Below are 60,948 nucleotides of genomic sequence, written 5' to 3' on the forward strand. Positions count from 1 at the left end.
CTAGATATCCAGGTTCTATAACCCTAGGTGCTGCCACAGCAGTGGCCTTTCATTCCCAAAGCAAATGCAGTTTGTGCCTCGCTTGTGCTGTGCTTAGTTGCTCAGTGTCTGACTCTTTGTAGCCCGCCAGGCTCCTCTGTCAATGGGGATTCTCCAGGCAAGAATACTGGAGTGGGTTGCCACGCCCTCCTCCAGGGGATCTTCCCAATCCAGGTCTCCCGCGTTGCCGGTGGATTCTTTACTGTGAGTCATTAGTGAAGCCCAAGATCATTGGAATAGGTAACCTATCCCTTGTCCAGGGCATCTTCCCCACCCAGGAACTGAACCAGGGTGTCCTGCATTGCAGGTGGACTCTTACCAGCTGAGCTACCAGTGAAGCCCGTGTCTTACTTATAAGAGGATAATAAAGGAATGACTGTCAAAGGGTTAACAGTGCTGTGCACAATAAGCAGGTAATTAATAATAAATAGTGGTTTATACAGGGCAATAGATAAGACTAAGGAAATAGAAGTATATACATTGCATTGGCTACATGTATTTCCTTTTAAGTCCTACTTTAAGCATATATTTTTTTAACCACAGAAAACAATTTGCTATTACAGCCTTTCTAGCCTCCTGGAGAAGTTTATTTTTAATATTGTAAAACTTTTGCTTTTGATATTTTTAATATTTCACAGGTCTTTTTGCACTGCCCCACAGTGCCGTCACTTTGCCAACAAAGATCCACATAGTCAAAGCTATGGATTTTCCAGTAGCCATGTACTGATGTGAGAGTTGTACCATAAAGAAGACTGAGTGCCAAAGAACTGATGCTTTTGAATTGTGGTGCTGGAGAAGACTCTCAGGAGTCTCTTGGGCAGACAGAAAGGAGATCAAACCAGTCAATCCTAAAAGAAACTAATCCTGAATATTCATTGGAAGGACTTAGGCTGAAGCTTCAATACTTTGGCCACCTGATGCGAAAAGTTGATTCATTGGAAAAAAAACCCTAATGTTGGGAAAGACTGAGAGCAGCAGAAGGGGACGACAGAGGATGATATGGTTGGATGGCATCATAGACTCGATGGACATGAATCTGAGCAAACTCCAGGAAATAGTGAAGGACAGGGAAGCCTGGCATCCTGCAGTCCATGAAGTCTCAATGAGTCAGACACAGCTGAGTGACTGAACAACAGTACCTCCTTGAGAGCCATGGGACAGAAACCAGTCTGGCAGCCCTCATCCTTCTCCACCTTGGGCTGATGGACCTGAAAAGGAAGGAGGACCTTGAGCTGCACCTGGTAGAATAAAGAGAGGAGCCTCTTCAGAACTTCCTTTACCTTAAGACACAACTTAGAGTCAAGCATACATGCTGTGGAACCAGAATTAGTGGGCTCCTATTCCCAGCTAGACCTGTTATGAGTTATGTAATACCAGCTTGGGTAGTTAATACCTCTGAAGCTCAGTTTCATCATCTGTAAAATACTTTTTACCTCAAGAGAGTCAGTACAAAAATCCAAAGGACTCTGGGAAGAGTGGAGTAGGAGTAGGAGGAACCAAGAATCTGCCTCCCCACCTAGAGAAGAATTACACAGGCAAAACCTGTCTGATGTAATTACTTTGGAACCCTGGAGATCTATTGATCTGGGCGATAGACAGGGTCCTATGCTGGGCAAAAGGGAGCCCTGTCCCCCCATGTATTCTCGATCTGTGCTCTGATCACTGATTGCTGCTTCTAATCACAGGAGTGCAGATAAAGATGGTGGGAAGCCATTGTGGTACCTCCCTCCATTGTTGCAAGCCTCTCCCCAACCAGCTGAAGCGCCTTCTGAAGTATAAGCGAAAGTGTTAGTCATTCAGTCTTGTCCGACTCTCTGCGACCCCATAGACTGTAGCCTGCCAGGCTCCTCTGTCCATGGAATTCTCCAGGCAAGAATAGTGGTGTGAATGGGTAGCTATTTCCTTCTCCAGGGCATCTTCCTGACCCAGGAATCAAACCCAGTCTCCCGCATTGCAGGCAGATTCTTTACTATCTGAGTCACAAGGGAAGCCCTGAGATTTAAAAAGCCAGCACTCCTTTCCCCAACACTCCTTCATCTTCCTCTCTGTTACTGTCTAAAAGCCACACTTTAAAGACTAAGACATTTAACAACCTCGATATGTACAGAGAAAATTAGAAAGTGACGAAGTATGCTGAGGGGAAGGTTCAAATAAAGAACAGAAAGGATGTTAAATTTACATCTCAGCCAGAGCCTCAGCACAGAAAGAGCCTACCACAATCAAAATAAAGATATAAAAACAATTGATTCCCAGAGTCACTGCATTATTAGATTCAAATGTCTAGTTTTCAGCAACAACAAAGGCCCACAAGGCATACAAAGAAACAGGATATAAGTATACTTATAAGTGTAAGCTTATACTTACAGCCCATTAAAGAGGAAAATATAAATCAACAGAACTGTCCCTTAAAAAGGCCTAATGGCAGATATAGTAGCTGCTGCCAAGTTGCTTCAGTCGTGTCTGACTCTGTGCGACCCCATAGACGGCAGCCCACCAGGCTCCCCCGTCCCTGGGATTCTCCAGGCAAGAACACTGGAGTGGGTTGCCATTTCCTTCTCCAATGCATGAAAGTGAAAAGTGAAAGTGAAGTCACTCAGTCGTGTCCGACTCTCCGAGACCCCATGGACTGCAGCCCACCAGGCTCCCCCGTCCATGGGATTTTCCAGGCAAGAATACTGGAGTGGGGTGCCATCGCCTTCTCTGAGATATAGTAGACAGACATTTTAAAATTAACTTTTTTAGAGAGGCTCAAAGGGATTTCCCTGGTGGTGCAGTGGATAAGAATCTGCCTGCCTAATGCGGGGGACATGGGTTCAATCCCTGGTCTGGGAAGGTTCCACATGCTACAGAGCAACAAAGCTCCACAGCTACTGAGCTCATGAGCTGCGACTACTGAAGTCCTCGTGCCCAGGGCTTGTGCTCCACAACAAGAGAAGCCGTCACAATGAGAAGTCCACACAAAGCAATGAAGACCCAGTGCAGCCAAAAATACAAAAATAATTATTTTTAATGTAAATAAACTTTTTAAAATTAAAAAAAAAAGGAACTAGTCTATCACAGACTTCACAAACAAACTTATGGTTACCAAAAGGGAAAGGTGGGGGAACAATAAATTGAGAGTTTGGGATTGGGGTATAGACAATTAACAATAGTTTCAGGTGAATAGCAAAGGGACTCAGCCATACATACATACATCCATTCATATCCAAGACAAAATGTTTTTGGAGTTAAAAAAAATAAAAAAGATTTGGGATTAATGTGTACACACTACCATATATAACATAATCAACAAGGACCTACTGTATAGCACAGAAACTCTACTCAATATTCTATAATAATCTATATGGGAAAAGAATCTGAAAAGGAATGGATATATGTATGGATATACATATACATAGATAGATAACTGAATCACTTTGATGGACACCTGAAACTAACATAACATTGTAAAACTAAACCCCAGTATAAAATAAAAATCAAATTTTAAAAAATTATCAGTCTAAACGCTAGTATTGGGGACTTCCCTAGTGGTCCAGTGATTAACAATCTGCCTTGCAATGCCAGGGACTCCGGTTCGATCCCTGGTCAGGGAACTAAGATCCCACATACCTCAGGGCAATTAAGCCCAAGCTCCGCAGCTACTGAGCCCTCACACTCCAGAGCCCACGTGCCACAACTAGGGAGTCTTTGCACCACAACAAAAGATCCCACAAGACACACTGAAGACTGCGCATGCCACAACGGAGACCAGATGCAGCCAAATAAATATTTTTTAAAAAGTCAGCCCACAGAATGCGAATAAATACTTGCAAAGCATATATCTGATAAGGAATTAATATCCAGAACATACATGAATTCCCCAGATTCCTACTTTTGGCTTTAATTCATTCGATTGTGGTCAGAAAACTTACTTAGCATGTTGCAATCCGTACAAACATTTTGAGGCTTTCTTTATGGCCTAAAATGTGGTGTATCTTAAAGGATGTTTCTTGTGCACTTGAGAAGAATGTGTATTCTATTGTTTTTTCATGGAGTGTTCTATGGATTTTGAGGTTTAAAGTTTTTTGAGGTTTAAAGTGGGTTTGAAGTTTTTAGTTCTTCTATTACCTTGTGGAACATCTGTGTAGTTGTTCTATCCATTATTGGAAGTGGGGTATTGTCATCTCGATCAGCTGTTATTATTGAGTTTCTATTTGTCCCTTCAGTTTTATCAGTTTCACTTCATGTATTTTGGGGCTCTGTTCTTAGATGGATATCCTAATGGATTAACCTTTCAATCCTTATCAAATGTCCCATTTTTTAAAAAGTCCCTTTGTCGCAAAGAGTTGGACACGACTGAGCAACTAAACTGAACAATTTTTTTAAGTCTGTTGTGTCCAGCTTTCTTATGATTGCTGTTTGCACACATATCTTTTTTCATTCTTTTATTTTCATTATTTGTATCTCTAAATCTAAAGTGTGCCTCCTGTGGTCAGCATGTAATTGGATCTTTTTTTTAAAAAAATCTAATCTGTCAATCTCTACCTTTTGATTGGATTGTTTAATCCATTCACATTTATTATTATTATTGGTATGCTTGGATTTATGTTTGCTTTTTAATTTTTGTTTTCTGTATGTTCCATCTCTTTTTTCACACTATTCCTCTTTTATTGCTTTCTTTTGCATTAAATGAATATTTTCTTATGTAAAATTTTAGTTCCATTAAGTTTTTCACTGTGTGTTTTTGTTATGTTCCTTGTAGATGCACTGGAACTTAACATACGGACAGCAGCCCACCAGGCTCCTCTGTCCACAGGATTCTCCAGGCAAGAATACTGGAGTGGGTTGCCATTTCCTTCTCCATTAACTAATTAGATTTAAATTTATTCTAATTTAATTCCAGTAAGATGTAGAAATATATAGCTATTTCTTTTTCCTCCATTTCGTGCTGATAAGTTGGTGCAAAAGTAATTGCAGTTCTTGCACTGTTGAACTTTGCCCTTTGACATTGGAATACATTCGTAAATAAATGTGGTTATGTTATACATCATTTTAATGTGCATTTCTCTTTTTTGCTAATGATTTATTACTTGCTGTTTATTTTATATTTATTTTAAACCATAGAAATTATATTAGACAAAAAGCAAATTCAGGGCATTTTCTTATTTGAGTTCAAAATGGGTCATAAAGCAGTAGAGACAACTTGCAACTTCAATAACGCATTTGGCCCAAGAGCGAGCAGAGTGGCCGGCCGTCAGAAGCTGAGAGTGACCAACTGAGAGCCATCACTGAAGCTGATTCTCTTACACCTATACCAGAAGTTGCCAAAGCACTCAAAGTTGACCATTCAATGGGTTGTTTGGCATTTGAAGCAAATTGGAAAGGTGAAAAAGGTCAATAAATAGGTACCTCGTGGCTGAGGTACAAATTCGTGGCTGAGCACAAATTAAAAGCATTGTCATTTTGAAGTGTCGTCTTCTCTTATTCTACACAACCACAACAAAGCATTTCTCAATCAGATTGTGACATGCCACAAAAAGGGAATTTTATACCACAACCAGCAATGACCAGCTCAGTGGCTGGACCAAGAAGAAGCTCCAAAGCCCTTCCCAAAGCCAAACTTGCACCAAAAACAGGTCACGGTCACTGTTTGGTGGTCTGCTGCTGGTCTGATCCACTACAGCTTTCTGAATCCCAGTGACACCGTTACATCTGAGAAGTATGCTCAGCAAATCAGTGAGATATGCTGAAAACTGCAACCCCTGCAGCCAGCATTGGTCAACAGAAAGGGCCAGATTCTTCTCCACAACAAATCTGACCTCATGTCACAACAACCAACACTTCAAAAGTTGAACAAATGGCGCTACCAAGTTTTGGCTCATCTGCCATATTCACCTGCCCTCTTGCCAACCAACCAATTACTACTTCTTCAAGCATATTGGCAACTTTTTGCAAGGAAAATGCTTCCACAACCACTGGGATGAAGAAAATGCATGGATTTTTATGCCACAGGAATAAACAAACACTTCTCATTGGCAAAAATGTGTTGACTGTAATGATTCCTATTTTGATTAATAAAGATGTGTTATAATGAGCCTAGTTACAGTGATTTAAAATTCATGGTCCAAAACTGCAATTATGTTTGCACCAACCTAATATTGTTAAACATATTACATCTATATACATTACAAATTCAAAAAATACACTGTTATAATTGTTACTTTATATAGATTTATGCCTTATAAAGACACTGAGAGGAAAGTATATATGAAGTTTGCTATGCTAACCTCCTTGTTTACCATTTCTAGTTCTCTTCCTTTGCTTCTGTGGAATTGAGTTATCATCTGGTGTCATTTCCTTACTCCAAGGCAGCTTTGCTCCCGTTATATCTTCGGTGCTGTTGTTGTCAAATATTTTACATTTTTATATGCTATAGGCCCAATAATAAAATGTACATATATATTTCATATATATATACACACATACACACACACAAACACACACAATTGCTTTTGAAATTAGTTAAGAGGAGCAAGGAAAACAAGCATTTATGCTGTCTTTCGTCATTACTTGACATATACTGGTGCTATTTATCTTTTCATGTGGACTTCAGTTGCATTCTGAGAACATTTGCTCTTAGCCTAAAGAACTTCTTTCCATACTTGTTAGCAAGTGGCTCTTTGAGCGGCAATTCTCTCAGTTTTTGTTTACCTAGAAACCTCTACATTATGTCTTCACTTTCGAAAGATAGTTTTTCATAAAATATTATTTATTTTTGTTATTTAGCTGTGCCAAGTCTTAGTTGTGGCATTCATAATCTTTTTAGTTGTGGCATGCAAACTTTTAGCTGCAGCATGTGGGATCTGGTTTGTTGCTGTTGTTTTTAATATTTATTTATTTGGCTGGGCCAGGTTTTAGCTGCAAAGGTCTTTGATCTTTGCTTTGACCCACAGGTTCCCTTAGTGTGGTGTGCGGGACCTTCGTTTTATTTAATATGAATTGATTGATTGATGTACGTATTTGGCTGCATGGGATGTTAGTTGCGTCACTCGGGATCTTCCATTTCAGTGCGTGAACTCTCTAGTTGTGATGCATGGGCTCAGAAGTTGCAGCACCAGGCATAGTTGACCAACAGCAATGTGGGATCTTAACTCCTTGACCGGGGACCAAACCCAAGTCCCTCACATTGCAAGGCAAACTCTCAACCACTGGACCACCAGGGAAGTCCCTGGGATCTAGTTCTTGCTTCACAGTGTTTTTCCCAGCACTTGGAATAGGCTATCCCACCGCCTTCTGGTCCCCATTGTTTCTGATGAGGAGTCAATTGTTAATCCTTTGGGGTCTCCTTTTATGTGATTTTTCTCGTGCTCTTTCAAAGTTTTCTCTTTGTCTTTTATCATTTTTACTGTGATGTGCCTGGGTCAGGATCTCTTTGCTTTGTGTTCATTCTGCTTGGAGTCTATTGAGCTTAGATTTCTTTGTTTTTCATCAAATTTGGGTAGTTTTCAGCTTTAAAAAAAATTTTTTTTCCTACTTCTCCTCCCCTTCTGGTATTTCCAGTACATGTATGTTGATGAGCTTATGGTGTCCCATATTTCTCTGAGGCCCTATTCATTTTTTTTATTGTCATAAAATATACATAAAATTTACCATTCTAGCCATCTTTAACTGTACAGTTTAGTAGCATTGTGTATATACACGATGTTATACAACCATCACTGCTATCCACTTATCAGTCCAGACAGAAACTCTTTACTCATTAAAAAATAACTCCCCATTCTTCTCTTCCTTTGCCTCTGTTAACTTCTATTATTTTTTATGTCAACATCTGGTCAACTTTCAAACTTTAACCACAGCAGCTCCCTTTTTAGTCAGACTTTCACACAGGGAAGGAGGGGAAATTCTTTGGCTTAAATATATAATTTGACAAAATAATTGCCTAGGGGAAAAAAAACAGACAAATATAAGCCAGTGGCCACTGGGAATGGTGGTGATTCATCTCACCAGGAACTCCAGAACATCTTTGTTTATCAGTAGGACAAATCTCACCTTAAATTAGAAAAGGTTATATAAAGTTAGTTGACTCCCTTACCTGACCACACAGCATAGATGAACGGTTTCAAGGGCAAGCCCAGGGAAAGGAATGGTGCCTGAGTACATCGTCTGCTCTTGTTGCCAAAGATTATGAACCTCAAAATTTGTGGTTTTAAGGAATTACTGCTTATATCAGTTGTTTTCTGTAAGAAGATAAGATGATGAAAAGAGTTTTTTGCACAAGACTTAACATGTTTTTCAAATAATAGGTTGGCTGGCTATGAAGAGAAGCTCCTATTATAGTCAAAGTCATTTCAAAACATGTCACCAGAAATGAATTCAAAAATTATTAGAGCAGGAACTTCGCTGGTGGTCTGGTGGCTAAGAATCCACTTTCTAATGCAGGGGCCTTGGGTTTGATCCCAAAGAGCAACTAAGTCCAAGAGCCACAACTTATAGAGCACCCGTGCCACAGTGAAAGATCCTGCATGATGGAATAAAGATCCTGCATGCCACAACTGAGGCCTGCTGCAGCCAAATACATACACACATATATACATACATACATACAATAATCTGGGGCAGGAGGGCTATTTTAAAAAGGTTTTTAAAATTATTTAATTGGAGGCTAATTAGTTTACAATATTGTGGTGGCTTTTGCCATACGTTGACATGAATCAGCCACAGGTGTACATGTGCCCCCCCCATCCCAAACTCCCCTCCCATCCCTCTGTGCTGTCCCAGGGCACCTGTTTCATGCATTGGACTTAGACTGGTCATCTATTTCACATACAGTAATATGCATGTTTCAATGCTATTCTCTCAAATCATCCTGCCCTTGCCTTCTCCCACAGAGTCCAAAAGTCTGTTGTTTATTCCTGTGTCTCTTTTGCTGTCTTGCACATAGGGTCATTGTTACCATCTTTCTAAATTCCATATATATGCGTTAATATAGTGTGTTGGTGTTTTTCTTTCTGACTTACTTCACTCTGTGTAATAGCCTCCAGTTTCATCCACCTCGTTAGAATTCAAATGTGTTCTTTTTAATAGCTAAGTAATATTCCATTGTGTGTATGTACCACAACTTTCCTATCCATTTGTCTGTTGATGGATATCTAGGTTGCTTCCATGTCCTGGCTATTGTAAACACTGCTGCGATGAACATTGGGGCCCACGTGTCTCTTTTAATTCTGGTTTCCTCGGTGTGTATGCCCAGCAGTGGGATTGCTGGGTCATATGGCAGTTCTATTTCCAATTTTTTAAGGAATCTCCTCACTGTTCTCCATAGTGGCTGTACTAGTTTGCATTTCCACCAAAAGTGTAAGAGGGTTCCCTTTTCTCAACACCTTCTCCAGCATTTATTGTTTGTAGACTTTTTGATAGCAGCCTTTCTGACTAGTGTGAGATGGTATCTCCTTGTGGTTTTGATTTGCATTTCTCTAGTAATGAGTGATGTTGAGCATCTTTTCCTGCGTTTGTTAGCCATCTGTATGTCTTCTTTGGAGAAATGTCTGTTTAGCTCTTTGGCCCATTTTTTGATTAGGTCATTCATTTTTCTGGTATCGAGCTATATGAGCTACTTGTATATTTTGGAAACTAATTCTTTGTCAGTTGCTTCATTTGCTATTATTTTCTTCCACTCTGAAAGCTGTCTTTTCACCTTGCTTATAGTTTCCTTCGTTGTGCAAAAGCTTTTAAGTTTAATTAGGTCCCATTTGTTTATTTTTGCTTTTATTTCCATTACTCTGGGAGGTGGGTCATAAAGGATCTTGCTGTGATTTATGTCAGAGAGTGTTCTGCCTATGTTTTCCTCTAGGAGTTTTATAGTTTCTGGTCTTATATTTAGATTTTTAATCCATTTGAGTTTATTTTTGTGTATGGTATTAGAAACTGTTCTAGTTTCATTCTTTTGCAGGCGGTTGACCAGTTTCTACAGGACCACTTGTTAAAGAGATTGTCTTTTCTCCATTGTAAATGCAGAAAGATCTTTCATGATGCAATAAAGATCCTGCATGCCACAACTAAGACCCAATGCAGCCAAATACATACATACATATATACATACATACATACATACATACATACATACATTACATACATACATAAAATAATCTGGGGCAGGAGGGCTATATTAAAAAGTTTTTAAAAAATTATTAGAGCACTTTTACCTCCTGAGCCTGATAGGTATGGGTAAGTAGCATCCTTTTGAGGACTGAGGGACGGTATGCTGCTGCTGCTAAGTTGCTTCTGTCATGTCCGACTCTGTGCGACCCCATAGACGGCAGCCCACCAGGCTCTGCCGTCCCTGGGACTCTCCAGGCAAGAACACTGGAGTGGGTTGCCATTTCCTTCTCTCTAAATGTTTAATGTGAAGAATCTTTTTTTAGTAAGAGCAGCTAACACTAACCTATTTATTTTTCTGGGCTCCCAAATCACTGCAGATGGTGACTGCAGCCATGAAATTAAAAGACGCTTACTCCTTGGAAGGAAAGTTATGACCAACCTAGACAGTATATTAAAAAGCAGAGACATTACTTTGCCAACAAATGTCCATCTAGTCAAGGCTATGGTTTTTCCAGTGGTCATGTATGGATGTAAGAGTTAGACTATAAAGAAAGCTGAGTGCTGAAGAATTGATGCTTTTGAACTGTGGTGTTGGAGAAGACTCTTGAGAGTCCCTTGGACTGCAAGGAGATCCAACCAGTCCATCCTAAAGGAGATCAGTCCTGGGTGTTCATTGGAAGGACTGATGCTGAAGCTGAAACTCCAATACTTTGGCCACCTAATGCAAAGAGCTGATTCATTTGAAGAGACCCTGATGCTGGGAAAGATTGAGGGCAGGAGGAGAAGGGGACGACCGAGGATGAGATGGCTGGATGGCATCACCGACTCGATAGACATGGGTTTGGGTGAACTCCGGGAGTTGGTGATAGACAGGGAGGCCTGGCGTGCTGTGGTTCATGGGGTCGCAAAGAGTCAGACAGAACTGAGCGACCGAACTGAACTGAACTGAAACTTGATCTTTATTCTTTGTTCTTGACTTAGAGCTCCTAAATGGCTTGGAATTCCTTGAGTCATCCTGTGTATTTTTTTTTCCTAAATGAAGTGTTTCTTGGCAGGGCTGTAGATGGCTTCAGGATGGGCCTTGTCACCAGAAAGGCCAGGGCATGATTAGAGAGAATTTTCAGCCTTAATCCCTGGTCAGGGAACTAAGATCCCACATGCCACAGACCAACTAAGCTGAACGCACCTCAATGAAAGAGTCTGAGTACTCTAGAGCCTATGCTTGGCAACAGGAGAAACCCCCACAAGCCACAGTGAAGACCCAGAGCACCCAAAAAAAGAGAAAAGTAAAGCACTTTCCTGAGTTCTGTGAGTTATTCTAGCAAATTATCAAACCGGAGGAGGGGCTATGGAACCCCCGACGTATAGCTGGGCTTGGTCAAATATTCATGAGGCCCAGGACTTGCGATTGACATCTGAAGTGGAGGACCACTGAGGGGACTGAACCTTTAAATCTGTGGAATCTGTTGCTAATTCTCAGTAGGTCGTGTCAGCAAGTTGAAGAAATGATGTTGGAAAAGACACCATCTCTTTCATGTCAGGAGGAAAAAAAAAAAAAGCCTCTCATTTGGTGTCAGAAGTGCTGTGGCTAAAAACAGTAAAGCAGCTCCTTTACACATCTGCCAGAAGAAATAATTTCTGTATGTTCATGTTCAGGCTCTGTACATTTTATGGGCAATAATGTATAAACTCTTTCCTCTTTTTCTTTCTTCCTATTTCTGCCCCCCCCCCAACCCCCTGAAATGGTCTGTACCAATTCTAATGCTTCTCCAGGCATCAGTGGACCAGAAACACAGTATTTTTAGGAAGGCATGAGCCTTTTATGGTTTTATTTTGGACATGCCTTATATCAATAAAATCTAGAAAACAGCCTCTGTTTTCTAGAAAATTCAAAGCATTGAAAAGTCCCCTGTATATTTATTACAAATATACAAAACAGTCACTCAGCCTGCAAAATCCAGACTCGGAAAGGATGAAAGCTACACACCATTTCCTCCACTAATGGGTATGGTTGGCAACTACTTCACCCTGTGAACTGTTCTGTCACAGGTTCATGGTGTTCACAGGGTCTTGAGCCCGCCTTCCTCATAGTGCAAGTCCCTTCCAGATCTTTCCCTTTTCCACTGGGGATTTGGAGCCAGATAGCCTTGGTTCCTTCTTGAAAGTGAAAGTGGAAGTCACTCAGTTGTGTCCGACTCTTTGCAACCCCATGGACTATACAGTCCATGGAATTCTCTAGACCAGAATACTGGAGTGGGTAGCTGTTTCCTTCTCCAGGGGATCTTCCCAACCCGGGGGTCGAACCCAGGTCTCCCACACTGCAGCTGGATTCTTTACCAGCTGAGCCACCAGGGAAGACCAAGAATACTGGAGTGGGTAGCCTGTCCCTTCTCCAGCAGATCTTCCAGGAATCAAAGGGAGTAGATCTTCCAGGAACTGAACCAGGGTCTCCTGCATTGCAGGCAGATTCTTTACCAGCTGAGCTACTGACATTGTGTAAGCTGTGTGAGCTAAGACACACCACTTACTCGTTCCGGGCATTAGCTTCCTCATACAAAACACCATGGGGAACGCGTGACATATCTGTCATCAGGGAATCTGAAGTCCAGGACGTCTCTTTCTAGTCTTTGCCCTTTGCCCCTCTTCCAAGTCATGATGTTCGTTTCTCATCAACCAGAGACACTGGAGGATACAAGAGTCATCAGACCGCAACTGCTTTTAGAGGAGCTGGACGTGGAGGAGCGCTGACAGGGGCAGATAACATGTTTTCTTTCATAGCTGCCCTTTACACTGTTCTGCTGAATTCTGACTCACATAAGACTCGGGCAGAGCCCAAGAGCCTTTCTCTTGGTCACTAATAAATTGATTCCCTTTATTTGGGTGTTTAAAACTCCAGTCTGATCCAGGCAAACATGGTATTGTCTCACTAGACTAAAAGCTTCTTTCCTCTTTCTACTGGTCAGGCCTGATTTAGGCTCAGATGTGTACAGAGGAGAAAGGCAGGGAGGAGGATATTTCTTCCTGGCTTTTCCTCACTTCCTCTTGCAGGATTCTTGCCATCTAACCTGGGGGAGAGGAGGGAGAGGAGGGTGAGGAAGTTGGGAGAAGGCGAAGGGGTGATAGGCAGGTTTTTTTTTAGAAGGACAGAGTCCCACACTACTGGTTGTTTTCTTCTGCCATGCCAGCAACCATGAAGGTGCAGATCCAGCCCTTGTCAAATGTTATGCTCTGACCCATTTCACCTGATTTCCCTGCTGGCAAAGCCACTACCTGCACAGACCTTCTGTCCACAGACAGCTCCTAAGCACCTCTAACCTTTAGGTATTGTCAGTCCCGAGGCAGGGACTAGCCCTTGTGGGTCCTCAGACACAAAAGTCAAGCTCTAGGGGTGGTTTCATGAAACCCTCCTCACTTGGCCAGGATTTACAAAGTGACAAAGCTTTTTTTCAGCAGAGCGTATGGTTGGTTCATGCACCAGAGAAGAGAAGCCCAGCCCACCACCAATAACTCACTCAAAAGAAATTTAAGAAGTTCTATTATTTTTTCAAAATTTTATTTACTTGATTAAGCTGGGTCACAGTTGTGTCACTATGTGGAATCTTCCCTGACCAGGGATTGAACCTGGGCCCCTGCATTGGACCACAGAACCCAAGGAGTCCTCTCTATCACCTTTCGTGATTATTCTCTTTGCGTCTTCTTACAGACACTTGGGGGGGGGGGGCGGGCAGCAGGTGATAAGCTAATAATAGCAAATTTTACCCTCTGCAGGCATTAGTTTCCTCATATATAACAGTGTGGGGAGCATGTGATATATCTCTTATCAGAAATCTGAAGTCCAGGACATTTCTTTCTAATCTCTGCACTTTGCATCATCTTTGAGCATGACTGACATGGAGCATTCTGTCATGACTGACAGAATGTAGTCCACTGGAGAAGGGAATGGCAGACCACTTCAGTATTCTTGCTTTGAGAACCCCATGAACACTATGAAAAGGCAAAATGATAGGATACTGAAAGAGGAACTCCCCAGGTCAGTAGGTGCCCAACATGCTACTGGAGATCAGTGGAGAAATAACTCCAGAAAGAATGAAGGGATGGAGCCAAAGCAAAAACAACACCCAGCTGTGGATGTGACTGGTGATAGAAGTAAGGTCCGATGCTGTAAAGAGCAATATTGCATAGGAACCTGGAATGTCAGGTCCATGAATCAAGGCAAATTGGAAGTGGTCAAACAAGAGATGGCAAGAGTGAACATCGACATTCTAGGAATCAGTGAACTAAAATGGACTGGAATGGGTGGATTTAACTCAGATGACCATTATATCTACTACTGCAGGCAGGAATCCCTCAGAAGAAATGGAGTAGCCATCATGGTCAACAAAAGAGTCCAAAATGCAGTACTTGGATGCAATCTCAAAAACAACAGAATGATCTCTGTTCGTTTCCAAGGCAAACCATTCAATATCACAGTAATCCAAGTCTATGCCCCAACCAGTAACACTGAAGAAGCTGAAGTTGAACGGTTCTATGAAGACCTACAAGACCTTTTAGAACTAACACCCAAAAAAGATGTCCTTTTCATTATAGGGGACTGGAATACAAAAGTAGGAAGTCAAGAAACACCTGGAATAACAGGCAAATTTGGCCTTGGAATGCAGAATGAAGCAGGGCAAAGACTAATAGAGTTTTGCCAAGAAAATGCACTGGTCATAGCAAACACCCTCTTCCAGCAACACAAGAGAAGACTCTACACATGGACATCACCAGATGGTCAACACTGAAATCAGATTGATTATATTCTTTGCAGCCAAAGATGGAGAAGCTCTATATAGTCAACAAAAACAAGACCAGGAGCTGACTGTGGCTGAGATCACGAACTCCTTATTACCAAATTCATATTGAAATTGAAGAAAGTAGGGAAAACCACTAGACCATTCAGGTATGACCTAAATCAAATCCCTTATGATTATACAGTAGAAGTGAGAAATAGATTTAAGGGCCTAGATCTGAGAGATAGAGTGCCTGATGAACTATGGAATGAGGTTCGTGACATTGTACAGGAGACAGGGATCAAGACCATCCCCATGGAAAAGAAATGCAAAAAAGCAAAATGGCTGTCTGGGGAGGCCTTGCAAATAGCTGTGAAAAGAAGAGAGGCGAAAAACAAAGGAGGAAAGGAAAGATATAAGCATCTGAATGCAGAGTTCCAGAGAATAGTGAGAAGAGATAAGAAAGCCTTCTTCAGCGATCAATGCAAAGAAATAGAGGAAAACAAGAGAATGGGGAAAGACTAGAGATCTCTTCAAGAAAATTACAGATACCAAGGGAACATTTCATGCAAAGATGGGCTCAGTAAAGGACAGAAATGGTATGGACCTAACAGAAGCAGAAGATATTAAGAAGAGGTGGCAAGAATACACAGAAGAACTGTATAAAAAAGATCTTCACGACCCGGATAATCACGATGGTGTGATCACTCATCTAGAGCCAGACATCCTGGAATGTGAAGTCAAGTGGGCCTTAGAAAGCATCACTACGAACAAAGCTAGTGGAGGTGATGGAATTCCAGTTGAGCTATTTCAAATCCTGAAAGATGATGCTGTGAAAGTGCTGCACTCAATATGCCAGCAAATTTGGAAAACTCAGCAGTGGACACAGGACTGGAAAAGATCAGTCTTCATTCCATTCCCAAAGAAAGGCAATGCCAAAGAATGCTCAAACTACTGCACAACTGCACCATCTCACATGCTAGCAAAGTAATGTTCAAAATTCTCCAAGCCAGGCTTCAGCAATACGTGAACCATGAACTTACAGATGTTCAAGCTGGTTTTAGAAAAGGCAGAGGAACCAGAGATCAAATTGCCAACATCCGCTGGATCATGGAAAAAGCAAGAGAGTTCCAGAAAAAACATCTATTTCTGCTTTCTTGACTATGCCAAAGCCTTTGACTGTGTGGATCACAATAAACTGTGGAAAATTCTGAAAGAGATGGGAATACCAGACCACCTGACCTGCCTCTTGAGAAATCTGTATGCAGGTCAGGAAGCAACAGTTAGAACTGGACATGGAACAACAGATTGGTTCCAAATAGGAAAAGGAGTACGTCAAGGCTGTATATTGTCACCCTGCTTATTTAACTTATACGCAGAGTACATCATGAGAAACGCTGGACTGGAAGAAACACAAGCTGGAATCAAGATTGCCGGGAAAAATATCAATAACCTCAGATACGCAGATGACACCACCCTTATGTCAGAAAGTGAAGAGGAACTATAAAGCCTCTTGATTAAAGTGAATGTGGAGAGTGAAATAGTTGGCTTAAAGCTCAACATTCAGAAAACGAAGATCATGGCATCTGGTCCCATCACTTCATGAGAAATAGATGGGGAAACAGTGGAAACAGTGTCAGACTTTATTTTTGGGGGCTTCAAAATCACTGCAGATGGTAACTGCAGCCATGAAATTAAAAGATGCTTGCTCTTTGGAAGAAAAGTTATGACCAACCTAGATAGCATATTCAAAAGCAGAGACATTACTTTGCCGACTAAGGTCCGTCTAGTCAAGGCTATGGTTTTTCCTGTGGTCATGTATGGATGTGAGAGTTGGACCGTGAAGAAGGCTGAGCGCCGAAGAATTGATGCTTTTGAACTGTGGTGTTGGAGAAGACTCCTGAGAGTCCCTTGGACTGCAAGGAGATCCAACCAGTCCATTCTGAAGGAGATCAGCCCTGGGATTTCTTTGGAAGGAATGATGCTAGAGCTGAAACTCCAGTACTTTGGCCACGTCATGCGAAGAGTTGACTCATTGGAAAAGACTCTGATGCTGGGAGGGATTGGGGGCAGGAGGAGAAGGGGACAACAGAGGGTGAGATGGCTGGATGGCATCACTGACTCGATGGACGTGAGTCTGAGTGAACTCCGGCAGTTGGTGATAGACAGGGAGGCCTGGCACGCTGGGATTCATGGGGTCGCAAAAATTCGGACACGACTGAGTGACTGAACTGAACTGAATTGACATGGAGCACCTGACCCCTTCCCGTTCACAGTTTTGAAGCCTCTGAGAAAACACCTAAACAAAAGGAAAAGTCAAATTTGTATTCAACATTAATATACTTAGGATTATGCTTTTAAACTTGTCGCCTGAGAAGGTTCTCACAAAATCGATCACATGTTCCACAGGTTTGAATTCCTCTCTCTGATCCTATGTCTGCAGATGAGCAGAGACTCCACACAGATTTCTGCATGCACTGCAAACGCATGTGTATTTTTCTTGGCACTAGACTATCAAGGAGTGGAGGCGTCTGGCAACTTTCAGCAGAAGCAAGTCAAAGTCTACTTGTGTGCGAGGAAGAGCCATGATTGCAGGGCTTTCCCATAGATTGCCTCCTGACACACTGATGTTTTACTATAGTTTAGAGTCTGTGTCTCTTCAATACCTCTAGGGTTGACAGAAAGTAAATACATTTGGGAAATACAATGACCTTTTCCCCCAGGCTATTCCTTCAGCAGTTGTGCCACAAGAGTAGCTTCTTCTGAAGTGTTTTGCTACAGAAAAGTATCACTTTACCTATTTTCCAAATAGTGTCATAGGTGAAAGAAGATGCAAGCAACTCTATTCTGTGTGTTCTGTGCATGAACCCCTCGTAGAAGTGAAGTCGTTCAGTCATGTCTGACTCTTTGCGACCCCATGGACTCTAGCCTACCAGGCTCCTCTGTCCATGGGATTTTCCAGGCAATATTACTGGAGTGGATTGCCATTTCCTTCTTCAGGGGATCTTCCCCACCCAGGGATCAAACCCGGGTCTCCCGCACTGTAGACAGACACTTTACCATCTGAGCCATCAAAGAAGTCCACACAAAGACCAACCTGAGGGACTTCCCTGGTGATTTGGTGGTTTGGACTCCATGCTTGCAATGCAGGGGACCTGGGTTCAATCCCTGGTCAGAGAACTAGGTCCCACATGGCTCAACTAAAGACAAAGACTTTTTCTTTTTAAAAGAAAAAGACCAACCCGAACAGGTTTTACACTTTTCTTAACTGAAAGCTCACTCGCATTGCTGAATCAAAGTTTACGCTAAAACATTTTTCAGACTCACTTTGGAGAGATTAGCAGCAGATGACAGATCGGTGCCTGTATTAGTTTCTGCTGCAAACTTATTGACTGGGAAACTTTACAGAAATTTACTATCTCACAATTCTACAGGCTAACACCATGAGACCAAGCTGTTGGCAAGGCTTATTCCTTTTGCTGTGATGGAAGGATTTGCTCTAGAACTCTATCCTCAGTTGTATACGTCCATCTTCACATTCACATGGCATCTGCCCTGTACCTGCTCATTTTTCTTCATTTAAAAAAAAAAAAACAAAAACCAAAAAACCTCTGTTCTTTGGGTCGTATCTTCTCTATCTATATATTCAACAGATTTTTCTCCTGTCAGTTGAAATCTACTATTGAGCCTGTTTAGCGCAGTTTTCATTTTAGGTCTTCAAATTTTCAGCTTCAGACTTTCCCTTTAGTTCTTTTTTTATAATTTCTATCTCTTCATTTATATTCTCTACGTGATGAGATATTTTCATCAAACCTTCCTTTACCTCTCTAAGCACAGTTTTCTTTAGTTGTTTAAGCATATTTATTGTCACAGCTGTGAAATGTTGTTCAGTCTGGGCCCTCTCACAAACAATTTCTGTCATTTGCTTTTTCCTCTTGTATGGATGATACTCACTTTCCTGTTTCTTTGCATGTCTTTTTTTTTTTTTAAATCCTGAAAAACAGACAGCTTGTGTAATAAATTGTAGGAACTCTCAGTACATATTTCTCCTCCCCCTATCCCTCAGAGATTGTTGTGGTAGCTGTTTGTTTGTTAAGTGAATTCGTTGGACTTTTTCTTTTTTTAAATATTTATTTATTTGGCTGCACCAGGTCTTGGTTGCAGCACTTGGGATATTTTAGTTGTAGCTGTGGCATTAGAACTCTTAGTCACAGCGTGTGGGACCTAATTCCCTGATGGGATGGAACTCAGGTCCCCTGCATTGGGAACGCAGGGAAGTCCCTTGGCTGGGCTATTTTAGTAAATTCTATTTCTCTATCATTGTGAAGGCCTTAATGTTGCTCACCATGGGGCATTGCCCTGAGGTTGTGCAGTCACTCAGTGGTTACCAAGGTACTTTTTAAAAAATTATTTTTTTCATTTCTGGCTGCACTGGGTCTTCATTGCTGTGTGTGGGCTTTCTCCAGTTGCAGCGAGCAGGGACTACTCTGCTGTGGTGTACAGGCTTCGCCTTGCTGTGGTTTCTCTTGTTGCAGAGCATGGGCTCAGTAATTGTGGCACATGGGCTTAGTTGCTCCATGGTATGTGGGATCTTCCTGAACCAGGGACCGAACCCATGTTTCCTGCATTGGCAGGTGAATTCTTATCCACTCTTCCACCAGGGACATTCAGCAGGGCACTTTTTGATTATACCTTTCCCTGATGTGTTGGCTACTTCTTTTGGTATTACACCCAGTTGTTAGGTTTCTCCAATTGCTGGCTGATAACTCTATTATTATTGACAATGTCCTCGAGCATAAGTTGCTCTACAATCTGTTTCAGTTAAATGTGAGGCCCTTTCCAGGGATACAAACGAGTTGATGTGAGGATGATTGAGAGCCCAGTATCCTCAGTCTGCCACAGCTTTTGTAGAGCTCCCCACTCCACGAAATGACAAGTGGATGAATGGACTCTTGACTTTCTGGCTTCATTTCTCCTGGAATTTAGCCTCTGCAACATGGGACTGTGGTGAGGGAGTTGAGGTGGAAGCATGAGAAATGCTGGTAACCTGTCCCTCTTCGGAAGACACCATAGCCCTTTACTGGGAGCTGGGGAATGGGGAACCTTATCTTCTTGGCCACAGCTGCCTGGAGAGGTGTATCTGTTCTGTTGAGATTGGGTTGATGGGTGTAAAAGCAGGTCATCATTCAAGTGCTGTAGACATTTGCTATTTTTGCTGAAATTTAGTAGATCTTTTTAAATAAATATTTTATTTGCTGTATGTCGTTAGGACAATTTCCACAGACTTTAAATAGCTGTTGTTCTCTAAAATATCCACCAGTTGTAGTTGTTTGGCTGGGAGTGAGAACTTCTAAAATGGTATCTTACTGTAGATTTTAATTGCATGTCATTGATATAATAAGATTGAACATTTTTCACTTCATCCTGGGTCATTTGTGTTAGTTTATGCCTGTTGGCCCTCAGATCCATTCCTCATGTTTTCCTGCAGTGCACTGTAGAGGGGCTCACTCCATGGGCTCCCATGTCAACTGGATTCTGGCTGAGCTTGGTTAATAGGAAACACTGAGGGGAGGACACTTGAAGGCAGAAGGGTGAAGCCAAGGAGTTCCCCTCTCCCTTCTCTACCCTGGGCTTTGCCTGCTGCGACTGTGGCTTGAGCTCTCCCAGACATGCTCACTGCAATTTCAGCTTCCATTGGGTAGCATTCCCTTTTGGGGCCCTAGGACACTTTCCCCCACCTTTGTCTCCTTCCAGCTGAGGGAATGGGAGTAGTTTCCCACACTGTCCTCACTACTCCCTCTGCCTCCCAACTCCTCCATCACCTGTATAACTCGTGCCCTATGTTAAATTCCCTCTGCTGTAAATACCTGACATGGTATCTGCATGTCAGCGTAGACTGTGATATAACACTAATGCTTCCTCTTCTGTTAAAGTCTTAGTTTTTACTTTTTTATCTTGTAGTCTCCCCTCCTTTTTTTCTTTTTAATTCTTAAGAGTTCTTTATATATTTTATATTAAAGTATGTATTTTATACTAGTCCTTTGTTATTTGTATGTGTTGGAAATCTCTCAGTTTATGGTTTGTCTTTTCACTCCTCATGATGACTTTTCTAAAATACTTTTATTATTTATTTTCGGCGGTCCTGGGTCTTCGTTGCTGTGCAGGCTTTTCTCGAGTTGCGGTGAGCAGGGGCTCCTATCTAATTGTGGTCCATGGGCTTCTCACTGCAGTAGCCTCTCTTGTTGTGGGCTCTAGGGCACGCGGACTTCAGCAGTTGGGCACGTGGGCTTTGTAGCTTCAGCTCCCAGGCTTTAGAACACAAGGCTCAGTAGTTGTGGGGCATGGGCTTAGCTACTCCTCAGCATGTGGGATCTTCGAAGACCAGGAACCAAAACCCCATCGCCTGCACTGGCAGGCAGACTTCACCACAGAGCTACCGTGGACGCCCTGCATGCTGACTTCGGATGAACAGTTTCTAGAGTTAATGACATGGTCTACTTTTAAAATGTGTTTTCTTGATGGTTTGTGCTTTTTGCATCTTCTTTTAAGAAATCACTTCCTAAACTTCCCTAAATATCTTCTATTCAAAATCTTCTCAGTTTAACCTTCCACTTTTAAGTCTATAAGATACACTGAACTAATTTTAGTATAAAATATGAGGTAAGTTCAATCTCATGTTTTCTCATATTGGTAACCAATTATCCCAGCACTATTTTTACTGAAAATCTTTCCTTTTCCTCACTGATCTTATATTTCTATATACTGATAGGACTTATTTCTGTACCCTCTATTCTGTCTCATTATTATATTATTTATCCCTGAATTATTACTATGCTATCTATTATACTATATCGTTAATATGCTATCTTTAAACTATATATTAAAGCTTTATAAGAATTTTTCAGCTGGTGAACTAAGTTCTCTTACCTGTTCTTTTATAGATATGTTTTATCTATTCTTGACCCTTTTGCTCTTCTACGTAAATTTAAAACAAATTTATCAAGTTCCACCAAAACCTAATTTTGAATAAAACTACACTGAATTTGTAGATCAATTGTAGGAGTGGGGATAATTGACATCTTTGTTGAATTTAGTCTTTCAATCTATGAGCCTATTTCACAATTTGTCTTTAATGTCTTTCAATAAAATGTTAATATTTTCTTTTAAAGATCTTATACATCTTTTGTTAGACTTGCTTTTAGGTCCTTTTTTATGTTATAAATGTATCTTTCTATTTGACTGCATTATTTAACTGGTTGTTACTGTTTATAAAAACACAAAAGATTTGAAGGGAGTCAAAAGGTACAGGCTTCCACTTATAAAAGAAATGTCATGGGAATATAATGTACAGCATGATGACTATAGTTAATAATACTATAATGCATATTTGAAAAGTTGTTAAGGGAGCAAATCTTAAAAGTCCTCATCACAAGAAGAAAATTCTGTAATTATATATGCTGATGGATGCTAACTAGACCTATTGTGGTGATCATATTGCAATACATACAAATATCAAATCATCATGTTGTACACCTGAAACTAATGTAATGTTACATGTCAGTTATACTTCAAAAATTGAAAGATTTTTGTACATTGATTTTCTTTTTTTTTTTTTTTTTTTAGATTTTATTTTATTTTTTATTTTATTTTTTTTTTTTTAAAATTTTAAAATCTTTAATTCTTACATGTGTTCCCAAACATGAAACCCCCTCCCACCTCCCTCCCCATAACATCTCTGTGGGTGATCCCCATGCACCAGCCCCAAGCATGCTGTATCCTGCGTCAGACATAGACTGGCGATTCAATTCTTACATGATAGTATACATGATAGAATGCCATTCTCCCAAATCATCCCGCCCTCTCCCTCTCCCTCTGAGTCCAAAAGTCCGTTATACACAGCCGTGTCTTTTTTCCTGTCTTGCATACAGGGTCGTCATTGCCATCTTTCTAAATTCCATATATATGTACATTGATTTTCTATTTACCAGTTTTGATAAATTCTTCTATTTGAATAACTTATTTCAACTGGTTTTTCTATATAGATGTTGCCAATAGACATGAGTTGTATGAAATCTTTTTTCTGCTTCTTTTGAGCTAATCATAGTTTTCTTCTTTAATTTGCTTTTCTACTAGTCTTGCATTCCAGGTAAGTTGAGAGAAGACAGGAAAAAGGCATGATTGTTAAGCATTTTTGGTATATCAAGGAGACTGAAGTCTCATAGGGAGGCCTTGCTTTCAGCATGATGGTTCAACAGAAGCTGGTAATCATTAAGGGAAATTCTAAATCCAATGGGCCCGAGGGCAAACACAGAATCTTGTACAAACAACACCTCAGAAATAAGGAAATCAGCTGAAATATCATAACTCCAAAAAAAGTGAAGTCCATGAGCCTTGTGGGGCTTCCCTGGTGGCACAGACGGTAAAGAATCCACCTGCAATGCAGGAGACCTGGGTTTGATCCCTGGTTGGGAAGATCCCCTGGAGAAGGGAACAGCTACCCATTCCAGTATTCTGACCTGGAAAATTCCATGGACAGAGAGGCCTGGAGGGCTATCATCCATGGGGTCACAAAGAGTTGGACATGACTTAGCAACTTTCACTTTCATAAACCTTGTGAAGGTTATGGTTGGAAGAAACTTGGAGCCTGGGAAGAAAGGCCTGATGCATTGACTCAGACTGGAGAGCATTGTGGGAATAAAGATATCAGCAGGAAGCACCAGACACACCAATGAGGCCAGCAGAGCAGAGAATGGTTATTATTATGATTAAGGTTCACATTCATGTTGTTCAAGGGTCAGCTGTAGTGTTAAAAAATGAACTGCCCAAATTAGAACATTCCCTCGTATCATACACAAAAATAAACTCAAAATAGTTTAAAGACCTATATATAAGACCATAAAACTCCTAGGAGAGAACACAGGCAAAACATCCTCTGATACAGATCATAGCAATATTTTCTTAGATCAGTCTCCCAAGGCAAATAAACAAAAACAAAAATTAATAAATGGAACCTAATCAAACTTAAAAGCAAAGGAAACCATCAGAAAAACAAAAAGACAACCGACGGAATGAGAGAAAATATTTGCAAATAATACGACCGACAAGTGGTTAATTTCCAAAATACACAAACAGCTCATACAACTCAATATTAAAAAAAAAAAACACACACACACACAATAAAAAAATGGACAGAAGACCTAAACAGGTATTTCTCCAAAGAAGACATACAGATGACCTTATAGGCACATGAAAAAACGCTCAGCGTTGCTAATTATTAGAGAATTGCAAATCAAAACTACAATGAAGTATAACCTGACACCAGTCAGAATGGCTATCATCAATAAGTCTACAAATAATAAATGTTGGAGAGGGTGTAGAGAAAAGGGAATCCTTCTACGCTGTTGGTGGGAATGCAAATTTTTACAGTCACAATGGATAACAGTGTGGAGGTTCCTTAAAAAATTTTTTAAAATAAAGCTACCATTTGATCCAACAAGCCCACTCCTGGACGTATATCCATAAAAGATGAAAGCTCTAATTCAAAATGATACATGTACCCCGAAGTTCACAGCAGCACTATGTACAATAGCCAAGACATGGAAGCAAATTATCCATCAACAGATAAATGGATAAACAAGGTGTGGTATTTATATGCAATGGGATATAACTCAGCCAAAAAAAATGAAATATTGCGTTTGCAACATGATGGATCTAGAAATTATCATGCTAAGTGAAGTAAGTCAGAAAGACTAATATTATATGGTATCACTTACATGTGGATTCTAAAATATAGTACAAATGAATCTATTAACGAAACAGAAACAGGCTTATAGCATAGAAAACAAATTTGTGGTTACCAAAGGGTAAAGTGGAGGGAGGATAAATTAGGAGTATGGGATTAACACATACTACTATATATAAAACAGATACTCAACAACAATTTACACAAGGGGGATTTCCCTAGTGGTCCAGTGGCTAAGACTCCATTCTCCCAATGCAGGTTTCCTTGTCAGGGAATTAGATCCCACTTGCTGCAATGAAGAATTTGCACATTGCAATGAAGATCAAAGATTCTTCGTGCTGCAACTAAGACCCAGGATAGCCAAATAAATAAATAAATATTTTTAGAAAAAGAATGTACATAGGGAACTATGTTCAATATCTTGTCATAACTTATAAGGGAAAATAGTCTGATAAATATATATAGCTGAATCATTTTGTTGTATAACAAACAATATTGTAAACTGAAATATACTAACAATATTGTAAATCAATTATGCTTCAATGTTTAAAAATGAATTCCCATTAAAAAAATTTTTTAATGGAAAATGAAAAATTCAAATGGAAGAACACCTTGATTTCAAAAATAAGATTATCCTCTTCTGAAACTACATTGTCTGACATTTCCCAGTTATCATCAGGAGCTATTGGGATTTACCCACAACTTTTGAGAGCAGACTGGATAGTAGTTCCTTTCTAGAATGTCTGGTATGATTGTTTTAAGACAAACTCCCTGGCAGGAGTAAGAAAATGAGGGCTTCCCTGGTGGTCCAGTGGTTAAGAATCCACCTTGCAATGCAGGGGACAACAGTTCAATCCCTGGTCTAGGAAGATTCCACTTGCCACAAAGCAACAAAGCCTGAGAGACACAACTGTTGAGCCAGTTGTGAGGCTGGGAGTGGGAACTACTGAAGAGCCTGTGGTCTAGAGCTCATGTGCCACAACAAGAGAAACCACCTCAATGAGAAGCCTGAGCACTGTAACCAGAAAGCAGCTCCCACTTGCTGCAACTAGAGAAAGCCCATGTGCAGCAACCAAGACACAGTGTAATCAAAAATAAATAAATCTTTTAAAGAGTGTACAAGTATACACGACCCATAGCAAAAGACATTCAGAATTTTTTTAAGTAAGAAAAAGTTATGAAAGACAACACAATAAGATCTTTTAAAAGCCCAAACTAAAGAAATATGAATATATGTGCATCAGTTCAGTTCAGTCCCTCAGTCTTTTCCGACTCTTTGCGACCCCACGGACTGCAGCACACCAGGGTTCCCTGTCCATCACCAACTCCCGGAGCTTACTCAAACTCATGTCCATCAAATCAAGGATGCCATCCAACCATCTCATCCTCTGTCCTCCCCTTCTCCTCCCGCCTTCAATCTTTCCCAGCATCAGGGTCTTTTCCAATGAGTCAGTTCTCCGCATCAGGTGGCCAAAGTATTGGAGTTTCAGCTTCAGCATAAGTCCTTCCAACGAATACTAAGGACTGATTTCCTTTAGGATGGACTGGTTGGATCTCCTTGCTGTCCAAGAGACTATCTAGTCTTCTCCAACACTGCAGTTCAAAAGCATCCATTTCTCGGCGCTCAGCTTTCTTTATAGTCCAGCTCTCACATCCATACATGACTACTGGAAAAACCATAGCCTTGACTAGATGGACCTTTGTTAGCAAAGTAATGTCTCTGGTTTTTAATACTCTGTCTAGATTGGTCATAGCTTTTCTTCCAAGAAGCAAGCGTCTTTTAATTTCATGGCTGAAGTCACCATCTGCAGTGATTTTGGAGCCCCCCAAAAATAAAGTCTCTCACTATTTCCATTGTTTCTCCATCTATTTGCCATGAAGTGATGGGACCGGATGCCATAATCTTAGTTTTCTGAATGTTGAGTTTTAAGCCAACTTTTTCACTCTCCTCTTTCACTTTCATCAAGAGGCTCTTTAGTTCTTCTTTGCTTTCTGTCATAAGGGTGGTGTCATCTGCATATCTGAGGTTATTGATATTTCTCCTGGCAGTCTTGATTCCAGCTTGTCCTTCATCCAGTCCAGCATTTTGCATAATGTACTCTGCATAGAAGTTAAATAAGCAGGGTGGCAATATAGAGCTTGACATACTCCTTTTCCTATTTGGAACCAGTCTGTTGTTCCATGTCCAGTTCTAACTGTTGCTTCCTGACCTGCATACAGATTTCTCAAGAGGCAGGTCAGGTGGTCTGGTATTCCCATCTCTTTTAGAATTTTCCACAGTTTATTGTGATCCACACAGTCAAAGACTTTGGCGTAATCAATAAAGCAGAAGTAGATGTTTTCCTGGAACTCCCTTGCCTTTTCAATGATCCAATGGTTGTTGGCAATTTGATCTCTGGTTCCTCTGCTTTTTCTAAATCCAGCTTGTACATCTGGAAGTTCTTGGTCACACACTGTTGAAGCCTAGCTTGAGGGATTTTGAGCATTACTTTGCTAGCGTGTGACATGAGTGCAATTGTGTGGTAGTTTGAACATTCTTTGGCATTGCCTTTCTTTGGGACTGGAATGAAGACTGATCTTTTCCAGTCCTGTGGCCACTGCTGAGTGCGTGTGCATGCCTTTGTGTAACTAAAATATTTGTTAATCCTCACAAAAATCCTGTAACTGAGTTCTTCTCCTTTTCTCTAGGATGTCAAAATCCACATTCAATTCAAATGTAAAAGGTGAAAAGAACTAAGTGAAAATATTCCCTCCCAACCCTTTCCCTCAGATTTCTACTTACTCTCCTAAAATATCATTTCTTGAGTGTCTTTCTAAACCTATTTTGTGCATATCCAAGGAAAAATGTATTATATATGCATTATGCATACACTCTCTGCTCCTGCTCAATGTTTTGCATTTAATGGTATATTTTGAAGATTAATTCATATTAACACACAAAGACCTTCCTCATTTATTTTTAGTGAGGCATAGTATAACATTGTATGGTTAACTGCATGCACCATTATTTGTTTGTTTTAGTTTGTTCAAGATTTTTACCTCTGGTATGAAACACTAACAGATATGGACTTAAAAAATAAACAAATAAAAAATAAAACTGTAACCATAAAAAAATACTGTAACCATAATACAGGACTATTATCACAGTTAAATTAACAACTCCTCAATATCACCACATATCTAATCAATATCTGAATTAAATGATCACTTGTCAATTTTTAAAACTTTTCACAATTTGAATCACAATCTAAATAAGGTGAATAAGCTGTGGGCTTCCCTGGCGTCTCTGTGGTAAAGAATCCACCTGCCAAGGCAGGAAACACAGGTTCCATCTCTGACCCAGGAAGATCCCATATGCTGCGGGCAACTAAGCCCTTGCCAGAACTATTGAGCTTGTGTTCTACATCTGAGGAGTGGCAATTACTGAAGCCCGGGGGGCCCTAGGGCCTGTTCTCTGAAACAAGAGAAGCCACCATAATGAGAAGCCTGCTCACTGCAACTAGAGCAGAGCCTGCCAAGTAAGGAAGACCCAGAACAGCCCCCCCCACACACACAAAACTAAAATGCTGTAAATACAGTTTGTAAAAGACTTAAAATACAAAATCAATAAGTTGCAGTTGATTGACGTTTTTTGCAGCCCTTTTAATCTGTCGGTTTTCCCTCTTTTGTTTGTCTTGCATTTTATTTATTAAAGTACTCAGGATGTTGCCCTACAGAATTTCCCACAGTCAAGATCTTGCTGATTCTCTCTCTGTGGTGTAGTTTAACATGTTCCTCTGTTCTATTTTCTATACATTAGCATTTGGTTCTAGGTATCTGATCACACTTGGCTGTGGTTGTGTGCACGTATGTATGTGGTGTTTTACCGAGAATATCCTGTTGGTTATCTTCCCTTTTGTAATTTAAGTCAGTTTCTTTTTTATTGGAGAAGCGGTAACTAATTTTGAGACAAAATGTCCTCTCTTTCAGGAAGAGGCGGTGGTTCAAACGACCTGTGACAGATGTAAGGTTGAGCAATGAACTTATCAGAGAAATGGTCACACTAGAATAATTCAGGCAGAGCAACAAATTCCTCATGATTTTTCACTATGAGAGTGATTTCCTTTTTCTTAATTAGCTCTTAATCACCACACGCTCCGCATTTTTTTCTTGAGGTATTATTTCGAGGAGGCAGCCAAAAGCAGCTCAGTAAATAATTTGCTTTTCAAAATTAAACAAAACTTGGGCAAGTGGCCACTGATTACTGCCCAAGGATTCTTGGGCTCAAGCTCCAGCCTCCCCTCGAGGCGCCAAAGCGCAGTCTCATTTCACTTGAGACCTTTCCTGCCTTTTTCACCTTTTCCCGGGCTCAGGCACCAGCACTGCGCAGGACAGGCCTCAGGGAGCTGGGACTTGCAGGAACTCGGCATCCCGGCTGGTCGCCGACTCACAGAAAAAAGCAGAAACCAGCGCCGCGGAGCAACGGAATCCCGCCCCACGCGGGGGCCGCCCGCCCACCCCACCCAGCTCCAGGCCGGGGGGCGGGGCCTCGGGACTCCGCCCCGGCCTGCGTCTCCTCTCCCGCCCCTCGGCCGCCGCCGGCTGACACGAGTTGCGGAGCGGCCGCCTTCGCTTTCGCCTCCGCCCGGGAGGAGAGTGGATAGGAGCGAGAGTCCGCCGCTGGCCCGTGAGCCGCCGCCATGGGGAACCGCGTTTCGCGGGAAGACTTCGAGTGGGTCTACACCGATCAGCCGCACGCCACTCGGCGCCAGGAGATCCTGGGTGAGGCTCGGGCCCGCGCCCCGTTATGTGCGTGCGCGGCCTCCCGCCACCTGGACGCGCCTTCTCCGCGGCGGCCCCTGCGCGCCCGAGGCCCGTTAAGAGCCCGCTCCCGGCCGCGTCCCGCCGCCGCCCGGGCCCCGGGCCGGCTTGTGAGGGAGGGATTCCCCCGCGCGCCCCCGCCCGGCCGCGCGGACCCGAACCTTCGACGGGGGAGGGACAGGCGCGCCCCCGAGCGCGGTCGTCCGTTCGGGGACAGGGTTTGCTTACAGCCGGGTCCCCTCGGCCAGACCGCGCTCGGGTAGATCCTCTCGCCCATAGATACTCGTGCTGCGGGTGGGCGCAGTGATCTCCTTTCCCTTCCCCCTTCCCCGTCTCCCCCTTCCCCCGCCTCTTTCTCTTCCTCTCCCTTCTTCCTCTGCCCGGCGGCCCCGGGCGAAGCCAGGCTGCGAGCGTGTGCGAGGCAGGGCGTGGTCCCGGAGCATCTAGAGGCCCACACGCGGGGCGCGCGGGCGCTGGCCGACGCCCGCTAGTGATCGTGGCGCCGGCGGCTGCAGCCTTGGGCCCAGGGCGGGGGCCGGTGGTATCCGACCCGTTTGCCCCCAGGGGCCTCTCGGACCGGAAGGGTAACCTTTCCAGGGCCTGGGTCCGGGTGCTCACGCTGATCTCGTGAATCCTCACAAATAAGGCTGGGATGCGAAAGGGGCAGATTCATGTTTATTTTTCATCCATCACAGTTTTTTTTTGGACGAAAAGGCTAAGTGTGGAAGGCTTGCCAAGATTAGCCTTCTGGTTCCCTGACTGCTAATTTAGGGCCTTTACACCAGGTTAAACTAGGCCCTAACAACTCTCTGGAGGTGTCAGGCGCTCAGCTGTTTGTAGCTTCTATGTTATATAGAGAATTCTCTCATCTCTCCCAGGGTTGTTAGGTACTGTGTTGAGTGCTTTACAAACATTACCCAATTTAATCTTCCCAGTGACTACGTCAGTGATAACCCTATTTTAAAGATGTGGTAGGAGTGAATAACTGTTGGAGGTGCATTCTTTTTTTTTTTTTTAGAGGGGCATTCTGATCTGGGTTAGATTCTACCACGTTTGCTCTTGTTTTGAAAATCTGGAAACTAATGGGTGGCAAGTTGAATAGGAGGAATTATTTCTCATACAGAGTATCCGCCTAGTTTTTCTTGTCAGCATCCATTCGCCAAGTGAAAAGAAAAGGCAAGTTCCTGCTCTATGCTGGAGTAAGGGAGAAATGTCATGTTTTCACAAAAGGAAAGGAATTAGACCTTTAAAAACTTACATAGTGCGGCAGACTCTTCAGAGTTGGCTGTTGAACACCAGTTCACCTTCTCCAGATTGCCGGATAAAGCAACTGTTGCTTTCCAACCAATACTTGTCTCTCAAGTATTAGCAAACAATGGAACCTGAGTTGGGTAACACGTGATCATATAACTAATAAATGGATGAATCTAGCTTTAAACCCATATCCTTCTGACACTAGGGACTCTACTCTGTTAAATAAATTTATAAATTGTAAAAAAAAAAAAGTAGATCCTGTTGAAATGGATTTTAAAAAATCGAATAAATAAGCTGGGAGCGTGAACATTTGTAGTTGCTATTAAGGCTACCCCTTTAAGAGACTTTGGTTCTTGGATGCTTTCTTTACTATTTTTAATCAAAATGTGTATTTTGCAAATCACACATAAGAGATGGCATATAGTACATTTTAATCTATGACTAATCAATACATGCATAAGAATACTCTGGTCTTCACTCTGTAAAAACCAATGCCTGAATACCGGAACGTAGCTATCTGTTTAATATTCAGAAAATCAAGGAAATGAAAAGGTGTTTGTCCATGCTTATCTCAACATGAACCTTTTTTCCACAAACTTACTATCACTGGACCATTTCACTTGGAAAGTAAAAGGACTACAGTATTTCCCGATGAAGATACCAATCATTTTCCCTGCAGGTGTAAATACTGCTCAGTGTTCCATTTCAGCAGTGGAGATGGAATAACTTCAGAAAGATAAGAATCTGGAAATTTGTAATTATACTTAAGTGAGATATTTTTGAAATGTGTCAGGTTTTGACAGGGAGAGAGGCACAAGAGAACATGGATATGATAACAGCCAACATCCATACACTAAATTTACAAAATTTATGTACAAAACTAATGAAAGCTATTGATTGGACCATTACTATTGTTGTTTAGTCGCTCAGTCATGTCCCACTCTCTGCAACCCCATGGACTGAAGCCCACCAGGCTCCTCTGTGCATGGGATTTCCCAACCAAGCTCACTGGAGTGGTTTGCCATTTCCTTCTTCAGGGCATCTTCCCCACCCAGGGATTGAACCTGCATTGACAGGCAGATTCTTTACCACTGAGCTATCAGAAAGTGAAAGTGAAGTGAAAGTAAAAGTCTCAGTAGTGTTTGACTCTTTGCGACCTCGTGGGCTGTACAGTCCATGGAATTCTCCAGGGCAGAATACTGGAGTGGGTAGCCTTTCCCTTCTCCAAGGGATCTTCCCAACCCAGGTCTCCCTCGTTACAGGCGGATTCTGTACCAGCTGAGCCACGAGGGAAGCCCAAGAATACTGGAGTGGGTAGCCTATCCCTTCTTCAGCGGATCATCCCAAACCCAGGAATCGAACTGGGATCTCCTGCATTGCAGGCAGATTCTTTACCATCTGAGCTATCAGGGAAAGGACGATTATTAGTAGGTCATATAATTGCAAGAAATGTTCCTTTTACTGCTGTACTTCTTCTGGGAAACATTTTTTTTTTTAACTGTCTTATTAAGATATAATTCACAAACTGTGAAGTTCCCCCTTCCCCTCCCCTTTTTTGTTTTTGCCCTTGCTGCATAGCATGTGGAATCTTAGTGTTCTGACCAGAGATGGAACCTGAGCCCCCTTCATTGGAAGTGCAGAGTCTTAATCACTAGATCACCAGGGAAATCCCCAAAGCTCACCAATTTAAAGTGTACAATTCAGTGGGGTGTTTTTGTTTTTTTAGAAATGTATATTCACAGTTTTGAACTATTCAGTTCAGTACGTTCTTGTCACCCCAAGAAGAAACCCTATACTCGTTAGCATTGAGTATATCCTTCACTCACACTGCCCAGTCCTGAGCAAACACTAATCTTTCTGTTTCTGTGAATTTCTCTGTTCTGGACATTTCTTTTGAATGAGGTCATAATACTTGGTCTTTCGTGACTGACTTCTCTCACTTAGCACAATGTTTTCAAGGTTCATGCGTGTTACAGCATGTATCAGTACCCCATTCCTTTTTTTAGCCAAGTAATTTTTGTGACTTCCCTGGTGGCTCAGAGGTTAAAGCATCTGCCTGCAAAGCGGGAGACCTGGGTTCGATCCCTGGGTCGGGAAGATCCCCTGGAGAAGGAAATGGCAACTCACTCCAGTATTCCTGCCTGGAGAATCCCATGGCCGGAGGAACCTGGTGGGCTACAGTCCACTGGGTCGCAAAGAGTTGGACACGACTGAGCGACTTCACTTACTCACTCAATTTTTGTGTATGGTGTAAGAGAGAGGTCCAATTTTATTCTTTCACATGTGGATGACCAGTTATTCCAGCACCATTTGTTGAAAAGACTATTCCTTCCCCTGTTTAATTATATTGGCATCCTAGTGTTGATTTTTTATATACTATTAACACCTGCAAAACGTGTGTTATCTTCTATCTTTTGTCAGATATGTCCATTTAATCAAATTTGATTTAAACTAAAAATGCTGGAGCTCTAAATAGAAATAACATCTTAATACAAAAGAATTACTACTTATTCAACTGTTATCCAACTGAACAACTGTTGGAAGGGCCCATATTTAAATGAAAGACTTATTTGAGCTTTTCATTTATCCAGGATAATTAGTTTTAGACTCAAAACCCCTAAGATTACTTTTTTTGACCCATTGCCTACAAAATTGTTAACGTTGATGAAATGGACTAATAGCAAGAAAGATGAGACGTTAGGGATAAGAGAGGGGAAAGGAAAGGAACAAGAATTACGTTGAATTAACCCGACCCTTATATATGTAAAACTGGACTTACCTTTCTGTCCTGCATTTTAAGCTAGAATTCTTCATTTCACTTTTAGAGAAAAGGTGAAGCTGCTCTTCTTCTTTTTGCTGTGCTGGGTTAAACATACTTGCCAACCCACAAAACCAAAGTGTATCTGGGCTTCCATTATCTGGAGTGGCAGGATACAAAGAAGAATCTGCATTTGCCTCTAGGCAATACTTCCCTGAAATGCAGAGGTTTTTATTACTAGCACATTCCATAATACTTGGTTAGATATTTGCCTGTGAAGTCAACAAATAATCTAACACAAATTAGCATTGTTCAGTTCTAATGCAGAAGGAAAGGAAAGAAAGAGGCATTGTGAATCAATAGAGTTCTTTAGAATTTACACTAATTTGAGATAACTAGAAGTCTACATTGGCAGAAATTTATACATCTAAACGTCTAAAAATACGGAATTGGTTAGAAGTTACAACAAACTGGCAAGTAGAAGTGACTTAGTATAAGGAAATTATAAAACCTAAGTCAGATACATCAGTTTATCAGACTATGATTGCCACTTTTGTAAAACTTACAAATTTAATACACAAAAATTTTTAAGAGTGAAAAGGGAACTAGATAACATTTATACATGTTGTGAATATCTTTCTGTTAATGTATGAGGGTCTAGATTTTGAGGCTCATTTTTTCCTACAAAAATTTGTTGTGACATGATATTTAGTAACTTTACTGTTAGAATATACTTCTTCCCAGGACTTCCCTGGCAGTCTAGTGGTTAAGATTTCGCCTTCCACCCTGGAGGAGGGCATGGCAACCCACTCCAGTATCCTTGCCTGGGCCCTGGACAGAGGAGCCTGGCAGGCTACAGTCCAGAGTTGCAAAGAGTCAGAAAGGACTTAGAACCCATGCATACTCTATTTAAAGAAAAAAAAAGACTTCCAAGCAGGGGGTGTTGGTTCCATCCCTAGTTAGAGAGCTGAGATGAAACAGAAGTGGCATTGTAACAAATTCAGTAGACATTAAAAATGGTCCACATCAAAATATACCTATTTCTAAAAAAGAATATACCCCTTCCCTATAGTAGATGAATATTTAAAGAGCGCATATGATTTGGAAAAAATGATTTGATGTGTAAATTGGTATTAGTTTAATTGCAGAACTGTTAAGCACTTTTCTCAGTCTGTGATTTTTTTGTTTGTTTTTTTCCTTACAGCAAAGTATCCAGAGATAAAATCCTTAATGAAACCTGATTCCAACTTGATATGGATTGTAATTATGATGGTTCTCACTCAGTTTGTTGCATTTTACTTAGTAAAGGACTTAGACTGGAAATGGGTCCTGTTTTGGGCATATGCCTTTGGCAGCTGCATTAATCATTCAATGACTCTGGCTATTCATGAAGTTTCCCACAACAGTGCCTTTGGCCATTGCAAAGCTATGTGGAATCGTTGGTTTGGAATATTTGCCAATCTCCCTATTGGTGTCCCATATTCAATTTCCTTTAAGAGATATCACATGGATCATCATCGATACCTTGGAGGCGACGGCATCGATGTGGACATTCCAACCGACTTTGAAGGCTGGTTCTTCTGTACTACTTTCAGAAAGTTTATATGGGTCATCCTTCAGCCTCTCTTTTATGCTTTTCGACCTCTGTTCATCAACCCCAAACCAATCTCTTATCTGGAAATAATCAATACTGTGATCCAGATCACTTTTGACATCGTGATTTACTATGTTTTGGGAGTTAAATCTTTAGTCTACATGTTGGCAGCCTCCTTACTTGGCCTAGGTTTGCATCCGATTTCTGGACATTTTATAGCTGAACATTATATGTTCTTAAAAGGACATGAAACTTACTCATATTATGGGCCTCTGAATTTACTCACCTTCAATGTGGGTTACCATAATGAACACCACGACTTTCCCAACATTCCCGGAAAAAGCCTTCCCCTGGTAAGTAAAGGATTTTATACATGTTCTAATTTCTGGTGGTTCTGTGATCACAATTAGTCTTGACTTGCTCATTTAAAATGAAATGTAGTATATTTTGTCCATCTAGGCAGTTCATCAAAGAAAACAGCAAGAGTCTTAAAAGTCATGAGTTGGGCAGCCTAACTTTACAGAGCTCACTGTCCTGGATCCCTAAGCCTTGTGGTGACACGTAGGTTTAGAATGTTGGGGGCCTCTGTAGAATCAACTGACATGTAAAATAATTCAGAAATGGAAAATGAAATTCCCTCTGTGGAGGGAGCAAAAATTTACATAACCTTTATCACTGTTAAACTGAATACGCTTAGCTAAAGTTTGTGTTGGTTTATTGTGAAATACAGATACCTCCATAATTGCTCTGCAAAATAAGTGAATGTCAGTTTCCAGTGGTGCAGACTTCCCACAGGCAGGGACCATCCGTTTCCCATCACAGTAGACTTTTATCTTGCTGCTTGTGGAGTAAATGAAAGGCAGTATATTGACACTCATCCTTTCATCCTTCCCCAAAGGATAATCCTCTGCAAACTTCAGTTATATTTCTGATGAATTCTCTTATTAGTCTTTCCATCCTCAGAATGGATAGCTTTTACAGTCCATTACCAAAAAATGTTTCTGTAATTCTAAAAAGGGAAAGTTGTAGGAGATGTAGTGTCAGTTTTTCTTGATTTTTTTACTTTTTTTTACTTTTTTAGCTGTGATATTAAGGAAACCATAACCAGATATTTTATGCTAGCATACTCACCCAAATTTTATAGATTTCCTCTTAAGTTTTTAACTGTTTACTGTTTACAAACTTGCATACAACATTAGAATTAAATATAACATTTGATTATTGATTGGATTACTAGTTAAGGAAAGAAAAATCTAGAAAGGACATTGAGTTAGTGGGGAAGTTTTGAATATGAATCACATAATAGTAATATTGTGTCAGTGTTAAGTTTCTTGGGTGTGGAATGGTATTATGGTTTTGTTGGGAAATGTCCTTGTTTTGGGGCTTCCCAGGTGGCTAAGTGGCAAAGAATCCGCTTGCCAGTGCAGGAGATGCAGGTTTGATCCCTGGGTTGGGAAGATCCCTGGAGGAGAAAATGGCAGCCCATCCCAGTATTCTTGCTAGGAAAATCCTATGGACAGAGGAGCTTGGTGGGCACCAGTCCATGGGGTTGCAAAGACTCAGACACGACTGATCACATACCTTTTTCTTAGGAGATATGTGTTGAATATTTAGAGTGAAATAGTCAGGGTAAGTTTTCACATAACATCTGCAACTTCTCTTTCAGCAAAGAGCAGAGTATGTGGTCTATATCATATATGGAGAGAGAGAGAAAAAGTAGCTGTGGCATAGTGTTAATTGGTGGACCTAAATGAAGAGCATATGGGTGATGGTTTTGTTGTTCTTTCAGCTTTTCTGTTGGTTTTGCGTTTTTCAAAATAAAATGGGGAAAATCACCACACAGCTGGCTGAAAACAGTTTTGGACCTGGTGTGATGTGCCAATGTGGCCACTTTGTGTCATTTTGGTTGGAGAGTGTGCCCACCTTTGCTCACCTCTTCCCTGCCTAGGAAAGTACATTTTTGTATTTTTAAAAGATTAGGGCTTCTCAGGTGGCTCAGTGGTAAAGAATCTGCCTGCAATGCAGGAGACACAGTTTTGATCCCTGGGTCAGGAAGATCCCCTGGAGAAGGAAATGTCAACCCACTCCAGTATTCTTGCCTGGGAAATCTCATGGACAGAGAAGCTTGGTGGGCTACAGTCCATGGGCTCGCAAAAAAGTTGGACATGACATGGTTTAAGGAGAAAGCTAGTCACCTTTGAACAAAATAATTCACTTTTTCCAACATAAGCCACATATTTTGACTTGTAATTTTCTTGAGCAGTCCGTAAACTGAAAACTTGAGTCAGCTCAAACATTACCTGCTCATGGTTCATCAGTGAGAATTTCTTTCCCACTCCATTCCACGCATAGCTGAACTAACAGAGATTCTCAGAGTTCTCTGGTCTTCCTTTCCTGCCTGTTTTATTGTGTATACCAAGAAGTACCTTGTTCTGCAATAGTTGCGTTGCAGTAATTACGTTGCATGTAACAGTCACATGGTTAGTTAATAGATATGCATAACAAGGTTTCTTTCAACATCCCTATTGAATGTAACTCATAGATACAATTCATACACTTAAAATGTACAATTCAGTGGCTTTTAGATTGTTCAGAGCCTTACAAACATCACTGCAATCACATTTTGTTGAAATCAGTGTTTTATTCTGCCCTAACTAGTCTTGCTTGCTAATCACACTGGCAGTAGTCATTTTTTTTAAAAGACATGCTCAACATGAGGTGGCTGAATTGTACGCTTGAAAAGTGATTAATTTCTAACTGGCATGCCACAATACTTGATCAGTATTTGCAGGCAGTTTCCTTAATGGCAGCATCAAGTGGTGCCTTTAAACCCTGCAACGCCAGTCATTCAGTATGACATTTAAAAACATCAAGTTGATTGGATTGCAAGTATTTGTTGTTAAAAGATGACGAGTGCCACATTTACAAGTAAGCTAGTAAACTACAAGTAAATTTACAAGTAAACTAATCCCTCAGAGCTTGTTGGAAAGAGTCAGTAATCCTAGAGGGTCAAGGATGGTTTAGTCCCAAAACGTAAACTGCTTTCTGTTTAGAATTCCCAAAGCTGCTGCTGTTACTTATTTATTTGAGAGGGAGGTGGGAGAAAGTCTCATGGTTTCTTTTCTGAGTGTGCATGTCAGACATCCATCTGTCATCTTGAATAGGACTCTGTTAACACTCATTATTCATCTTGCTGTATTTTTTCCCTTCCAGGTGAGGAAAATAGCTGCTGAGTACTATGACAACCTCCCCCACTACAATTCCTGGATAAAAGTGCTATATGATTTTGTGACGGATGATACAATAAGTCCCTATTCAAGAATGAAGAGGCATCGGAAAGGCAATGAGGTTCAGGAGTAAATGTCATTAAGACCAAAGGAACTCCTCTCTGAAACTTGATTGTAACTGAGAAAGTGGAATTTTTGCATTATTAAATTAAGACCAACTATGTTTAGAAGCTGCCCTCATACAAATTCAGAGTATGATCTTCATGGTGTCAAGAAGCTAATCTGGCTTTAAAGAGTCAGTCTGTCTGTGCAGTGTTCAGCTTTACTCATTATATTGCCACTGTGGTGGATGCCACTTAGGTCTGACCCTTTGTAAGCGTATCATAAAAAAAGCTTTTAAAAAGCTATTTCTAGTATGTTGTTTTCACTATAAGGATTTACTTTATTAAAGTAGCTAATAAACTGAGCTATTAATCACAAATAGTGTTTATCACTTTTTTAAAAAATTGACTATCTTTACACTATAATCACAGACTGGGGTGAGCTTACTGAGTCCAGCACAAGCTTACTCATAAATAAGTTAACAACTCAACTTCCTTTTCTGTGTGGACTCTCAGAAGTAGCTTTACTTATAGTTTTATGTCATTTCATTTCAGCAGAAACTGGTTGCATCTGATGGTAGACGGCTGGTGTCAAGTAGCCAGTATTGTGGGTGGTTAGGCTGGCATTCCTGGTGACCTAAAACATGTCACTCAGGTATATTTATTGTAATATAGTGAACTATTTTAAATGTAATCTTCAGTATCAAAGAAGTCAAATAATCTACAATTTGTACACAACACCAACCCTCTGGTGTACTGAAGGTGAGATACTATAAAATTCCTACTTGTGTAATTCTCAGCTCTATTACACTTTTGCCTACTGGTGGTGAAAAGCACAATACTTACCCTCAAAAGGATTGGTTTTTCACAGACCTAATTTTGGGGGACAAAGTACCTGTTTAGAGTCAACATTACAATTCAGATGTACACGCTGAATCAAGTAAAAGTATCTGGTAAAACCTACCGACAGGTTTGACGCTAAGTGGTACGTTCTCACTGAACCCTCCATGCCCCTCGCCTGTACAACTCTGGCTGCAGCTGCCACAGGTGGCAGTGCCAGACCAGTGCTGAAAGCCCCTAGATCTCCTGCCAGGTCCGCCCTCTCGGTTCCATTTTCTCCTGGGTCTGGAGAGGGGTGCTTCATTGTCCTTTCCCAAACCTGTTGGTTCTGCTTGTGTACCTCTTGCTTCGTGGAGGTTTCAGCTTCCTAGCATCTCTGGGCCAGTCTGGCTCTCATATGCAAACTATGGCCATTCTTTCACTCACTGGCATTGACTTTTCCAAAGAGACATGGAGGAATAGGGGGTACAGGGAGGGTACAGGAAGGCTGGGCTGCAGAGCCTTGAAGGCACAAGGACAGGTCCTGAGACAAGGTTCTGTGGCTTTGCCCACATTCACCCTTGCTGCCTTCCTGGCCTGTGTAGCTTGTCCTTCAGGCTCACACCAGTATTCAGTAGCCCAGCCCCCCTTCCATCAGGTCAGGTGCCACTTTTGGACTCTCCAACCACTGCTTACGTCATTGTGCTTCAGTCACTCAGTCGTGTCCAACTCTGCAAACCCAATGACTGCAGCACGCCAGGCCTCCCTGTCCACCAACTCCTGGAGTTTACTCAAACCCATGTCCATTGAATTGGTGATGCCATCCAACCACCTCATCCTCTGGCACCCACTTCTCCTCTCGCCTTCAATCTTTCCCAGCATCAGGGACTTTTCAAATGAGTCAGCTCTTCACATCAGGTGCCCAAAGTATTGGAGTTTCAACTTCAACATCAGCTTCAACATCAGTCCTTCCAATGAACACGCAGGACTGATCTCCTTTAGGATGGACTGGTTGGATCTTCTTGCGGTCCAAGGGACTCTCAAGAGTCTTCTCCAACACCACAGTTCAAAAGCATCAATTCTTCAGCACTCAGCTTTCTTTATAGTCCAGCTCTCACATTCATACATGACCACTGGAAACCATAGTCTTTACTAGATGGACCTTTGTTGCCAAAGTAATGTCTCTGCTTTTTAATATGCTGTCTAGGTTAGTCATACTGGAGAATGAAATGGCAACCCAATCCAGTGTTCTTGCCTGGAGAATACCAGGGTTGGGGGAGCCTAGTGGGCTGCTGTCTGTGGGGTCGCACAGAGTCGAACACGACTAAAGTGACTTAGCAGGTTGGTCGTAACTTTTCTTCCAGGGAGTAAGCATCCTTTATTTCATGGCTGCAGTCACCATCTGCAGCAATTTTGGAGCCCCCCAAAATAAAGTCTGCCACGGTTTCCACTGTTTCTCCATCTATTTGCCATGAAGTGATGGGACCAGATGCCATGATCTTCATTTTCTGAATGTTGAGCATTAAGCCAACTTTTTCACTCTCCTCTTTCACTTTCATCAAGAAGCTTTATAGTTCTTTACTTTCTGCCATAATTGTATCAACTGCATATCTGAGGTTATTAATATTTCTCCCAGCAATCTTGATTCCAGCTTGTGTTTCATCCAGCCCAGCGTTTCTCATGATGTACTCTGCATGTAAGTTAAATATGCACGGTGACAATATACAGCCTTGATGTACTCCTTTCCCTATTTGGAACCAGTCTGTTGTTCCATGTTCAGTTCTAACTGTTGCTTCCTGACCTGCATACAGATTTCTCAAGAGGCAGATCAGGTGGTCTGGTATTCCCATCTCTTTCAGAATTTTCCACAGTTTATTGTGATCCACACAGTCAAAGGCTTTGGCATAGTCAAGATAGCAGAAATAGATGTTTTTCTGGAACTCTTGTGCTTTTTGATGATCCAGCAGATGTTGGCAATTTGATCTCTGGTTCCTCTGCCTTTTCCAAAACCAGCTTGAACATCAGGGTTCATGTATTGCTGAAGCCTGGGTTGGAGAATTTTGAGCATTACTTTGCTAGCATGTGAGATGGTGCAATTGTGTGGTAGTTTGAGCATTCTTTGGCATTGCCTTTCTTAGGGTTTGGAATGAAAACTGACCTTTTCCAGTCCTGTGTCCACTGCTGAGTTTTCCAAATTTGCTGGCATATTGAGTGCAGCACTTTCACAGCATCATCTTTCAGGATTTGAAACAGCCCAACTGGAATTCCATCATCTCCACTAGCTTTGTTTGTAGTGATGCTTCCTAAGGCCCACTTGACTTCACATTCCAGGATGTCTGGCTCTAGGTGAGTGATCACACCATCATGACTATCTGGGTTGTGAAGATTTTTTTTGTACAGTTCTTCTGTGTATTCTTGCCACCTCTTCTTAATATCTTCTGCTTCTGTTAGGTCCATACCATTTCTGTTCTTTATTGAGCGCATCTTTGCATGAAATGTTCCCTTGATATCTCTAATTCTCTTGAAGAGATCTCTGGTCTTTCCCATTCTATTGTTTTCCTGGATTTCTTTGCTTTGTTCACTTAGGAAGGCTTTCTTATCTCTTCTTGCTATTCTTTGGAACTCTGCATTCAAATTGGTATATCTTTCCTTTTCTCCTTTGCTTTTTTGCTTTTCTTTTCACAGCTATGTGTAAGGCCTCTTCAGACAGCCATTTTGCTTTTTTGCATTTCTTTTTCTTGGGGATGGTCTTGATCCCTGTCTCCTGTACAATGTCATGAGCCTCTGTCCACAGTTCATCAGGCACTCTGTCTATCAGATCTAATCCCTTGAATCTATTTCTCACTTCCACTGTATAACCTTTAGGGATTTGATTTAGGTCATAGCTGAATGGTCTATTGGTTCTAGTGGTTTCCATACTTTTTCCAATTTCAGTCTGAATTTGGCAATAAGGAGTTCATGATCTGAGCCACAGTCAGCTCCTGGTCTTGTTTTTGCTGACTGTATAGAGCTTCTCCATCTTTGGCTGCAAAGAATATAATCAATCTGATTTCGGTGTTGACCATCTGGTGATGTCCATGTGTAGAGTCTTCCCTTGTGTTGTTGGAAGAGGATGTTTGCTATAACAGATGGTAGGCACTGGAGTGGCTGTGAGGAGATACCCTATATCCAAGGCCAAAGGAGAAGCCCCAGCAAGATGGTAGGAGAGGTGAATTCGTATTTAGAGTCAAACCCCATTCCTGCCAGAGATGCTCAGAGGGCTCAAGCAAACCTTGAGCACACTAGGACCCAGAGATGCCACAAAGACAGAACAGTGTTTGAGCATCTCCTGTGGAGGTACAGCAGTGGTCTGCTGCAGGGACAGGGGCTCTGGCTGTGGGTATGGCATAAGTCCTCTTGTAGGAGATCACCATTAACCCCACCATAAAGCTTCCAGAACTTACAAAGGACTGGGAAATAGACTCTTGGAGGGCACAACAGAACCTGTTCACCAGGACCCAGGAGAAAGGAACAGTGACCCCACAGGAGACTATCCAGGACTTGCCTGTGGGTGTCCAGGAGTCTCCGGTGAAGCCGTGGGTCAGTGGTGGCCTGCTGCAGGGTTGGGGGCACAGATTGTAGCAGTATATGCATGGGATCTTTTGAGGGAGGACACCATTCATTACCTCCACCATAGTTTGGCCCCAGGTAAATAGCAGGGGCAGCGTCCAAGGCCAGGGGCGGTGCCTGGGAGGAGCAACCCCACATCCAAGTAGCGGTGGCTGTGCGGGTGCAGGGGGGCCTAGAGGAGCTATTCCATGTTCAAGGTCAGGAGGGGCGGCGGTGAGGAGATACCCCTCATCCAAGGTAAGGAGCAGCCGTGAAGAGATACCCTACGTCCAAGGTAAGAGAAACCCAAGCAAGACGGTAGGTGTTGCAAGAGGGCATCAGAGGGCAGACACACTGAAACCATAATCACAGAAAATTAGTCAACCTAATCACACTAGGACCACAGCCTTGTCTAACTCAATGAAACTAAGCCATGCCCATGGGGCCACCCAAGATGAGAGGGTCATGGTGGAGAGGTCTGACAGAATGTGGTCCACTGGGGAAGGGAATGGCAAACCACTTCAGTATTCTTGCCTTGAGAACTCCATGAACAGTATGAAAAGGCAAAATGATAGGATACTCGAACTCCCCAGGTCAGTAGGTGCCCAACACGCTACTGGAGATCAGTGGAGAAATAACTCCAGAAAGAATGAAGGGAATGGGGCCAAAGCAAAAACAACACCCAGTTGTGGATGTGACCGGTGATAGAAGTAAGGTCCGATGCTGTAAAGAGCAATATTGCATAGGAACCTGGAATGTCAGGTTCATGAATCAAGGCAAATTGGAAGTGGTCAAATAGGAGATGGCAAGAGTGAACATCGCCATTCTAAGAATGAGCGAACTAAAATGGACTGGATTCAGGGAGTTTAACTCAGATGACCATTATATCTACTACTGCGGGCAGGAATCCCTCAGAAGAAATGGAGTAGCCATCATGGTCAACAAAAGAGTCTTAAATTCAGTATTTGGATGCAGTCTCAAAAACAACAGAATGATCTCTGTTTGTTTCCAAGGCAAACCATTCAATATCACAGTTATCCAAGTCTATGCCCCAACCAGTAACGCTGAAAAAGCTGAGTTGAATGGTTCTATGAAGACCTACAACACTTTTTAGAACTCACATCCAAAAAAATATCCTTTTCATTATAGGGGACAGGAATGCAAAAGTAGGAAATCAAGAAACACCTGGAGTAACAGGCTAATTTGGCCTTGGAATGCAGAATGAAGCAGGGAAAAGACTAATAGAGTTTTGCAAAGAAAATGCACTGGTCATAGCAAACACTCTCTTCCAGCAACACAAGAGAAGACTCTACACATAGACATCACCAGATGGTCAACACCGAAATCAGATTGATTATATTCTTTGCAGCCAAAGATGGAGAAGCTGTATACAGTCAACAAAAACAAGACCAGGAGCTGACTGTGGCTCAGATCATGAAATCCTTATTACCAAATTCAGACTTAAATTGAAGAAAGTAGGGAAAACCACTAGACCATTCAGCCCTGACCTAAATCCCTTATGATTATAGAGTGGAAGTGAGAAATAGATTTAAGGGACTAGATCTGATAGACAGAGTGCCTGATGAATTATGGACGGAGGTTCGTGATATTGTACAGGAGACAGGGATCAAGACCATCCCCATGGAAAAGAAATGCAAAAAAGCAAAATGGCTGTCTGAGAAGGCCTTACAAATAGCTGTGAAAGGAAGAGAAGCAAAAAGGAAAGACACAAGCATCTCAATGCAGAGTTCCAAAGAATAGCAAGAAGAGATAAGAAAGCCTTCTTCAGCGATCAATGCAAAGAAACAGAGGAAAACAAGAGAATGGGAAAGACTAGAGATCTATTCAAGAAAATTAGAGATACCAAGGGAACATTTCATGCAAAGATGCGCTCAATAAAGGACAGAAATGGTATGGACCTAACAGAAGCAGAAGATATTAAGAAGAGGTGACAAGAATACACAAAACTGTACAAAAAAGATTTTCATGACCAAGATAATCACAATGGTGTGATCACTCACCTAGGGTCAGACATCCTGGAATGTGAAGTCAAGTGGGTCTTAAGAAGCATCACTACAAACAAAGCTAGTGGAGGTGATGGAATTCCAGTTGAGCTATTTCAAATCCTGAAAGATGATGCTGTGAAAGTGCTGCACTCAATATGCCAGCAAATTTGGAAAACTCAGCAGTGGACACAGGACTGGAAAAGATCAGTCTTCATTCCATTCCCAAAGAAAGGCAATGCCAAAGAATGCTCAAACTACTGCACAATTGCACCATCTCACATGCTAGCAAAGTAATGCTCAAAATTCTCCAACCCAGGCTTCAGCAATACGTGAACCATGAACTTCCAGATGTTCAAGCTGGCTTTAGAAAAGGCAGAGGAACCAGAGATCAAATTGCCAACATCTGCTGGATCATGGAAAAAGGAAGAGAGTTCCATAAAAACATCTATTTCTGCTTTCTTGACTATGCCAAAGCCTTTGACTGTGTGGATCACAATAAACTGTGGAAAATTCTGAAAGAGATGGGAATACCAGACCACCTGACCTGCCTCTTGAGAAACTTACATGCAGGTCAGGAAGCAACATAGAACTGGACATGGAACAACAGACTGGTTCCAAATAGGGAAAGGAGTACGTCAAGGCTGTATATTGTCACCCTGCTTATTTAACTTCTATGCAGAGTACATCATGAGAAACGCTGGGCTGGAAGAAGCACAAGCTGGAATCAAGATTGCCGGGAGAAATATCAATAACCTCAGATATGCAGATGACACCACCCTTATGGCAGACAGTGAAGAGGAACTATAAAGCCTCTTGATGAAAGTGAAAGAGGAGAGTGAAAAAGTTGGCTTAAAGCTCCACATTCAGAAAACGAAGATCATGGCAACTGGTCCCATCACTTCATAGGAAACAGATGGGGAAACAGTGGAAACAGTCTCAAACTTTATTTTTTTGGGCTCCAAAATCACTGCAGATGGTAACTGCAGCCATGAAATTAAAAGACGCTTGCTCTTTGGAAGAAAAGTTATGACCAACCTAGATAGCATGTTGAAAAGCAGAGACATTACTTTGCTGACTAAGGTCCGTCTAGTCAAGGCTATGATTTTTCCTGTGGTCATGTATGGATGTGAGAGTTGGACTGTGAAGAAAGCTGACTGCCTAAGATTTGATGCTTTTGAACTGTGGTGTTGGAGAAGACTCTTGAGAGTCCCTTGGACTGCAAGGAGATCCAACCAGTCTATTCTGAAGGAGGCCCTGGGATTTTTTTGGAGGGGCTGATGCTGAAGCTGAAACTCCAGTACTTTGGCCACATCATGTGAAGAGTTGACTCATTGGAAAAGACTCTGATGCTGGGAGGGATTGGGGGCAGGAGGAGAAGGGGACAACCGAGGATGAGATGGCTGGATGGCATCACTGACTCAATGGACATGAGTCTGAGTGAACTCCGGGAGTTGGTGATGGACAGGGAGGCCTGGCGTGCTGCGATTCATGGGATCGCAGAGTTGGACATGACTGAGTGACTGAATTGAACTGAGCTTAAATAGCAGGGAGGGAACAGCTCCACCCTTCAACAGAAAATTGGATTAAAGATATACTGAGCATGGCCTCACCCATCAGAACAAGACCCAGTATCCCCCTCAGTCAGTCTCTCCCACCAGGAAGCTTCCATAAGCCTCTTGTCCTTCTCCATCAGAGGACACACAGACTGAAAACCACCTTCACAGAAAACTAACCAATCTGATCACATGGACCACAGCCTTGTCTAACTCAATGAAACGATGAGCTATGCCATGTAGGGCCACCCAAGATGGACGGGTCATGCTGGAGAGTTCTGACAAAACGTGGTTCACTGGAGAAGGGAATGGCAAACCACTTCAGTATTCCTGCCTTGAGAACTCCACGAACAGTATGAAAAGGCAAAAAGATAGGACACTGATAGAACTCCGCAGGTTGGTAGGTGCCCAAAATGCTAGTGGAGATCAGTAGAGAAATAACTCCAGAAAGAATGAAGGGAATGGGGCCAAAGCAAAAACAACACCTAGCTGTGGATGTGACTGGTGATGGAAGCAAGGTCCAATGCTGTAAAGAGCAATATTGCATAGGAACCTGGAATGTCAGTTCCAAGAATCAAGGCAAATTGGAAGTGATCAAATAGGAGATGGCAAGAGTGGACGTCAACATTTTAGGAATCAGTGAACTAAAATGTACTGGAATGGTTGAAATTAACTCAGATGACCATTATATCTACTACTGTGGGCAAGAATCCCTTAGAAGAAATGGAGTAGCCATCACAGTCAACAAAAGAGTCCAAAATGCAGTACTTGGATGCAGTCTCAAAAATGACAGAATGATCTGTTTGTTTTGAAGGCAAACCATTCAATATCATGGTAATCCAAGTCTATGCCCCGACCAGTAATGCTGAAGAAGCTGACACTGAACAGTTCTATGAAGACCTACAAGGCCTTCTAGAATTAACACCCAAAAAAGATATCCTTTTCATTATAGGGGACTGGAATGCAAAAGTAGGAAGTCAAGAAACACCTGGCTGCTGCTGCTGCTGCTAAGTCGCTTCAGTCGTGTCTGACTCTGTGTGATCCCATAGACAGCAGCCCTCCAGGCTCCCCCGTCCCTGGGATTCTCCAGGCAAGAACACAGGAGTGGGTTGCCATTTCCTTCTCCAATGCATGCAAGTGAAAATTGAAAGTGAAGTCGCTCAGTCGTGTCTGACTCTTCACGACCCCATGGACTGCAGCCTACCAGGCAAGAGTACTGGAGTGGGGTGCCATTGCCTTCTCCAAGAAACAACTGGAGTAACAGTAACAGGCAAATATGGCCTTGGAGTACAGAATGAAGCAGGGCAAAGGCTTAATAAAGTTCCGCCAAAAGAATGCAGTGGTCACAGCAAACACCCTTTTCCAACATTTGTGCTTACCACGTACTATTTATATACACAGTTTGTTTTCCCCCTGAGACTGTAACTTAAGGGCTGGGATGATCTTTTATTTCTCTGTTGCCCAAGCCTAGCAGGGTCAGTGCTTGGCTTGAAGTGCTTGATGAATAGAGACCAATAGAGGTTATTAAAACTTCAGAAGCTTTTCATTGAAAACAGAAGCAAAGTTAAAGATAGAGGGCATTTGGATAACCTTCGAATGTGGTATACTGAACACAGTGGACATTTGTTGAGAATTCTATGATTCACTAGCCCTGAACTAAGGTTTTTAATCAATTATCTTATTTCATTCTCAACATGGCTGTGATGTAGGAAAGAAAAAAAGTTGAAAGTGTTAGTTGTGTCTGACTCTTTGCAACCCCATGGACTGTAGCCCACCAGGCTCCTCTGTCCATGAAATTCTCCAGGCAAGAATACTGAAGTGGGTTGGCATTCCCTTCTCCAGGAGATCTTCCTGACCAAGGGATTGAACCTGGTCTCCTGCATTGCCCATGGACTCTTTACCATCTGAGCCACCAGGGAAGCAGTTAGTATTGTTAATATCTTCATTTTATAGATGAGAAGACTGAGCCTCAGAGAGATTAAGTAACTGATACAAGGTCACACTTAGAGACAGGATGTGAGATTGAGACAGTGGCTGGAGAACCCAGACTCTACTGAGCTTCATGGGGCTTATCTAATGAGCCTAGTCCTGCAGCGGGAGCAGGAAGGAACACATGTTCCCGTGTGTTATCAAATGTGTGTTCATTCCACTGCCTGGTGGCCCCCTTCCTGTGTGCCAGCAGTTTTGGCTATATTTCTGGGGGGCGTTTGACCTTTGACAATCAAAAATTCTTTTTCATTTTTCTAAGAGGTCAGCTTTTGATTGATCATTACAAAATAGAAATATTACACCAGAGATTTAATCGAAAGACCAAACCCTATGTCATCTTCAGACTCCTCAGAGTCTTCTTTCTCTGCTCCCGTTTTGTCCTCTGTAGGGGCAGAACCTCCTGTTGGGGCAGGGCCACCAGCCCTGTGTTGTAGATAAGAGTCTCGATGTTGACATTGGCCAGGGCCTTTGCAAACAAACCTGGCCAGAAAGGCTTGACGTTCACGTCGGCTGCTGTAATGAGGGCGTTGACCATACTCGACGTGAGTGGCACCTCATCCTTGCACAGGATGAGGGTTGGGTAGATGCAGGTGAGCTCAGAGACGGAGGCCGTGGAGGGGCGAGTGCCAAGTGGACAACTGCCAGGTGCACTGAGCACCAGAAATGAGGGCCTCACTCCAACACTCCCTTAGCTTCCTTGGTAGGACTGAGCATTTTCACAGAAGCTGAGCAAAGAAGCCACCTAAATTCTTATATGAAACACTGTTTTCAATCCTAAGTAAAAATGAATTTACTTATTCATTCTAGGGGCTTCCCTAGTGGCTCACCTGAACCCACCTGAAGTGCCAGAGACCTGGGTTTGATCCCTGGGTTGGAAAGATCCCCTGGAGGAGGGCATGGCAACCTACTCCAGTATTCTTGCCTAGAGAATCCCATAGACAGAGGAGCCTGGTGGGTCACCAAGAGTTGGACATAACCAATTGACTAAGCACATTCATTCTACAGGTACTTGGCTAGATACTACATTAGGCAGAGAGGACGCAAAGACAAAATATCCCAAGTTAAGGAGCTGCTACCCTCGTGCTGGCATACGCAAATGAATCAGAATTCAGTAACAGAGGCATCTGCAGCAACAGGGATAGATCTAGAAACTATCACACTTATGCAAGTCTGAGAAAGACCAGCATCATATGATGTCACTTATATGTGAAAGCTAATTTAAAATACAAATGAACTTTATTACAAAACAGAAACAAACTCACAGATCCCAAAATCAAATCTATGGTTACCAAAGGGAAAATGTAGGAGGAAGTAATAAATTAGATTGGGATTAATACACACACACTATTATATATTTTAAAATAGGGGCTTCCCAGATGGAACAGTGGTAAAGAATCTGCCTGCCAAAGCAGGAGACACAGAGATCTGGGTTCAATCCCTGCGTCAGGAAGATTCTCTAGAGTAGGAAATAGCAACCCACTCCAGTATTCTCACTTGGAAAATTCAATGGACAGAGAGGAGCCTGGTGGGCTACAGTCCATGGGGCCACAAAGACTTGGACTTGACTGAGCACACACATAAACATATATACAATAGGTTGCTAATAAGGACCTACTGTATAGCACAAGGAACGTTATTCAATATTCTGTAATAATCTATACAGGAAAAGAATCTGAAAGAGAATGAGTATATGCATATCCATATCCATATATACATGACTGATTCACTTTGCTGTACACACCTGAAACTAACAAAATTGTAAATCAACTATACTCCCATAAAAGTTGAAAAAAAAGAATTCAGTAATAAAGAACTCAATGCCTTAACTAGGAGAGTCACAGGACTTCTGTGGTGGTGATGTGGCTAAGACTCTGCTCACAATGCAGGGGGCATGAGTTCAATCCCTGGTTGGGGAATTGATCCTGCACACCACAACTAATGATCTCGAACGCCACATGGAAGATCAAAGATCCCAAATGCTGCAACGAATATGAGAGGTCCCCGGGCCACAATGAAGACTGCTGCTGCTGCTGCTGCTAAGTCGCCTCAGACGTGTCCAACTCTGTGCGACCCCATAGACGACAGCCCACCAGGCTTCCCCGTCCCTGGGATTCTCCAGGCAAGAACACTGGAGTGGGTTGCCATTTCCTTCTCCAACAATGAAGACTGGGCACAGCCAAATCCATAAATAAATAAAAATAAATATTAAAAAAAAAATAGGGCAGTCATGATGTGGCTGGTGCCCACAACAGTATCAGGTATCTAAACTCTGCCAGACCATACCTGCAGGCTATCGTTTTCACCCATATTGGCCTGGGGAGGCAAATACCATCCTGTGTAAATTCCCATGAAGACAGGGAGGTTCCAAGAGATTAGCCCAGGTGAGCACTGTGAGCTGTCCAAGCCAGGGCTGTTGCTGCTGTTCTACTCACTAGCTGACTTGGAAGATCTGTTTGGATAAGGAAAAAAAAAAAAAGTGTTTTCTTATGAAAACCTGCGAGAAGCCTTAGTCATTTGGAATGAAGCAAGGATAGTCTGATCCTTGGAAAGGTCCTGAAAAAATTGTACCCGCAGAAACCCAAAAGCACAAAAACCCTGAGAACCTCTTTGTGTATCGATTCTGAAACAGGATAAGGACAGGGGTAGCACCTGCAAGGGGGTGCTTGGAGTGGAGGAGAAGGGGCAGCTGAGGCCTGAAGACATCAAAGTCAGAGATCCCCACTGGGCTGCGGGCAAGGTCTGCAGTGGGGATTAGCAGAAAGGGGTGTGGTGACAACCCAGAGAATGGGGAAAGGAGTAGGATTTGACAACAGAGAGATATGCAGGTACTTTTTGGTTGGAAAATGAATGACATGTTAGAGGAAGAAGAATGCAAGGCGTCATCTGAAAATGGAGTTTGGTTTTTGTTTAATCCAGATTGGCATATGGCTCCTGAGGCCAATAACTGGACCCAGCAAGAGGGACGCTTTCAGATGAAGACAAAGAATGTATCCCTGCCGCTCAGAAGGTGGCCGCTGTAACAGGCGTGTGTGAATTGGCACACACAGGTCAAAAAGAGCGGGTAAGGACGTGTTTGAGGGGGTTCTCTGTAATGGACGCCTTTTGTGATCCAGGGCACACACCTAGAATTTTCTTTGAAAAGCAGAACCCGAAGAAACCCAAGCAGCATTTGTAGAATTAAGAGTGGATTCCATGTTACTAGGCACACATTCCTGTGTTTGCAATCCTCAGCAAAGGCGCAGAATAGCTGCATTGTGAAAAAGACCTGGAGGAATGGAGCTGCCCTCGATGTTAGGTTCTAAATCCTCGTAGGTCAGCAAGTTCCTAATCCAAGGAGGGCCATTAATATCCCTTCCCTGTGAGGTTATGATCCAGGATTGCAGGAACAGACCCTCAGAACCAGAGTAACCCTTTATTAGTGTAAAAAAAAACAAGGCCGGGGCGGGGGGTGGGGTGGGCATGCATTCATTGGTTTGGTTGTGGTTTCAGTTCAGTTCAGTCGCTCAGTCGTGTCTGACTCTTTGCAACCCCATGAATCGCAGCACGCCAGGCCTCCCTGTCCATCACCATCTCCCGGAGTTCACTCAGACTCACATCCATCGAGTCCATGATGCCATCCAGCCATCTCATCCTCAGTGGTCCCCTTCTTCTCCTGCCCCCAATCCCTCCCAGCATCAGAGTCTTTTCCAATGAGTCAACTCTTCGCATGAGGTGGCCAAAGTACTGGAGCTTCAGCTTTAGCATCAATCCTTCCAAAGAAATCCCAGGGTTGATCTCCTTCAGAATGGACTGGTTGGATCGCCTTGCAGTCCAAGGGACTCTCAAGAGTCTTCTCCAACACCACAGTTCAAAAGCATCAATTCTTCGGCACTCAGCCTTCTTCACGGTCCAACTCTCACATCCATACATGACCACAGGAAAAACCATAGCCTTGACTAGACGGACCTTAGTCGGCAAAGTAATATCTCTGCTTTTGAATATACTATCTAGGTTGGTCATAACTTTTCTTCCAAGGAGTAAGCATCTTTTAATTTCATGGCTGCAGTTACCATCTGCAGTGATTTTGGAGCCCCCAAAAATAAAGTCTGACACTGTTTCCACTGTTTGCCCATCTATTTGCCATGAAGTGATGGGACCAGATGCCATGATCTTCATTTTCTGAATGTTGAGCTTTAGGCCAACGTTTTCGCTCTCCTCTTTCACTTTCATCAAGAGGCTTTTTAGCTCCTCTTCACTGTCTGCCATAAGGGTGGTGTCATCTGCATATCTGAGGTTATTGATATTTCTCCCGGCAATCTTGATTCCAGCTTGTGCTTCCTCCAGTCCAGCGTTTCTCATGATGTACTCTGCATATAAGTTAAATAAGCGGGGTGACAATATACAGCCTTGACGTACTCCTTTTCCTATTTGGAACCAGTCTGTTGTTCCATGGCTAGTTCTAACTGTTGCTTCCTGACCTGCATACAGATTTCTCAAGAGGCAGGTCAGGTGGTCTGGTATTCCCATCTCTTTCAGAATTTTCACACAGTCAAAGGCTTTGGCATAGTCAATAAAGCAGAAATAGATGTTTTTCTGGAACTCTCTTCCTTTTTCCATGATCCAGCGGATGTTGGCAACTTGATCTCTGGTTCCTCTGACTTTTCCAAAACCAGCTTGAACATCAGGAAGTTCACGGTTCACGTATTGCTGAAGCCTGGGTTGGAGAATTTTGAGCATTACTTTGCTAGCATGTGAGATGAGTGCAATTGTGCGGTAGTTTGAGCATTCTTTGGCATTGCCTTTCTTTGGAATTGGAAAGAAAACTGACCTTTTCCAGTCCTGTGGCCACTGCTGAGTTTTCCAAATTTGCTGGCATATTGAGTGCAGCACTTTCACGGCATCATCTTTCAGGATTTGAAACAGCCCAACTGGAATTCCATCACGTCCACTAGCTTTGTTTGTAGAGATGCTTTCTAAGGCCCACTTGACTTCACATTCCAAGATGTCTGGCTCTAGATGAGTGATCATATCATCATGATTATCTGGGTCGTGAAGATCTTTTTTGTATAGTTCTTCCGTGTATTCTTGCCACCTCTTCTTAATATCTTCTGCTTCTGTTAGGTCCATACCATTTCTGTCCTTTATCGAGCCCATCTTTGCATGAAATGTTCCCTTGGTATCTCTAATTTTCTTGAATAGATCTCTAGTCATTCCCATTCTGTTGTTTTCCTCTATTTCTTTGCATTGATCACTGAAGAAGGCTTTCTTATCTCTTCTTGCTATTCTTTGGAACTCTGCATTCAGATACTTATATCTTTCCTTTTCTGGTTGTGGTTTAAGCTTCAAATTTCCCTTCCAATTAGTAGCTGAGATTTTTTTTTTTGGCACTTTGTGGGGATTAGGTTGGGGTTCCAACCCCCCCAAACAGCAGTCTGATCTAAGCCATAAGCCATAATAATCACACAGCTTTTTTTTCATCACAATTTTGCAAGCAAATTTTATTTTTAAAAATTTTATTGGAGTATAGTTGACTGAATAAACACACATCATGACTGTTGGTTTCCCCTCCAGGCTGGGCCTTAAATGTGTGAGAAAGTAGTTCTTTTCTGTTGTTGCCTTGAGTGAAAGTACTTTCATGTCACCTTTCCACGTTTTTTTGGTTTAGCATTGACCAAAAAAGTGCTAGCCTAGCAAGCAGGGCTTCTAAACCCTGTGTGTCCCATTTGTTAGGCACACACCCCATCCTCTAAGTGCTCCCTGGCTGATGTGGCTGCTTTCTCTTCACAGATGCATAAATAAGCCTGGTAGCTCACCCACGACGCCCCAACTTTGAGGACTTTTAGAGTTGAAAACAACTGCAGTTTCCAGTTCAAATTCTGCCATCCCTAAATTTCATGAAAGCAATCTTTTCATCTCCTGCTACCTTCTCAAAAACAGATAAGTGAAAGCAAGAGAATCCACCAAAAATCAAGTCTGAATGACAGCATCATCAAATTTCTGAAGATTTCTTTCTTTCCTTTCTGAGTACCTGACTCCCTCTGGGGCCCGAGTCCCTGGGGCCATCAAACAAGCTGGATCTTAAAGTAGTTTGACCGGAGCTCTTCGTTTCCATCAGAAGGAGGGGCTTAACCAGAGGAGAAGACAGATTTTGAAAATCTCCATAGTCCTTCAGGAACTGAGTTGGCATTTAGCTGACTGATCTAGAGTCTCTTCCTCTGTAGAGTCAGGAGATTTCTCCAAGTACGTGTGGGATTCTGCCACCCTGAGCTCACAGGCCAGGCTCCCTGGGAGGCAGTGGGGGCACCACCCCAGGTGCGCTCTGATGGTCTCACTCATCTGTTTGATAGCTTTGTTATTTCGTTTCTTAAAGGATCAGAGACAAGAGTAATCATGTATTAGAATAGTTCAGTTCAGTTGCTCAGTCATGTCCGACTCTTTGTGACGCCATGAACTGCAACACACTAGGCTTCCCTGTCCATCACCAACTCCTGGACCCTGCTCAAACTCATGTCCATTGAGTCACTGATGCCATCCAACCATCTCATCCTCTGTGATCCCCTTCACCTCCTGCCTTTAATCTTTCCCTGCATCAGGGTCTTTTCCAGTGAGTCTGTTCTTCACATCAGGTGGCCAAAGTACTGGAGCTCCAGCTTCAGCATCAGTCCTTCCAATGAATATTCAGGACTGATTTCCTTTAGGATGGACTGGTTGGATCTCCTTGTAGTCCAAGAAACTCTCAAGAGTCTTCTTCAACACCACAGGTCAAAAGCATCCATTCTTCAATGCTCAGCTTTCTTTATGGTTCAACTCTCACATCCATACATGACTACTGGAAAAATCATAGCTTTGACTAGACAGACGTTTGTCGGATTAGGATAGTCACTGTCTCATTTCCATTTAGCATCATTATCTCTTTTTAAATCACTTGATTACAGTCCCTAATCCTACTTGCATTTACGGGAGGAGGAAACTGAGAATCAAAGAAGTTAAGTAACTTGCTTCAGGTTGGGTTGGCTAGCTTGATCTCCCACAACCCAGATGTTAATGAGCTTACTCCCAGTCCAAGCCCTTGCCAGCACAGTAGGACACCTCCCTTCAGTTACTAACTTCTCTCTGAAGAATCTCTGTTTGTTCCCGTGTGAAGCAAAGGTGTTGGGGTATAGTGCCATCCAGTTTGGAACCCTGGAGTTTCTGAATGCTCCACCACAGAGGGCTAAAACCTACCCATGCCCCAATCCCTTCCCCACATTCCAGGGAGAAATAGCTAACAATATCACCAGCTGTCTCTGCTACCAACTCAGGCCCATGGTTGCCCTTCTAGGGGAAAAGTGACACTGCTCCACACGCATTTGGATCTGGCCAGCCTCTAAGTTTGCTGAGAAAACTATGTAAACAAGTGTGTACGAAGAACCTTAATCCTCTTCACAGAATTATATGGTAAGAAGCCAAACTGTTTCTAAGGGTATAATGGCCGTAAGCATACATGCTCCCAGAGAATCCTACTGAGGGGCTGACAATACTGATGGGGCTCCTGCCATGTGCCAGGCACTGGACCAGTCTCTTCATGCACTATTAATCTTTATGTTGGTTATTGCTGCTGTTGTTCAGTTGCTCAGTTGTATCCCACTCTTTGTGACCCCATGGACTGCAGCACGCCAGGCTTCCTGTCCTTCACCATCTTCCAGAGGTTGCTCAAATTCACGTCCATTGAGTCGGTGATGCCATCCAACCATCTCATCCTCCTGCCCTCAATTTTTCCCAGCATCAGGGTCTTTCCAATGAGTCAGTTCTTCACATCAGGTGGTCAAAGTCTGAAGCTTCAGCTTCAGCCTCAGTCCTTCCAATGAATACTCAGGACTGATTTCCTTTAGGATGGACTGGTTTGATTTCTTTGCTGTTCAAAGGACTCCCAAGAATCTTGTCTAATACCACAGTTCAAAAGCATCAGTTCTTCGGTGCTCAGCCGTCTTTATGGTCCAGCTCTCACATCCATACATGACTAGTAGAAAATCCATCGCTTTGACTAGATGAACTTTTGTTGGCAAAGTAATGCCTCTGCTTTTTAATAGCCTGTCTAGGTTGGTCATAGCTTTACTTCCAAGGAGTAAGTGGCTTTTAATTTCATGGCTCCAGTCACTATCTGCAGTGATTTTGGAGCCCAAGAAAATAAAGTCTCTCACTGTTTCCATTGTTTCCCCATTTATTTGCCATGAACTGATGGGATTGGATGCCATGATCTTAGTTTTTGAATGCTGAGTTTTAAGCTAACTTTTTCACTCTCCCCTTTCACCTTTATCAAGAGGCTCTTTAATTCTACTTCATTTTGTGCCATAAGGGTGGTGCTATCTGCATATCTGAGGTTACTGATATTTCTCCTGGCATTCTTTTTTTTTTTTTTCCTCCTGGCATTCTTGATTCCAGCTTGTGCTTCATTCAGCCCAGCATTTCACATGATGTACTCTGCAGAGAAGTAAATAAGCAGGGTGACAATATACAGCCTTGACATATTCCTTTACCAATTTGGAACCAGTCTGTTGTTCCATGTCTGGTTCTAACTGTTGCTTCTTGACCTGCATACAGCTTTCTCAGGAGGCAGGCAAGGTGGCCTGGTATTCCCATCTCTTGAAGAATTTTCCACAGTTTGTTGTGATCCACACAGTCAAAGGCTTTGGCATAGTCAATAAAGCAGAAGTAGACATTTTTCTGGAATTCTCTTGCTTTTTTTATGATCCAACAAACGTTGGAAATTTGATCTCTGGTTCCTCTGCCTTTTCTAAATCTAGTTTGTACATCTGGAAGTTCTTGGTTCACATACTGTTGAAGACTAGCTTGAAGGATTTTGAGCATTGCTTTTCTAGTGTGTGAGATGAGTGCAATTGTGCAGTAGTTTGAGCATTCTTTGGCATTGCCTTTCTTTGGGACTGGAATGAATATTGACCTTTTCCAATCTTGTGGCCACTGCTGAGTTTCCCAAATTTGCTGGCATATTGAGTGCAGTACTTTAACAGCATCATCTTTTAGGTTTTGAAATAGCTCAGCTGGAATTGCATCATCTCCACTAGCTTTAGTGATGTTTCCTAAGGCCCACTTGACATCGCAGTCCAGGATGTCTGCCTCTAGGTGAGTGATCACACCATCATGGTTATCTGGGTCATTAAGATCTCTTTTGTATAGTTCTTCTGTGTATTCTTGTCACTGCTTCTTAATATTTTCTGCTTTATGCTGGCATCAGTCTCATTTCTCAGTCAAGAAATGAAGAATAGGAAAGAATAAGTAACTTGTCTAAAGCCACAATCAGCCTGAATCCAGTGTCTAAACTGAAAGCCCATGACTTCTGGGACTTCCCTGGTGGTTCAGTGATTAAGGCCCAGAAAGTGAGAATTCTATCCCTGATCAGGGAAGTTCCCACATGCCAATCAGCATGGCCAAAAAATGAAAATTAAAAATCAAAGTTCATGACTTTTGCATTTGGACTTTACAGTGAACATTACTGGTGAATTCAGAGCCCTGTCTTAATTAGTGTAACATGTGAAGGTTTTTTTTTTTCTAAGATAGTATCAATTTCGACACTCCCAGGAATTTGGGCAACAGGCTCAGTGACAGGGTGGCATGAGGAAGGCTGGGAGTCGGGGAAGGCTTAGCCTGTAAACTCCTCAAGCTATTTCCACATGCCCTAGGTCACAGGGTACTTAAGCAAAAGTCAGAACAGGAGCCTGTTGTCTGGAGCTCACACTTAACCACACATGTTTAAGAGCTTTCTCAGCAGTTATGATTTTCTAAATAATCAGTCCTACAAAGCCCAGATTAGATGCTCCAGCAAAAGCAGGCAAAACCTGGGCCTGATTTGCCAACGAGAAAGGAAGGTGGGCAGCTGGACGCTGTGAGCTCCTTAAAATGGTGACTCCTTTTCCTGACAGGAGGACAACTGTCAGCTACTTAATAAGCCTCAGCTGTAAACCCTCGTTGCCAGGGCCCAGGACAGAGCACGGGCCTGTGAGGGGGAAACCTGGAAAGGGATCTTGACTGGGTTAGCAATGTTCTGTGGCTTTTGGAGGAAAGTCACAGCCGTGAGGAAGAAAACAGGACTTTCAGTGCCTATGTGCCTGGAGCCAGTTCACTAACCTCTCAGGGCTAGTTTCTTTATCTTTCAGTCTCCCTCTTGGGCTGTTGGGCTGGATTGTGGACATCAAATATGTAAGGCACTGTCACTAGGAATGATGACTGCTGCCCCTGGGAACACCAAGGTGCTGGAAAGGGTCACCTGGAACAGTGCCAGAAACCAAAAGTGCTGTCAGAAAAGTTCCAACCCAGAGCAATTAACGACTGCTGCCTAAACTATGGTCTGATATCTGGGCTTGTCTTAGCCACTCAATCACTAGGGAAGTCCCGAGAATTTTTGGAAAAATATTTTTGATTTGTTTATCTTTTGCTTGCACCGGGTCCTTGTTGCCGTGGGCAGGCTTCCTCTAGTTGCAGCGAGCAGGGGCTCCTCACAGTTGTAGTGTGCAGGTTTTCACTGTGGCGGCTTCTTTGGTTGCGGAGCACGGGCTCTAGGGTGCCCTGGCTTCGGTACTTGCGGCACATCGGCTTGGCAGTTGTGGCTTCCAAGCTCTAGAGCACAGGCTCAGTAGTAGTTGTGGCACAGGGGTTAAGTTGCTCCGTGGCATCTCCGTGGGATCTTCCTGGACCAGGGATTGAATTTGTGTACCCTGCACTGGCAGGTGGATTCCTATCCACTGTACCACCAGGGAAGTCCTAGAATATTTTTTTTTAATTGTGGTAAAATACACATAACAAAATTTACCCATATCAATCACTCTTTTTTTTTTGATAGGCAAGAAGTGGATTTACTTAGAGTGACATGCACTCCACAGAGTGTGAGCCATCTCAGAAGGTGAGAGGCCCCCAAATTAACCATCCTTAAATATTATTAAGTACATTCACATCACTGTAAGCCTCTTAATGAGGGTGAAAGAGGAGAGTGAAAAGGGTGGCTTAAAACTCAGTATTATAAAACCTAAGATCATGACATCCAGCCCCATTACTTCATGGCAAATAGAAGGAGAAAAGGTGGAAGCTGTGACAGATTTCCTCTTCTCGGTCTCTAAAATCACTGCGATGGTGACTGCAGCCATGAAATTAGGAGACGATTGCTTCTTGGAACAAAAGGTATGACAAACCTAAATACGACTGTGCAGACAAAGGTCCGTAGAGTCAAGGCTATGGTCTTTTCAGTAGTCATGTACGGATGTGAAAGTTGGACCATAAAGAAGGCAGAGTGCTGAAAAACTGATGCTTTGGAAATGTGGTGTTGGAGACTCTTGAGAGTCCCTTGGACAGCAAGGAGATCAAATAAGTTAATCCTAAAGGAAATCACCCCTGAATACTCATTGGAAGGACTGATGCTGAAGCTGAAGCTCCAACATTTTGGCCACCTGATGCGAACAGCCAACTCATTGGGAAAGACTCTGATGCTGAGAAAGATTGGAGGCACAAGGAGAAGAGGGTGACAGAGGATGAGATGGTTGGATGGCATCATGGATTCAATGGACATGAACTTGGGCAAACTCTGAGAGATGGTGAGGGACAGGGAGACCTGGCAAGGTGCAGTCTATGAGGTCAGAAAGAGTCAGACATGACTTGGAGACTGACGAAAAACAACAACATTCACATCGCTGTACAACCAGTCTCCAGCACTGTTTCACCTTACACAACTGAAAGTCTGTACCCACAGAACAAGTCTCCCTCCCCCAGCAGCTAGCATCTGCCATTCTACTTTCTGTCCCTGAGTTTGACTTGAATGGTTTTTTTTTTTTTCAGCAAAACCTTTCACTGTGCATGTCAATCCACACGACAAGCACTCCATAGCAGGCCTGTTCCACGGCAGAGTAACAAAGACAGGTATTCATTAGAGGGGGAGCCACACCTGCCCTAGCCTCAGGTGGGGGCAGCTCTCTACACACTGACTCACTCCCCTTTGGCTGGAGAAACTTGTCCCCAGGAAGGGGCATCCCAGCTCCAGGGCTGCGGTTGGGCAAGCACAGTTGTGTCTCCATCATTAGCCAGAACAGCATAGTTGAGGCTGCGTCCTGGTGATTCAGGTTATCTCCACACTTTGTGTGGTTCACGGGGAGATGATTTGGCTTCGAATGGCCTGACTTGAATAAATACTTGTGAATGGGCATATGAAATTGGGTTTTCAAAGCTCTGCTTCTGGTGAGTGTGTGTGCTTGTGGATGTGCGGGTTGGATGGCAGGGGTAGGGAAGAAGGCAGGGCCTCTCCCCACAGCGCCCTCGCCCCACCACCCACACAACTCAAATACGTGCATATGCACACAGACACACACACCGGATCTCCAGTCTTCTGCTGCCTCTCCTGTGCCTGTGTCGCAGCCGCAGAGCAGGCTTCTTTCTGTCGCCCGGGCACCTGGGCCCATTCTTCTGGGGCTTCCATGGGCACCATCACCACCCTCCCCCCACTATCTGAAACACCAGGCCACATTCCTGCATGGCCAACGTCCTTTCAACACCCAGGTCCCACCACAGATGCCATTTCTCTAAAGAAGCCTCTCCTTACCAACTGCCTGCTTTGGGTTTCACCAAAAACTAATCCAGAGACAAGAATCTAATGCAAGCCACTTCTTTGGAACGTG

At 42.5% G+C, this 60,948-nt stretch overlaps 1 protein-coding gene across 1 annotated transcript; it reads left to right on the forward strand.

Moving 5' to 3' along the window:
* The first annotated feature begins 29,220 nt into the window (after positions 1 to 29,220).
* DEGS1 (delta 4-desaturase, sphingolipid 1) lies at positions 29,221 to 38,679 on the forward strand. Its single transcript, XM_068986213.1, has 3 exons — positions 29,221 to 29,388; positions 34,644 to 35,386; positions 38,247 to 38,679. Exons 1-3 carry the CDS (start codon positions 29,307 to 29,309, stop codon positions 38,391 to 38,393), a joined length of 972 nt encoding a protein of 323 aa, XP_068842314.1. The 5' UTR covers positions 29,221 to 29,306; the 3' UTR covers positions 38,394 to 38,679.
* Positions 38,680 to 60,948: the final 22,269 nt, after the last annotated feature.

Source organism: Capricornis sumatraensis, chromosome 14 (genome assembly GCF_032405125.1).
Source record: "Capricornis sumatraensis isolate serow.1 chromosome 14, serow.2, whole genome shotgun sequence".
Lineage (NCBI taxonomy): Eukaryota > Metazoa > Chordata > Mammalia > Artiodactyla > Bovidae > Capricornis > Capricornis sumatraensis.

Coding starts and splice junctions, on each gene's coding strand:
- DEGS1 (XM_068986213.1), top strand. CDS start 29,307: ATGGGGAACCGCGTTTCGCGGGAAGACTTCGAGTGGGTCTACACCGAT. Junction 29,389..34,643: donor TCGGCGCCAGGAGATCCTGG/GTGAGGCTCGGG, acceptor TTTTCCTTACAG/CAAAGTATCCAGAGATAAAA. Junction 35,387..38,246: donor CCGGAAAAAGCCTTCCCCTG/GTAAGTAAAGGA, acceptor TTTCCCTTCCAG/GTGAGGAAAATAGCTGCTGA.